Here is a 64,174-nt window from a genome sequence, read left to right as displayed (position 1 = left end):
GATAATATGCGGGTAGGGTTGCTGACCTGGGCGGTTTAACCACTTAAATGCCGCACTCTGGAAAAGCATGTATTTACAAATTTGGCCAGAAAACTCGTTTTTCTAATATCCATCGATGTAATTAAATGACCCTCATCTTGAGGGTAGGGGGGGGGGATTCTCAAACCTGGGACCTCGCCAGCTCTTCCTTGAGAGTTTTTACGAAGATGAGGGTCATTTAAATCGATTGATATTCGAAGGATTAGTTTTCTGGCCAAATTTTTAAATACATGTTTTTCCCGAGTGTGGCAGTTAGGTGGTTAAAATGGCGTTATTATCATTATTATGACCGTCCTACTTTGGTCCGCTTTTATTCCAAACCCGTTTGTCTGATGTTCGTTATCAGGGTTCAAGTTGTAATTTATTGCTTTACTTAGACTAAGTTCTTACAGGAGTCCCGATAGCTTAGTTGGTAGAGCACTCGCTTCACACGTAAAAGGACGAAGATCGATCCCAGATGCAGTCGATATTATTTTCTGACCCTCCTGTCTACCCAGGAGTGAATGGGTAGCTGAGTCTGTTAGATTTGGCGGAAAGTACTTTGCGATAGACTAGCGTCCTATCCAGAGGATAGCAAGCAATTGCTATTGTCTGTTTCAAGCAATAGGAACCGGGATAAACTCCGGCTCCATTGGCCCAATGGCTCTGAAGGACTACTTTTTTTTTTTAGTTCTTACTCTCGAGCACTGACGAAACGCATTAAAAATATTTTAATTTTAGCCAGAAAAGACGTCATTCAAATAGCTAAGCAAAATATACTTGAGATTTTAGGAGCAATATCCACTAAACGGGTTCAAAGTGCTTTACAAGGGGTCCCTAGCTAACAGCGACATTTAACATTCGTGTAGGACGCGACATGGTTGACGCCTATTAGGCGATAATACAATTTTCTTTTCCGACAGATACAATGCTGCTAACGTTCACATTATCATTTTACACCTGAGTTAGGTGAGAGATCGTGAGTAAAAGAGCCCTTTTCTCACTTTCTCTCACCGTACTCAGATGTAAAATGAGTACCTGGCCGTTAACAGCGTTGTCTCTGTCGGAAAAACAAATTGGAATATCGCCTAACAGGTGTCATGGATCGTTCTACATGTTACATGTTGCTGTTGGTTAAGGACCCTTTGTAAAGTGCTTTGAGCACGTTTTATGGATATTGCACTCTATAAAAGCTCAAGCAGGAGAATTGGCAGCGCCCTCTTGAAAATGGTTATTTGTTTGTTTTGGGTTTGTTTGTTAATTTTTTTTTAAAAATAAATTACCCCGATTCTTTTTTTCTTATGATTATTTTATTGTTGACTTATTTGACATGTTTGACAGTTGGTAAATATTGCCGATAATGACAATGCTGAAAATTGTGATGCATTGTCTCAATCCAGTATGCATGACATCGAAATGAATGAGGTAAGGAAATAATATGAGTTTATGGTTCATGATTCTGAAAAGCGTGATGTCAAAAAACCGGTTCCTAGTTCATTGGAAGTGAAAAACCACTTTTCCGGAGGACTGGATACACAAATTGTGTGATTAATCGTCTGGTTTCAGAGTGATGGTAACTTTTTTTCTAGTTTAAATAATATTTATGCTTTTCGATAATAAAGATCACCTATCCTCGCTCTTTTACACATCCTAATCCTAAGAATCTGCCTATACATCCTGCTACTGAAATTATTATGTCACCTTTATGTAACCTATTTAATAACTGGTTTCATACACACTCCTAAGGATTTAGGAACCAAAATAGTAGAGGGTTTGATGTCACGACTTTTCTTCCCTATTCGTGCTCTTGAGAAGAATGGACGTCTTTTCTCTAACTTCTCGAGTCTTAAAGTTTGTAATTCTAACTGATCTATTCGACGTGTATACTTATTTGCAATTCATTATACGATGGAAATCTAAAAATAAATGACGCAAATATTGTCCATCACAAAAATGTTAAATAATTGCTAATAATTAGTTCGGATGTCAGACCTGCATATATATGTACACATTGGTTCTATTTATTTATTTACCTATTCATTTATTTTTCGTTATCTAGTAACCCCAAACATAACACTGTATTCAACGCAGTGGGTGAGATAAGGTTGTCAACAAGGTTTGTTTTTTTCTTTGTTGTTTTTTTTTTTCGTTTCATTTTTATTTTTATTTTTGTAGTAGTAGTTGTTGTTGTTGTTGCTGGTTGATTTGACCTGTTTGTAGAAATTACTGATAATGACATTACTGAAAATTTTGACACATCTTCTCAATCCAGCATGATATGGAAGTGAACCAGATTGCACTATATAAGTTTATGGCGGCGATGTGATATTGAGGTATGACACTCGTGTTCGGATTTAGGATAGGAAGGTCCTGGGTTCGCGCCTCGCTCGGCGCATTGTTGAGTCCTTGGAAAAGGCTCTATACTCACATTCTCTCATCGTATGAGTACCTGACCGTTAACAGCGTTGTCTCTGTCGGGAAAATTGTATTATCGCGTAACAGGCGTCAAATCTCGTTCTACGTGTTACGTTACATTCGTCAGAAACCATTTGTAAAGCGCTTTGAGCACATTTAGTGGATTTTGCGCTATATACGGTTCAAGATTATTTTTTTTTTGGCGCATGTATGTATGAGTTGCATTGTACATTAGTAGGGAGAGAGAGAGAGAGAGAGAGAGAGAGAGAGAGAGAGAGAGAGAGAGAGAGAGAGAGAGAGAGAGAGAGAGAGAGAGAGAGAGAGAGAGAGAGAGAGAGAGAGAGAGAGAGGTTGTGATGCGTGTCGGGTAAAGCAATTACTGACTGATTGTAATGGACACCCGCCCTAAAAATAAATTAGTGTCCCATTCAGGAGAAGCATCCTTTATATTTAAGAGGATTTTGTCTAGAAGCGAATTCCCCTACGACCTACGGCACCTATAAGGTGCTATGCTACATCAGCATAAAATGTCACGGTCACAGGGAATTCACATATTGGGACCAAGCACGTCTGTTCCTGGCTAGAGTCACATGATTATGAAATTATATTTCAATCAATTTGTAGCCTTGAGAAGAGTGGATGTCGTTTTTCAAACTTCTCAAGTCTTAAAATTTATAATTCTAACTGTTCTATTTATTCATCTATTTATGTTTCGGGATCTGGTAACCCCAAACAAAATACCGAATTGAAGCAGCGGGTGATGTATGATTGTCAATAAAAATATTGCAAGAACAACGAGATAAGCAAGAGAGTCTGCATAGTGTGTTCTGTATAATGGCTGTTTTAAAGAATATTAAATTGAAAATATTTTTGAAGATAAAGTAACCATTTTTTTTTCTTCTTTTTAAATGAGGTAGACTGACGTGTACTTATGTGCATGTCTGATAACTCAAAGTCTTATGGTCTCATTGTTGAAATAAAAATATGTACTCTTAAAGCAAGGCAAATGATGTTCTCTGTTACAACAATGTTAAAACGAGCCCATGATTGGTGTTCACGTTCTTGATTTTTTAAAAATATTTTTGTTGGTTCTGAATTTTGTTTTCTTTTTTTTTCTTTTTCCATTTTATTTTTGCTGCTTTTATTTTGGATTTCATTAATTCTTCTTTTATTTATTTATTCATTTATTTCCGTAAAAGCAGTAAATATAAAGGACTCCTTATTGTTCAAGCAGTGGAATATGGTCCAGATATAAGAAGTGTAGAAAACGATGTTATTTTATTTTTTATTAACCAAAGGTCTTTAATTGGTAAACCTGGTACTGATATGAGAAGAAAACGATGTTGTTTCCAAACAGTCTTACGATTATAAAAAAAAGTTTCAATTGGTAAACCTGACATTTATTCGATTACAGTACTGTATACACTTTTTCCGATCAAATATAACATTTGGCAAGTTCAAATTTGGCATTCCAGATCAAAATAGAATTCGGAACTTTTAGACCAAATTCAAATTTTTAAAGTCAAATTCACACATTAGCAAGTTCAAATTCAACATTCCAAATCAAATTCGGCACTTTCCAATTCACTTTCAACATATTGTTTCTAGCGTGTTGATTTGCTTTTGCTCCGTGGAACTCTGCCAAACTTGTAAAAAGAATAGAAGAAAAGTTTTCTCAGTGATTCGCAGTCAAAAACATTTAATTTTAATCAATTATTGAGTTATATTTTAAACATTTATGCGTGCAGGAGTTGCACAGGACTTTTCAATCGTTTATTGTTTCCTCTTTCGGAAAATGAGGCCCAACGCCTGTCATTGGACAGTTTCAACTTTGTATTCGATGTTCTGCATATAAACATAAAAAGAGTTGGGTTGTCAAGGAAATTACGGTTATTTCCCTTGTGTAGTCGTAGCATTATTAGCCTCGATTAGCCTGGTGCTGACAATAAAAGTTTCTCATTTCTTAGTGGAACGGCCCTTCGATCAGCGCGTTGCACTCCTGATCGAAGGTGCTGGGTTCAATTTTGATTTTTGAGCAAGTTATTGTGTTATCTAGAAAAGCCTATTCTCACTATCAAAGTAACTTAAGAAATACTATGACATTATCAAATAAAACAAAAACATCGTCCATTACTTCCATTAAATTTCATTACATTTTTAGAGCTGGAATTTAAAAAAAAATTACGAGGGCATATACAAAATCTAGGGTCGGTCAATTCTATTGAAACCTCGCACACACACTGTTGAAATGTTAAACAAACGTAAAATTATCAATTCATAGATGTGAATTAAGAAATATTATTACATTATTAAATAAAACAAAAAAATGTCCCTTACCTCCATCAATTTTTATGAGACTTTTAGAGCTGGAACAAACAAAAAATTCATACGATATCGAATTCTCCACCGATTCCCTCGATTGAAATAGCAGACGGCAAAAACATTGTTTAGGCAACGGGCGACCCTGATGTTGAGGCCATAGTGGTTTCGAGAAAGACGAAAAATGGCGTCTGCTTTCATTTTGATTAAACGAAAGCGTCCATAACGATGGTCAGTTTCCTGATTATTTCCGGGAGGCCTTCCTACATACCCAGTATTCTTTTTTTTTTTAAATATAATTTTCTAGTAGGGGGGGGGGGACTTTTTTTTTACCCCCCCCCCTCCCAAACCCCCAACTAGAACATTATTAAAAAGAAAAAGAAAAGAATGCTGGGGATGTAGGAGCTTTCGGAAGGCCTCTCTTATTTCCGGGTTCAATTATCTTTGCACAATCTATCACGTTCAGTGAATGAGAGTTTCAACATAGTGAGACTAGGGACTAGGGAGTAACTTTTTGTACGTCGTTGACCGATTTATGACTATCATCTACTATCTATTACCATTTGCTGAGCGAGTAGAATGTAAAACATCTCTACAGTCTTCGCTTGTCTTCATCTATTATTTTGTTGTAAGGTTGCCTTGGCATCTTGCTTTGTGTGAATGTTGATGTAAATCGTAGGTAACAAGGCACTTTGTTATTGACCTGTAATCAGAAGATCAAGTAGCAGACGATAAACTGAGTCGTCAGGGAAACTAACTTGTTGACATAATCAGAGTGAGTGACATAATCAGAGTGAGTTCCCTTGGCCCTTGACCTGGGGCAGAAGGCTGATGATATGATGACGGCGTCGATGGTGATGATGATGATGATGATGATGATGATGATGATGATGATGATGATGATGATGATGTTTTATTTTGTTTTATTTAAATTCATTCCTCTAATACAATTTAACAATTGTTCATGTTGAATTTGCACTGGAAACGGTGAATTTTATTTGGAAAACGATCATATCTATGTGATATTTGGTCTTTAGAATGAATAAATTTGACCTCTAGGGGCGTGATGGGAAAAAATTGTCCTTCAGGGCCAATATGTAGCTTACCCTGGTTTCTATAGCATCGAAATGGACAATAGTAATTGCTTGCTACCCTTTGGATATGACGACGATAATAGCACAGTGCAGCCCCCAGATCTAAAGAACCCAGCTATCCAATCACTGCTGGGTGGATATGGGCTCAGGAAAAAATCTTATCTCCACCCTGAATTGATCTTGGTCCTTCTGTGTGCAAAGCGAGTGCTCTATCAACTATATGTCGTGAAAAATATCCGCTACATGGTCTCAATGTGCTTTACTACGAGCCCCAAGCAAACAGCAAATACTCAACATGTATGACAAGACTTGATACATGAAAGGTCTAAATACAATCTTTTTCTTTCGACAAAGACACAAATATTACCTTTCGACAGAGACACCACTATTTTCTTTCGACAGACACACCTCTGACATTTCCACAGAAACAACACTGTTACCTTTCGTCACCTTTCGACAGAGACAAAACTGTAACACCTCGTCAGAGACACCGCTGTTACCTTTCGTCAGAAACACAACTGTTACCTTTCGACAGAGACAACACTGTTACCTTTCGACAGAGACAACACTGTTACCTTTCGACTTATACAACACTTTTTCTTTCGTCATTTACACCCCAGTATTGTTGTTTTTTTTTTATTGTTAGGAATAACCCTTTTCAAAGTTTGAACTTGCGCCTCTCCAGGACTAGAAGCGAATGTCATCTCAAATGATCACAAAGTCACACAAAGTCAAAGAAAAAAATCAACGATTTATCCATGTTAACTATATATTATAGATTTTATGAACAATAATAATGAAATTATTATGGTATTTATATTGTAATGAAACTATGTACTCATAAAACAACGGTAAGATACAGGTCCTAATCATACTGCCAAAATCTAACAAAACATTTTTTTAATTTTGGCCAGAAACTTTTGACTGTAAATGTAAACAATTAAAAACGAGCCTCGCCTTGTCAAAATTATAGATAAATGAGTAAATGGATAGATAAATAAATAAATAAACAAACAAATAAATAAATAAATAAATAAATAAATAACATACCTTAAACCTAAGACGTTATTTAAAGTCTCAGATTTGAAACATTTTGATAAGTTAAGAATCATTTTAATCTACGGTGTCTCAATTGAAAGATTTCTGACCAGTTTTGAAAAATAAATTGTTATTATTTTTAGAATACAGCAGAATGGAATATTTATGAAAATCTGAAAAGTTGTGTATCGGTGCCAAAGTAGATGGAAAACGTTGTCAAAACAAAAACAAGAAAAAACAAACCAAAAAAAAAAACGAAAAAAAAAAAGAAATCAAGAAAACTTGAGCTTTTTATATTGCGCAATATTCACAAAACGTGCTCAAAGCGATTTGTAAAGGGTCACTGACCAACAGCAACACGTAATATATTGAACGAGACATCTCAACTCTGACCTCCCTACTATTACGAAAAATTCCTAGAATCTCTTGATCAGGTAAACTTATTGAAAATAAAAATTGATGCAAGGCTAAATAATTTTAAGGATTTAGAAGTGTTATTTAATCCTTATGAGGCTGAATTGATGATTGTTAAAGTCAAGGATGGCGACTACAAATTATATCTCCCCAACATTATGAATTTTTTGGATCTTCGGTAGGCAGGTCTGCTAACTTCATATACAACTTTTCAGATTGTCATCTTACACTATGGCCTGCTAATTTGTCGCCTAGACAGGTTACTGTTGCTCAGAACTGGGAGTGGGAGTGGGCACTTCCTTGGAAGGTGGAGCCGAATACCGAGGTAAACTCCGAATGACTTCGTACAAGGCCCGGCCTGGATTTTGGCCTTTCAGCACGGTCCAAATGTCACTCCACGCTTGGACTTTGTAATAAGGACTCAGCCTATCCTGTTCGAATGAACATATGATGAAATTCTCTAGGGTTTTGGTTTGGATGCTATTAGGTGGTTTTGTGTCAAAATGACCCAGCATACAGATGACTGAAAAAAAAAAGATACGTGATTAGCTATCATAGATTTATACCTATTACAATGAGATGTTCAGCGAACGTCTTTTTTCTGTGTAGAATATTACTTTAAAAATCATAAATGTTACCAGTAGTCTAAAAACTGTATTATATTAGAATAAATACGATGCATGGAATTCACTTTTATATGTTTAAAATAAGTTTATAGATAGTATGCAGATGACGTCACTCAGGCCTTTGTTATTGTTTTTGCCATCCGCGTTTGTGAGTTGTTCTCACTAAACTGTATTAACCAGACTATAAAAGTTCATGGATACACACAGTTTTGTGTGTTGGTCCGCTTTACTTCCGGATGGCAATGTTATGAGCTTCTTAGCCAAGCGCATACTATCTATAATTTGAATTTGAAATGATAACCTGATCGTGGAGAACAAGCTATGATCTATGTGTAGTTATATACAGGTCTGATAACCCAAAATATTGTAATGGGCTCATTGTTATAATTGAAATACTCTCAGACATCCCTTTTCTTTGCCACATCTGTTGTACAATGTACGAAAAGGATGAATAAAATTTATTATCATTATTATTATTATTATTATTATTATTATTATTATTATTATTATTATTAATAATAATAATAATAATAATAATAATAATAATAATAATAATAATAATAATAATAATAATAATAATAATAATAATAATAATAATAATAATAATAATAATATAATTGACACTGACAATTAGAAAGGCATACTGGTCAGATGATTTGGAAGCTGATCTCTTTTATGAGTATATTATTATTGTCCAGTTTCATTGTGCTCAATGCGATTCCCAATGTTTCATAATTAATCCGAGCATGCCACAAGCATATATACATATATATATATATATATATATATATATATATATATATATATATATATATATATAAAGGTTAAGTATTCATGCGTGCTTGTCTGTGTGTATGTGTATGTTAACAAGTACTAACCCAAGCTGCTCTTGCTAAAAGCCCCATATTCCCACCCTCTTCCTTCGTAGACAAGGCCGTCGGAACCAATGAGAAAATTGCAGTAGATATCTGGATAGCCTGAAATAAAACATGAAACATTGCAAAATATCAGTAGATGTAGCAATGTGATGAAAGAGAATATGGGGGAGGAGGAGGAGGAGGAGGAGGAGGAGGAGGAGGAGGAGGAGGAGGAGGAATTGGGGGAGGAGGAGGAGGAGGAGGAGGAGGAGGAGGAGGAGGAGGAGGAGGAGGAGGAGGAGGAGGAATTGGAGGAGGATGAATTGGAGGAGGAGGAGAAGGAGGAGGAGGAGGAGGAGGAGGAGGAGGAGGAGGAAGAAGAAGAAGAATAGAGGGGTGGGGAGAAAGAAGAAGAAAAAGAAGAAGAAGAAAAAGAAGAAGAAGAAGAAGAAGAAGAAGAAGAAGAAGAAGAAGAAGAAGAAGAAGAAGAAGAAGAAGAAGAAGAAGAAGAAGAAGAAGAAGAAGAAGAAGAAGAAGGAAGAGGCGGAGGAGGAGGAAGAGGGAAAAAAGGGGGAGGAGACAGAGGATAGGAGGCATAGAAAATAAGCCTGAAAGGAGAGAAGAATGAGCAGAAGGATGAATACACACAGAGAGGATAGCTTGTACTACAAGTTGTAGAAATGGAAGAAATTTCACATATTTTATTCCAACAAAGAATTTTAAGCGCGTGCCCCCAAGGGAAAGGGGGGGGGGGGTGTTGAATAGATTGGTTGTTGTTTTTGATGTTTTTTTCTTCTTTTTGTTTCCATTTGATCAACAGCATTCTTAAAGTTATGAGTTCAGTAATAATGAATAATGTATCTTGTGGTTTAAAAAGAAACAAATGATGATGTAGTGAATGAACAACGTGCAAAAGAACACTTATAAACCGCATCATAATAAGTCGGACAAAGTTCCCGGGTCACTTATTTAGAAGAAAAGGACTGGAAAACCTAGGTGTTACAGGCAAGATAGATGGGAGGAGAGCCCCTGGAAGACAGAGGAAAGCGGTGCTTAATGATCTCATATCTTGGTATAAACATGGAAGGAAACAGCGTTACTATCAGAGCAAGGATGTGGAAAGCATTTTTTTTTTTTCAAAAACAAGCATCAACTAAGTGATTGCGTTACGTAAACAGAGAGAATAATAAATGTGAAAGTTTCAGTAACTGTTCTTGAATCTCAGAAATTAATGAGTTCATTCATTGTATTGTAAGCATAAGAAATTCACGTGGAGTTGATCCATTTTAAAAAGCTACTTCATTGTGCGTTAGTGCTCACCATCAACACTCATATCGTGAACCTGAACGTCCTTCACCTCATGTGCACATTGTCTGCGATTTTCACAAACACTCCCCGCTTCTTTGATCAGCACTAGACCAGGTTCTGAGTTGAGATTGTATGAACTTGAAGGTTCATCGGCCCCCCATTGATTCCTATTCCTGGTCATCGGGCATTCGTCACCTGAGAGAAGCAAAAGAAATGAACAATTAACACATTACAGTACTACTACGAGGGTTCTTTCATAATTAACCGAAAAATGCCTGTAAAATCCGCGTTTTTTATGCTATCAACAAAATTCTTGCACGTGTTCATACCTTGACTCGTCCTTCATTTCTCTACGTAACAGCCAAGTCTGTCGACACACTTCTGCCAACGCCGCACCATAGAATAGATACCCTCTCGGAAGAAATTTCCGTCAAGGTTTTGTAGCCAATTCCGCACATGGTCAACAAGCTCTTCATCGACATCAAAACGCTTTCCTGCCAGCTCACGTTTCAGTGGCCCAAAGAGGTGATAATCAGATGGTGCGAGGTCTGGACTGTGTGGTGGGTGTGGCAAAATCTCCCATCCATATTTCTCTAGCTAACCTTGCGTTACTCGTGCTGTGTGGGGTGTAGTGTTGTCGTGTTGCAAAATGACCCCGTTGGTCAACTGCCCTGGGCGCTTTCTGCGAATGGCCTCCCTAAGCTTGTCAAGAGTTTGGCAGTACCTTGCAGCATTGATTGTTTCTCCGGGTTGTAAGGTTTCGAACAGAATAACACCACGACTGTCCCAGAAAACAGTTCCCATTATTTTCTTTGCTGACCGCATGACTTTGAATTTCTTCGCGACAGGTGAGGATGGATGTTTCCATGTCATCGAATCTTGCTTTGTTTCTGGGGTGCAATGGTGCAACCAAGTCTCATCACCGGTGACTATGCTGTCAAGAAAAGTCACATCGTACCCTAGAAAGTCTCCGCCGGCGTTGGCAGTATGCCTGTGAACCCTGCGTGAGCTCTTGCTTCGTCTCAAAAGTTCCCTGCAGATGTCCAACCTTTGTTCTTTATGATTGTCTGTCAATTGCTTAGGAACCCATCTTGCGCTGACGTTTCTGTAGCCAAGTTCATCAAATACAATTCTATGGACAGAAGTTTCCGAAATGTCAAGACTGCTTGCGATTTCATGAAGTTTCAACCTCCTGTCTTGACGAATAAGCTCATCAACTCGCTTCACATTGTCTTCTGACGTCGCAGTTATCGAACGCCCTCTCCCTTCCCTGTCTGTCAAGTCGGAATGGCCGGCTTCAAACAAATTACACCAGTGATAGACTTGTATACGGCTTATAACATGCTAACCATTTACACTCTGAAGTTCTTTATGAATTTCGATAGGATTCAGACTTTTGGCGTTCAAAAAACGTATGACAGCTCTGATTTCCTCCTTTGACCAAGTTTCAAGGTGGGCCGCCATCTTTAAAATCGTCTAGAAATTCATTGTGCAAAATGATGCACTTCATAATTTCTGGGAATATCCGTAAGGAAATAAAGAATATCATGTCGTTTACAGAATTATAAAATCTCCACTGGTTGCCGAGCAATGGGCATTTTTCGGTTATTTCTGAAAGAGCCCTCGTAGTACTACAATAAACACCGGATAAAACTGCGTGCACATCTGTACAGGTCTGAGTACCGATCACAGTATAATGGGATCGATTTAAATATTGACAATATTTTGCGATGGATGGGAGATATTTTCATTACGACAATGAGTCCATAAAGACTTGAGTTATAAGACCTGCAAATACGTAGATGTCAGGATAAAGGGAAATTCAGGTACTGATGACACCACACTTTACGAAACCATGTGATAAATATAGTCTAATAGTGTATATCACATAATAATCACATTTGTTTTCATTCATGTTCATATTGATTGCCAGGTGCAGATCGAAATTGACGTCACTCAGCTCTTTGTTGTTGTTTTTAGACAGCCATTTTAACTATTAGTTCTCAATAAAATACATCAATCAGCCTATAAACGTTCTAGGTTACACAATTTTGTGTGTTGGCACGTTATTTTCGGCTGGCGGATGTTGTGAGTATTTTACATTAAAAAAACGTAAAGCATAAATAGAAGTGACATATTTTAAATATATTATATGCGACCCACGGCATCAAACCAGCATTATGTCGGGATGGGGAGATGAAAATAAAAGTTATAATGATAAATAATAATAAGTGACTTGTATACCGCTAAACTTCCACATGAGTGCATTCATTCATTGACACTTTTAAGAACACACACACACACACACACACACACATACATACACACACGTACACAAAGGCACACATAGATACATTTACACTCACACACGAACATACAGATATATTTACACCAATATTCCTCACTTATTCTAACTACAGGCATAATTTGATTGATTAATTACGATAATTTTCGTATATAGCTTAGATATAATGAAAATTGAATATAATTCAAAGTTAAAATGACCGTGTTAATCTCTTGATATATGTAACTTCGATGTATCCCTCGGCAGACAGGGGACGTAATTCATTATTTGTTTCTTCACGAAGTTCGTTACAGAGTTATTCTATATTGATAAGGTGCAAAATAAAATGGTCGGAGATACTGTGTGCCCGTGTGCTCGTTTAGTTTTGGAGTTGACACTTTTGTATTTTAGAAATATCTTAAACCAAAAAGAAAACAACACACATTATTCACCGCTCACAAGTGAACTTTTATACAGCGCTATAGATAGAATGCGCTTGGCCAAGGAGTTCACAACATTGCCATCCGGAAGTATAACGGACCAACACACAAACTCTGTGTAATCATGAACTTTTATAGTCTGGTTAATACAGTTTAGTGAGAACAACTCACAAACGCGGATGGCAAAAACAATAACAAAGGCCTGAGTGACGTCATCTTCGAACTATCTATATAAACAGTAACGTGAATGAAATCTACCTCTCTCTGACCATTGTGATTGTGTTTCAGCCAAATGGGTGACTACTTATCGCACGATTTTCTCGATCAGATTATGAACGTTTAAATTTACACATAGTTTTCTGTGTCAGTTCTATAGATAGAATAAAGATGACGTCACTCAGGTCTTTGTTATTGTTTTTTGCCATTCGTGTTTATGAGTAATTCTCACTAAACTGTATTAACCAGACTATAAACGTCCAAGGTTACACATAGTTTGTGTGTTGATCCGTTATAATTCCGGATGGCAATGTTATGAGCTTCTTAGCCAAGCGCATACTATCTATATTGTTTTGAATGCGTGGCCTAAATTTTGCACACGTCACATGGTGTTTTCTAATTTTAATAGGACAGCGATCATGTGATAGATAGGTCTTAAGTCTTAATACTAAGTCCAAAATGATCTGCTGAAAGTCTCTAGTAACGTGAATGAAACCGACCTCTCTCTGATCATTGTGATTGTTTTTCCGCCAAATGGGTGACTACTTATCGCACGATTTTCTCGATCAGATTATGAACGTTTAAATTTACACATAGTTTTCTGTGTCAGTTCTTGATCAAGCGGTAGAACATTGAGTATTTAACTGAAACACATACCATCGATATTAAAACATGTGTAGTTTGCTGTGTCTACCAATCACTGCCATTGTTTACATTATGACGATTTTCCGAGAAGCTTGGTTATTTACCTGTCTCGTACAATTGCAGATACAATGTTTTTTCAGGTCAGGTACCCGTTATGCATTTGAACGTTGAAAGGTAATTCGAGTAAAGAGTGTTTTCCAAGTAGTCAACATTTGCGCTACCCACAACGAGACTCAAACCAGGGGCCTACCTTGAATAGAAAGCTTTTTTCCAGGACTCAACTTTGCATCTCAGACAGCTGGAATTGAACCTTTAGCCTAAAGGTTGCGATTCTAGTGTCATGCCACTATGCCACATATAGCATAATTAAACAGGCACATAAAACAGCGTGGCTCGGCAGTACGGTCTTTGCTTCGTACCCGAAAGGTACCGAGTTCAAACACCCCCTACGCTGTGTGACCTTGAGCAAGTCGCCTCGTCCGAGCAAAGTTTGAGGCGCTACACTGCGGCTGATGCCCGAGTTATTCCGGTTTTTCCTTGGAATAAACCCTAAAACCAAATTTCCCATATGGGATGAATTAAAAGAATTTCTAAAACGCGTGAACACGTGTTGACATTCGGAATATTCTAGTAAATGTGTCAATCTCTTTATAGCTGTGATAAAATAGCACGGGAAAAAGCGATTTCCAATTTATTTCTTCAATGAAATCGCAAGTTTTATTCTATTGCAGTGCGAGAAAAAAATTTAGGCCTACAATTCAAAAGTTTTCTTCGACTAATTTCATGGTAACGATTATTATTTGTTTTGCACTGATTAAGTTTCAGTCTTTAGAATTGCACTTTGAAACATAGAAATACCCCCCCCCCTCCCCTCCCAAATAAAATAAAATTAATAGATAAATTAAAGATTACTAACTCAATAAATTTTCAAGTGGTGAAAAAAAATCATGAGTTGTTTCCATTGTCAGTTGTGGTACCGACTCGGTTAAGTCTTGAGTTCAATTTACGTCATGATCATCATGATGATTATTATTATCATTAACATTATTATTATTATTATTATTATTTTTATTATTATTATAATGTTAATATAATAATAATAATAATAATAATAATAATAATAATAATAATAATAATAATAATATATAATAATATTAATAATAATATAATAATAATAATAATAATAATATATTATATTATATTATATTCATATTTATATTATCATTATATCATCATTTTAAATAATTATTAGCCTATTATATTATCATTTTAACATTACTCTACTCTATCTACTACTACTACTATACTACTACTACTACTATACTACTACTACTACTACTATCTACTACTACTACTACTACCTACTATACTACTATTATACTACTACTACTCACTACTAACTACTACTATTACTACTACTACTACTACTAACTACTACTACTACACTACTACTACTACTACTACTACTACTAACTACTATTACTACTACTAACTACTACTACTACTACTATACTACATACTACTACTACTACTACTACTACTACTACTACTACTACTACTACTTACTTACACCACTACTACTACTACTACAACTACTACTACTACTACACTACTACTACTACTACTACTACTACTACTACTACTACTACTACTACTACTACTACTACTACTACTACTACTACTACTACTACTACTAAAAATATCAGGCTCATAAACTAACCTTGAATTGTCGTGAAAATTGAACATAGCACCACTGCCAACGCCAAACCGAAGACGGTTGAACACTTGAGCATTTTGAATTTTATATTAGATATAAATATAACGAGAGTTTGAGCTGTTACTCTATCTGATTCTATATTATAACAAGAATCAAATGAATCTAGACTAGTACAAACAACGCAACTGTACACAGACTATGTATGAGTTAATGAGGACAAAGGCAATATTTTATCCATGAATCTCGCTTTGGGAAATTGACAGATGGCAATTTTTGATGCTTTGTTTTTACAGGACAAACACAATAATGCATAATTAAATTATAATCTGAGTAGTGATAAGAATTGACAGTTTGACGAAATTTAATAAATAAAAGAGATATAATTTGTTGGAATTTACCGGCAAAATTTGTTAGTCGAATGATAAGAATGTTCTGGATTTCAAACAAGCGAATTTCAAAATGTTTCAATGTGTGAGTCATCGTATCTTGCCATGACTAATGGGCTCCATTCGCCGTGTAATACATGAAAGTCTGATAAAAACACATATTATATTTAGTATTGTCCATCGACATCTCTAGATGATAATGGTATGGTCTCATTGTTGTAATGGAAATATACTCTCAAACCAAAGCAACAATAACCGGTAATCAGAAGGACTGAGGTTCGTTCCCCAGTCGAGGTCGACTGATTTTGGAATTGTTTTTTTCTTCTTGTTTTGTCTGGCACATTTCATACACATTGTTCAGCTCTTTAACTTATACGATGCCTGCTCCTTAATTATTAATTTGATATTTTCAAAACAATGATAAAACGGGCCCAAAATTGGGGTCTAAAAATCAGACCTGCAAAATATGTTCAGGTATATCATACAAGTTTTTTACTTTTTTGTTGTTGTTGTTGTGTGCCTGTTTTTTCTATGACGCCGGTATTTTCCCTCCCGAGTACTGTAGCATTAAAGGGACAGTAATATTGCTCTCTATAACAGTGGTTAAGACCTATTCTATCGGTAAGTACTTTTTGTCATCTCTTCCTTCAGACCCTGCTGTCCAATTTTGGTGTGTGGTCAGGGGAATAAGAAAAATAAAATAAAAGTAACAAAAAAACTTATACTGACTAGACCATGGGCAGGATCTGATGCATTTGCTTTTGAACGGTATTGCCATTTTGGCGCGTTTTTTAATGCCAAATAAAAACAAAAAACTACACGTTTTTCGAAGCCATTTTGCACGGAAAGACATTTTGGGATATATTGTTTTGGTATTTTATTAAAATCATTTAATATTACCTATTTTGTAAACAAATACAAAAATGCTGGATAACATTTACTAATCTTTACCCCTAAACTGGCAAAGCAAGGGGACATTTTCATGGCTGTATATTAAGAGAATAAAGATATTTTTCTTCTTCTACTTCTGTGCATTTTAGCATAAAATGTGAAGCTCAAAAGCGTTGGAATTTTCGACATTTTTATATGACTTTTTGGCATGGTCTAAAAATAATCTGGCAAATCTGTTTGAACTATCCAGGTCTTTAAAGAAAGGTAGTCCTTCAAAGCCCACGGAGCTGAAGTTTATCCCCGTTTCTATAGCGTGAAATGAACAATAGCAATTACTTTCTAACCTTTGGATAGGACGCTAGTTTATCGCAAAGTACTTTCCACCAAATCTAACACGACTCAAGCCACCCATTCCCTGCTGCGTGGACAGGGGGTTCAGAAGAAATCCGACTGCACCCGGGATCGATCTTGGTCTCTTTTCATGTGAAGCAAGTGCTCTACCAACTGAGTTATAGGGAAATAGGTATTAACAAAAAAAAACCAAAAAAAAAATGAATGTGCAATTTTTGTCTTACTGATAAGAAGAGATAAGACAAGAAAAGACGACGCATACAAGAAGTTTCCAGAAATTTGACTAATGATTTGGTATATATATACATGGAGAGTAAATGGGACACAGCAAAGGAGTTCCATTATGGTACACGGGAGACCAATGTTTCCTTGCCTTTGTTGGAAATCGACATACAGTCAAATCCGTTTAATTGCACATCCGTTATTCGAACACTCTGCTTATGCGCTACACATTCCCAAGAAACAGAATTTTAAAATATATAATCACACATCTTCCCAACTTAATCGCTACTCCTTGATTCCATCTTGATTGGATAAAAATATCTTTAATAATTCACAAAAAAGTAATGAAAATGTGTTTCTCATTGAGCCATTTTCGCACGTTAATATCGTATTACAGAGAGGACTCGTGCCTTTCTTTTGAATAGTCCGTGTGGTTCCTATCAACATTGATGCACTCAAAGGTGGATTTTTAAAATTGTTTACCAATATGTAAATTTAATGAATAAAGCCGACAAATAGATTTAAAGAAATAAAAATTTAACCGATGAATTGTTTACATGGTCTTGACCTTATATGGTCATTACCTTATTTGAAAAATAAAACCCTTAAAAAAAGATCAACACAATTTACCATCATTACAACAACGGAACATCTAAAGAACTCTTCAATTTTGACTGCAGATGTAGAATCAATTCCAAATCAAACGCAAGGTTAGCTAGATACGAAGTACAGCATATCAAGAATCCAAGTCTCTCGTTATGCTAAAAAACAAACCAAGGATGACATTGCAGTCAAAGCAAGTAATGGATCAAATCTAGGACGTAAATAACAAAGAGATGGCCAGCAAGGTGTAGTTGAAAACGCCTTGGTGGGTGATATGTTAAACCAAGACGCTCGACTATCTAGGGGCCTGATCAAGCTAAAGGCATGCAACTGAACTGGATCAACTCAAGGTAAGTCTTTCTCCCGTCAGAAAGCTGGCTCTCGAGATGGAAAGGTTGACACAATGTTGTGTTTAAAAAAGATCATGGTGCAAAAACGATGGTGCTGTCTCTTCTCCAGCCAATGGAGTGTTGAAATTTTGAAACAACTTCCTCAGCAGTATGACTAATGAAATTTACGAGACGAGACGGGGCTGTACTACTGCGGATTCCCTGATAAAGAACTTGGCTTCAAGCAAGATGAGTTCAGTTGAAAGAATGAATCACAGCAATAACATCTGTCGAAATGCCAGGCACCGACAAAGTTCCACTTCGATCATAGATAAGTTAATCTATTCAAATGCGTGCATATTGTGAACGTTTTTCAATGTGTATGTTGGTAAATTACGCATGTGTGTATGTGTGTTGAGCATGTTGTTTTCCTAGGGGAAGATCCTACATGAATAACACATGAAAGCTGGTACTTGGAGGCTATTTTTAGCTTCTCAGCTCAATCACACACTTTGCTTAATTGACAAACTAACCCAAACTCCCGAGGGTGTGCAATTAAGCAGAGTTGAATGTACTATTCGGTAGGTAGTTGTAATGATGCTTTTAGAAAACTAGAACTAACTAAAACTAATATTTTTAATATTTAAAGCATGATGGCTAATGAGATAATAGAAACAGTAATGATAATAATAATAATAATAATAATAATAATAATAATACAGTTGAGGCCAGTAATTGGATTACAGTTACAGCCATTTTATTGGAACAATCTTCCTGTGATAGTATTTCTATACAGTACTTGCTGGCTTCAAGCACGCTCTTGGGATCACCATCATCCCCATCACCATCATCATCATTATAATTCTTGACAATACAAAGACAATCAATTTTTTTTTTTTTTAAATGTTAGTTTAATCATATGTGACATACACATTTATGCAATGGCATAATGATCAAATGATATGTACATACAATAAATTTAATTTAATATCGCTGACATGATTTTTTACATGGCAAAGAAGTAAACCTCTCTGTTTCTTCCTCTCTCTCTCTCTCTCACCTCCCCCCTTTTCTCTCTCTCTCTCTCTCTCTCTCTCTCTCTCTCTCTCTCTCTCTCTCTCTCTCTCTCTCTCTCTCTCTCTCAGTAATTGAGCAAATTGCATTACAACCATAATCTATCACATGATTAATTAATTACACGTTTCAACTAAATTGAGTTACTTATAATGGCCAAAATTGTATAAAATGGTTCACGTCTTGGCCCAAGTTATGGCAGCTGAGTCAATATTGTGATAAATAGAATTGACAATGCTAAATATCATTGTTAATGCCAAACAACATTGTTAATTAATGCCTTTTTCAAAACTCTCTGGAGAAATAACAGTTATTTAATACATTAGCATTGATAAGTTAAACTGACACTAACTTGGGCATCTATATATAGCAATATCCACTAATCATGCCCAAAGAGCATTACAAGGGGTTCTTAGTCAACGGCAACACATGACATAGGACGAGACATGCTGCCAGTTAGGAAATAGAAAATTATTTTTTTTCCGACAGAGACAATGCTGTTAACTCTCAGGTACTCATTTTACACTTGAGTATGCTGAGAAAATGTGAGTAAAGAGCCTTTCCAAGGGACTCAACTAAGTGCTGCTCAGAGTGGGATCCAAACCCTAGCCCTTCTGATCCGAAGGTGAGTGTCATACCACAAGACCACATAGCTGCACCCTTGTCAATGTACACTAGTGCCGCGCTGAAGACCGGTCTGGACCGCGGTCCCACAGTCTTTTAGCTGTGAACCGAAGACCGGTCCCATAGGGGAAGACCGGCGGCGGTCCTCACTTCTTATCACCTTTCAACTAGTGCAGAGCGGTCCTTGCAAGGACCACGGTCCTACGGTCTCGCGCCATAGCCTACTACTTCCCCAGCGCAGGGTTGCCAGATTATTTTTCAACAAAATGCCAGGGGAAGACTCAAAAAATGCCAAAACACTCAAAAAGATGCCAAAGTCTGTTGACGCCCACCCCCACTAAGAAAACTACTCACTTTTGATAGACAATTTACTATCATATCCTGGTGGCTTGCGTGTTTTCTTTTCTTTTTCTTTTTTTAATTTGTTTTTTGTTTTTTTTTTTGAATTATACTAAATTTCCTGTTGGGGTAATTATTTACCTACTGACTACTAAGTGGAGTGCTAAACCACTACACCACGGTTGGATTTTAAGAATGAAAAAGAAATGTGAAGATGTTTGTTTTTACGCGTTTAGAAATAATTAAGAAAAGGTGTCATTTGAAGTATAATATACAAGAAAAGAAAATGCCAAATGAAAATGCCAAATGCCAAATGATTTTTCTAATGCCAAACGGTTTTCAAAAATGCCAGATTTTTGGAATCTGGCATTTAAAATGCCAAACTGGCAACCCTGCCCCAGCGATTCGTTGCTTCGGTTGCCTATCTTCCACCAATCACCACCCATCCCACTTAATCGCACCCACCCCCCTTTGCCATACACTAAACGACACAGACGACCATACAGGCAGACGACCACCAACCTCCACTCCGCAAACCGCCCTTTCGTGTGTGAGATGGGGGGAACAGGAGGCGCACGCCTTGGACGATTCCATTATACTGGGTAAATTTCAAAATTTACTACACCATAATGATCGCAATGACAATGATCTATGGTGAAGGCATGACCCCTCTTCTCTAATGGGTTATTGTTTGAAATGTATGTGACTACTAAAGATGTGTGTGTTTGTGTGTGTGTGTCGAACCTAGCAAGTAGCAAATCCGATTTTTTGTTTTCTTTTGTCCATCTCTTGTCACCACTCCTTTCTATCGCAGTGTTGTCATTTAAAATAATACAATAATATTAAAATTTCGTTGGTGTTTTTACTTATCAAATAATATGAGTTTCATTAGTTTCTTCCTTCCAAAAAACCTAGTTATAACGTCTGAATTTTAAAAAAGTCCAATAGAATATTTGGGGACCCCGATAGCTCAGTTGATAGAGCACTCTCTTTATACGCAGGGCCAGAGATCGATCCCGGGTGCAGTCGATTTTTTTCTGAATCCCTGTCTACTCAGCAATGAATGGGTAGCTGAGTTTGTTAGATCTGGCGAAAAGTCACCATCGACCCCTCTTATTACCTCATCCACCCCCTCTGATTATAACTTCACGTCTCTCTCTTACTATTCAATGTTCGCTGCCCTCTAATGTGTGTGTGTGTGTGTGTGGGAGGGGGGGGGGGGGTAGGAGTTGCGTGTGTGTATCAACGCCACGAACAACTCGATCAACGCCTTGGGCGATGCCATTATCTCCGTTAATGGGATAAATTTCAAATTTTATTAAATTATCGAAGTAACAATGAAGTACGGTGAGCAAATAAAGAAGGCATCACCCCTCTTCTCTAATTAGGTTACAATTTGAAATGAGTGTGACTACTCCGTGTGTTTTACTCCTGTAGACCACGGTTTTCATCGTGTAGCGGTCTTTAACGGTTCAAGAATGAACGATCCCATGGTCTCAAAGGTCAAACCGGTTCGAATTTCCAACAGTCTCTCAGGAATGTTCAATGTCGAAAAGGACCGGTCCTTGCGGTCTTCATTTCCCAAGGACCGTAGGACCGTGGTCCTTAAGCTTGCCAAGGACCGCCCCGCACTAATGTACACCAGCATTCTTGCAAAGTAAAACTAAAACAAACATCTCTTTTCAATACTGTACACATCATCATCTAAATTCCTGTTTCAACCTCCAAACACCGCAGTTAAGATCACAGATTTGTTTTAGCATGGCTTTGAATTTAGGAGCATCTGATTTTGGCAAACGCTTTCCAAAATTAAGTACAATTTCTTGCGTGCTCGCTTGACCATCTGTAGAGGCCATGAAGGCAACGTAATTTCGGATATCACCAAGTAGTTCTTCATCCTTAGGATCAAGGGTTTGATGGACGTCGGGACGGAGAAATTCATCGTCTTCGTCATTCTCCTCAATTGGGGCGGATGCGATCCTTTTTCTGGATCGAATTTTGGATAGAAGGTCATTGGAGGTCAATGAATTATTTTTAGAGTTAAGGAATGAGTTGCCAGATGTACTCCCATCAAATAGGGTCTCCTTCTTGGATGCTGCCTTGGTTGAAGAGGTCTGAAATTGGAAAAGTAAAATTGAGAAAAGTGGACTTTTAAAAAGGAAAGCTCATATTTAAGTAGATAGTTTTTCTTATGTTGATGGCTCTTTTCAATACATTTAAATTTAATTTAATGGCTGATCCATTGCCTGCAATAATAGAAATGGATCTTTTCAATCCTCACACTGAGAAGTGACACAACCGCTACAACATCAATAATTTTGGTATTCAAACATTATAGGACAATTTCCACAGAGCTGTAAAAAGCATGAATTGATATCATGTAATGCAGTATAACTATGATTTAAAATAAAATGCCTTTGGACGTGTGGAGGCACTTTAAAACTTTCATCATTCATAGATTTATTACATACTTAATGAGTCATTCCTTTATTTATTCAACCATTGTCCCCTCGTCCATAATCAATCAATCATTAAAGTTCCCTAAGTCACCCAGCACTCTTCTTCCTTAATGTCGACCCTGCCATATAAGATTTTAGCAATATTCACAAAACATTTTATAAAATTATCATTTATGAAAAACTCAATGGAAGTATAATTTATTTTAAAGACTATTTTCTTATATTGACCAGGGCCAACTCCAATATTTATAAGAGTTCCTGAAAGGATGGTACAACGACTACAGCAATGATGATGATGATGACGACGACATTGAAGACGACCGTTATGATAGCGAAAACAACTGTAATGGAACTGATGACTTACATTTTCGTTGTTTGATGAAGATGGTGTTGATGATGATGAAGATGAAGAGGATGAGGTCAAATTAGAATCTGGGTTTTTGTCAGCTTTGTTCAATAACAACAAGCTATTCTTTTTCTGTCCAAACCGAGGTCTGAAAATTAAAAAAGAAAGGTAGATTAGGAATAATATTGAGTAATCAATGAGGCGCTTATTTCTAAAACTCAACAGCAAAACCCATGTAGATTTCCAATAAAAAATGATCACTTAGGATAAAATCACATGATACATCTATCTGAGTTCACATACCTGTGACAAAAGGGTAATTTTTTTATACTGTCCAACACAAACGGCATATAGATATCAAGTTAGGAAAAAGATAATTATCTCTTTTTATTTAGTTTTTCTGATCTGAATAATGATAAACAAAATATTTTAGAATTTAAGAAAACAACAAAAATTTTTTTTACAGGAATAGCTTCTCAATGGGTTGATCAAGTGCAATGTTTTGTCCATACTTTTCGATGTTTTGATAAATTATTCCTGTATATTTCTTAATAATTTGTCATCAATATTGAAAACCAGCAAATTTTTCAAAAATTTGATTATTGCCATAACTTTTCATAATTACTGAATTTCTTAGTTTGTTTTTTTTCGTGTAAAGCCTTCTATAGTATTCACTGTCTCACATATTGAGAACCCCTTACCCCGCCATATTACACTGATTTATAATGTAATTCTGTGTAAATGATTTAAGATATATCATTTCAATTTTAAGTCATTTGAAAGTTGCTGGATCTCATTGTCTTTACAATTAGTTCATAATTTTACATTACGCAAGTTTAAAGTTTGTATTTTCTTAAGTCACTTACAAATAGAAAGAGATTTTTGATTGAATCACACCAACAATCTAAAAAATTTGTAAGACTTTTAAAAATAATTAACTAAAACTAACTTTGCTGAAGATCCACCATTTTGCCCAGTCCAAGTAGGCTCCCCAGACAAAGCAGATGCACATTGACGTCTGGATCTCTTCAAGGCAATGGCCGCCTCCTTGGCCACTCTTTCGGCCTCTGCTTCAACAATGGCATAATCAGGACGACTGCAGTCCACAATTTTGTCATGCTTCATTGCACCGTCAATACCTGGTTGGATAAAATGAGAAAAACAAATACAAAACCTGCCACAGGCAAAAAAAAAAACCCAACCCCCCTCCCTCGAAAAAAAAAAATTATTAAATTTGTCATTTTCTTTGGGTAAAAAGAACTAAATTCCAAGGAAAAAATAAATAAAATCGGTATCTATTTGAGATGATTGATATTAAGCCATTTCTAAATAAATCAAAGTAGATACTTGACTGTTGAGGCTGTGGACTGTGATAGTTTGTAACAAAAATAAGTAAAAAAAAAAACAAACAAAAAAACCAAAAGGATTTGTAGCCCAAAACTTTAATTGCTTGGTCTTTTAAAATATTTTCAATGCTGCTGAGTTCTAATTTTTATTCTTACTTTAACATAAAAAAAAAAAAAAACTTTCTGAATACTTCAGAAATGATGATGTGTACTTCAATTTCAAGATAAAACAATTAACTTGTGAATAAATATATCGAGCCATTTTTATAAATTTCCTTTCCTATAGTTTTGCTAAAAAATCAACCATTAGATTTTTGATCAATCAAAACATGGGCTTGGTGACAGAAACACATTCAAGTCCGCTCAGAAAAATACAACTGGTTGTTTAAGAACAATAGAATGGAGGAACTTGACATCACTCTGCTCTTTGTTCATAGTTTTTCAACCATTAGTTGTGTGATTAGTTCTCACTAGATTTGCTCATGGACTATAAACGTTAAAGGTTACATTTAGTTTTGTGATGGTACGATTGATCAGGTGTGTAGAATTTGTGAATATTTTACTTAAATGCATTTCATCTATGGTAATACCGTGTAGTTGTTTTGTTTGACACTAACTGCCATTGTTTACATTTGAATGACTGTCCGAGGGGCATGGTTATGTTCCCTTACGCTAGCTATCTATTAAAAAACTGGCTTCAATTGAATCAAGAGTAACATCGCTATTACTCCTCTAAGATTAAAATAATACATTTTGTCAAGTTAGAATAAAACCACATCAAGCCTGTGTAGAATGAAAAAAATGTTACAGTGTAATTTCTCCTCACCTGTTTTTTTAAACAACTCCCTTAATACATAGTCGTCCTCTTTCTTTTGCTCTTCCTGCTTCTTCTCTTCCTGTTTCCTATCACCACTTCCACCAGCTTCCTCTCCCTGGTTGCCTCGCTTTGCATCACAGTGCTTGACTAGATGGGGAATTTTTTCACCCTCAAACCCTGAAAATTAGAAAATGATTCAATGCTAGTTTTGGAAGTTAAAATAAAAAGAGTAATAATAAAACATCTATTCCGTGCATCTAACCCTAAATAGACAAAGGGCTCTGAGGGCACTTGACACTTATAAGTCATATTAGTGCCTAAGAAATAATAATGGTAATGATAGTGACAACAACAACAATAATAATAATAATAATAATAATAATAATAATAATAATAATAATAATAATAATAATAATAATAATAATAGTAATAATAATAATAGTTTCTATAAAGCTTTTCATCATTACAAAAACATCCCAAAATGCTTTACATTTCCCACAATCAAACCAATAATAACTTTATACTGAACTCACGAGCATCTTTGTGTTTCCTCTTCTTTTTCTTAGAGCGATGTACTCTGTCCCTTTCTCTATCGTCAGGTGTTGAGGACTTTCTTGATTTATCTCCACTGGAATTCCTTTTGGGAGAATCTTCTAGTTTTTTGGAGCAACTTTTTTCAGCAGAATCTTTTGAAAAAACGGCATCATCTTTTTCTTTTTTCACCAAAGGAATTTTCCATTTTTTAGCTTTTTCATCTTTTCCTTTTTTGTGAGTCATTGAAGAAACAGCTTCGTCATTGTTATCAATATGATCTTTACTTGCAACATTTGAAATGAACGACAAGCAGGAAGTATTTTCCTTTTCCGAAAAGTCTTCTGGGAAAAGTACCCTTTCAGAATGTGTTTCAGGGTAGGACCCATCATCAATTTCTTCTTTCACTTTCACTTGAGAATCAAATTTCTCTTTTGCAGAATTTTTATCTCCCGTGTCCACATATTCTGTCTTCTTTTTCTTATCTTCCTCCATCTTCTTACTCAATTTCTTAGCCAATTCCTTCATCCGATTAACTTCATCCATTTCCAATTCATATCCAACTTCATCTCTACTCCTGGTCCTTCGTCGATCCTCCACTAACTCACACTCTTCTTCTTCCTCTTCTTCTTCTAGTTGCCTTCTCTTTTCTTCTTCCTCTTTCCTTTTGTTTATCTCATCAAATCGATTCAGCCGTTTTTGCTTGGGAGGCACCCTGACATCGCATCCGGTGCCAGCAAACAATGCACTGGTCTCTGTGCCTTCCTTGTTGTCCTTGCTGCCCAGTGTGAACAAATCGTACAACTGCTGGGACTGGAACAGACGTCTTTGTTTTGGGTCTTTCAAAATCCGGTTGGTGAGAAATTGTTTGAAGATTTGTCTGAAAGTAAAAATGTAGCAGGAAATAAAATATCATACAACATGAAAATACAAAAATGGTATCAACTATATAAAACCTATATATCTTAAAAGAAGAAAAAACAGGAGAAAAATAAACAAAATTTGTGTTCGCCTTTTTGATGAAACTCTGAAAAAGTGTGCATAAAAGAAAGCCAGGAACAGCAGATGTAAAATTGAAATTCAAAAATTGTCTTAAAGATTTACTAATTCAACTAAAGAATTGAAAATCTAACCCTAAAATTCAATGATCTTTAAATTCGAATTCATCAACACGGCCTGAAACCAGCATTATCTTGAAGTGATATGGAGGTTAAAGGTTGAATTAATAGTAAAAAGTATGAGATTTGGCTTGTCTATGTATTTCTATGAGCAAAATGGTGCCATTTTCTTTCATACAAGTAAATAATATTTTATTACTTCAGATATTTTCATTATCACTTCTGACTACTTTTAATTTCACCTCTTGACATCTGGTCACGGAGACAAAATACTAGTTGGAGGCAGAAAATTGAATTTTGGCACTTGAATCACCACATACTACCATTTGAACCAAAAGTCAGAGAAAAAAAAATGCAAATGCTCTTACTTTCACTAGATTCACATATATTAAAAATCACATTATTACCAAGGAAGAAATGAAAAGAACTAAAAAAAAATCATTGATGCCTCAAAAAAGATGATAAAATACACAAACCTGTGATATATTTTTTCCTCAATGGTGCCTGACGTCAGGAGTCTGTAGATAGTAACCTGCTTCCGCTGTCCGATTCTCCATGCTCGTTCTCTAGCCTGCATGTCAGTGCTAGGATTCCAGTCTGGGTCAAAGATGATGACGCGATCAGCACCAGTCAGGTTGACACCCAACCCTCCTACCCTTGTGGTCAGCAAAAACAGATAGATGGATGGATCCTGTTGACAACAATGGAAGAAGAAAAAGACCAAAAATTCATTGTACATTAATTAAACAAATATCAAATATTAAAAAACAAAAACAAACGGATAATTACCACCACCACCCTCTCTCTGGAAGAACAAAAAGAGGAGGGAATATGATTTTGACGACGATGATGATGATGATGATGATGAAACAGAAGAAGAAGAAGAAGAAGAAGAAGGAGGAGGACAAAAAACAGATGAAAGAAGAAGAAAAAGAAAGGATAAAGAGGATAAGACATAAATACGAGGGCAGGGGAATGGAAAGATGAAGGTGTACGTCTTATACAACATTATCAATGAGAGGCATCCTGGATAGAGAAGCAAAACAATCCAATACTTACATTGTTGTATTGAGCGACCAAAGGTTGCCTGGACCCAATGGTGGTGCCTCCATCCATGGACAGATACGTGTAGCCTTGCTCTTGAACAAATTTCTCCAAAATCGTTAACATCTGGGGTGTAGATATATAAATGTTATCATTAGTGTAACTATAGCTTCAAAGATGGGAATTGATAAAGATATAAATAATAATAAAGACTTAAATCGTTGCATGTGAGATCATTCAAAAAAGCATTTCAAAGATTTTTGACGAATATTGCATTGTGGGTAAATCTTGAATCTTATTCCAGTTGTGGCACTCCTGATAAACGTGCCATTATAAGAAAAGAATATACCCGGATTCTAAATAGGTGACTAGATTCTGGAAAGCAAATGAAAGCATTTCCAAATGATGTCACAAACAGGTTACATTGTTTTTATAAAATTTGACACTTGCTGATGTAAATAAAATTGAGTTTATGAAATGACAAGATCAAATTGCAATCAGCTTATGTTGTCTAAAATTTCATAAGCTCATTCAAAGTTTTGTTACTGATATTTCCATTAAAACATAAAAGATTTATCTTTTCTTCAAAACGATTTACTTACTTTGAGACATTTGGGTAAAGCTGATATGTAACTTGAAAAAATAAAGTTTTTAAAAATTAAAAAAATATATATATATATATTGTTTAAAATTAAACAGCAATAAAAGCACAAACTCAGTTAAATTTTCTGGTCTTATTTCAATTTTGGTTTTGACTCATGACCGAAGGACGCCTATTTGAGCACATTTAGAGGAAATTACACATTATAGAAGGTCAAGATATCCTGTTTTGCTTTGATCTTTATTTTTTATTTTTAGTTTAGCAAAAGAGTAACTAGAGGTGAAGTATATTTTGAAACCATTGAAATAACTTTTCTGCCATATTTATAATATTGTCTTGTTTTGAGAAATTGTTGAGCCATCTTTTAATTCTTTTATCCTATCAGTAATGATTCTTTTAGCACTTTTGGATCTCTAAACACTTACAGACTTGCTCTGTGTGAATAACAAGACACGTCGATCCTGTTTCTTCCACAATCTCAGCAAAGCTTCCACCACTATCATCTTGCCACTCCTCCTCCAATAGCCGTATGCAAGCTCAGGTTCATTATCGATGGAGTCTCCTTTGAAAATCTGAGGACCTCCGGTTGACAGATCAGGATGATTGCAGATTTTACGCAATGTGATGAGACCGGCAAAAACCTGTTTTCAAATTTCATAAAGATATGATCAAAAATCACCTGAAAGATGGCATTTGGCATCATAAAACTCTCATAAGCACTGTACCACAGAACAGTCATGTAAAAGAGTAGTTGTCCATTTTTAAGTACTTGCTTAAAGCCTATTTGTTTAGACTTCAGATAACATAAGAAACAAGATAGTTCTCAAGATGTCATCATTTATTATTATCATTAAAGACAACTTCACAAACTTTACTGAGGAGATTACATGGCACATAAAATTCATGATTAAAAAAAAAAGGTAAAGAAAAGAAAAGAAAAAAAAGGTTTCTCCACATGACCACATGAAAGAAATTCCTGTAAAGGAATTAAAAAGAGAGTAAAAGAGAGAATTTCATGAACACAGACCTTAAATTTTCCTTGAAGGATGGCATTGCATTCCCGTGATGCTAAATATTCTTCATAGACCTCTCTTTGTGCATCCGTGATACGACAAAATAAAACCTTGAAGAGCAATTAAAATAGTGGCGCATTTAAAATATTGCAATAACATCATATAGAGTAATTGAAACATTGTTGGACCTTTTGAAATTGCAGCAAGATTTTTTTTTAATTTAGTTATTCAACAAACATTAAATCACAATTTATCAATTAATCCCATGTTTCACTCAACTAAAAGGATGCACCTTCCCGTACAAGATCTCATATTTGTAAATTCAGGACAAAACTGCTGATCAAAATAAGCATTTCACACTGTTTGGTGAGCTATGTTCATGTATAAAATAACTAGTAAAAAATTGAACATGCATAAACTCCAACAACGGTAATATAGAGAGAAGAATTTTTGTTGTTGAAATAATAAGCTATATTATCCTCTCTCAGAAAATTCCATCAAAATCAAAATAATGTCAAAATACCTGTTCATTTTTATTGGGAAGATTTATGTTAGTTTTGACATCAGCCTTCATCCTACGGATTAGATATGGGTTGATGGTGTCTCGCAACACACAGGCACAGCGATATGCAGTCTCCACCTGAATAACAACATTTTCAAACATATTTTATACAAATATCTACGTATAAAAAACAAAACAAAACACTTTTTGTCTTAGAAAGTCCCAACCTAATATGGGATTTGCCTTTTAAGTGGAGACACTAAAATGGCGAAGGACATCTATAAATAATAAGTGAACTGAAATTTGAAAAAAAAAATGTGATGCCAACAGAAAATATGTTACACAATATGAATCATTTTGAAGTCTTTCTCGCTTAAATATCAAACTTGAGATTTCAGGTATTTATGAACCAGATCCTTTTGAAACACAGAAAATACTGACTTGAAATTTGTCTCATAAAATTCAACATGCATTCCCACCTGTATCTGTGTAGCATTGGAGTATCCACCTTGTACGATGGGCACAGAAAAATGCTGCATGAAATCTGGAAGCGTTCCCAACTTTCCAGGGAAGACAAAGTCAAAGAGAGACCACAGTTCCTTCAGGTTGTTCTGGATGGGGGACCCAGACAAGATGATTCTATGGGGAGTCCGGAACTGGAAATGGCATATCATAAAGGCAGTTTTAGATGAACATGAAGTAATTCTTCAGAGTACAAAGGTGAATAAAGTCGGAGTTTATCAACATTTCACATACCATTCATAGGCAGTAAAGCTATAATATTTTCAATATTCCTTCATCCAATGTTGTCAGTAATCTTTATTCAATTTACCCAAATGTGTTCCCCATGAGGAACAACATACTAGCTGGTATTAAGCTTCTCAATAATATGGAGACCTGTATTGGAAAGTATCTAAAGGTTAGTTTATCATTTTTGCGAGATAAGTCCATCAACAGTATGGTTTATTTGAAGGAGAAGAAGAATATCAGCAATTGCGGGCTACAATCTAAATAGAGCACTCCAGTTTTAATAGATCAAACTACAAAATTACAGCAGGAGGAACAAAGGGCTCCAAAAAAAACCCAAAACTATTTGTTAGTCATTTGAGAGCTTTAGCAATAATGCTATCAGGAAGTCTGGAGTTTATTACTAAGGTGGGAAATTTCTCTTAAAAAAACAACATATAAATTTGTAATTTAAATGTTCAAAGAAGAGGGCAACTCACCTGCTTGCAACATAATGTGGCTTTGGCATCAGGGTTGCGAATTTTGTGTCCTTCATCCAAGATGACATAGTGCCAGTTGAACCGAAGTATGAGTTCCTGATGAATGACCAAGGTGTTGTAGGAGGTGACCAGGATACCGTGATTCTTGGCAATGGAGCGAACCAGGTCCGTCTGTTAAAGTTAAAGAAACAAAAAATGGTATAGGACAGGGCTTGTCAACCTTTTACTTGAAATCATATACGCTTTCAACTTTCACTTAAAAGCTTGTACACCCCAGTCATCACAATACACTAACATTGCATCCAACTTATTAGGAAAGAAATACATCATGGGGTAAATTTGTTTTAAATTTGCTTAAAAAATGGGCACCATGCAAAGAAAAACCTTTGAAAGAATTGATTTACAAGACCAATATGTCAATGTTGTTTTCAACTGGCCAAAGAGGGCAAACGTTATTATTATGTTGAATAGATGATATAGAAACAAAAATGAGCAAAATAACTTTCAATATCCATAGTCTTCTTAAGAAATCGACTCCTTTATCAGCATTGACGGTGAAAACCTTTCCTCCGAATCGGAGAATTTGCCAAGCGACATATCTCAAAGGGATATATAATACACCCATTGAAAAGAACTGGTCTATGATCATTTTTACAAGACAAAGATTAATCAACCACGCACATCTCTACAAAACAATTTCAGTGCTGATAAAAAATGATTATTACATTTGTATATTCACATAGCACATTTAATAGAATTGCCATGCTCAATGCCCTTCACAATGGTTATTCTGCTTGAAAATGTTATGGATAATTATAGTCATCAACTTTGTGTTTATGTCTGATCTCATAATTTCAGGCACCAAATCATTCTCTCTTTTGTCCTAAGGGGGGTCAAATTTACTTAACTTGACACCCAATCTTGCTGTTTTCATCTAAGGAGCAAAAGCATTCATATTTCAATAAAGCCACAGTTGTTACTGACTTTTTGATGAAAACTGGTCTTCAGTTAAAATGAGATAATTAATTTTTTAAAAAGGGGGAGAAAAATTGATCAGAAAGAAAACCACAAGGGTCATTCTAAAATGGTTAAATCAGGTTTACCTCAGATCCGGTAAATGAGCCGGAGGAATGTAGAATGGCTACTCTGAACTCTGGCCACCATTTGTGGAACTCTTTGACCCACTGGTGCATGATGGTAGTCGGGCAAATGATGATGGATGGACCCAGGCCTTTGTATCTGGATATCATTACAACAAAAACAACAATGGAAACACAAGTTAATACCGGGATCAAGATAATTCTCCCCTCACCCCTCCCCTCCCTTCTTTTACTTATTCATTTGAAGGCATGGAATGACTCCATTCTTGTTCTCTTCAATGGTTGTTGATCATTATCATTGGGGAGCTGCAAGGTCTGGGCCGGACGTCCCACTTGCTGAAAGGAAATTGATGTGCATTTCGAACCCAACACCTCTCATTTCCAGGTGCATTGATTGCCGCGTAATCCTGTCTGACAGAGATTATTGCATATGGCCTCTCATGCATTATTGTGTCCAAAACAGCACCTTCCCGTGGTGTTCCCCGTTTCTACTGAGTTTGTTATGGGCGCGACCGAGTCCCCGGCGGTATAACCGGGCTAGGGAGTAGGTGGGACCCCTTCCTCTTAAGGTGCAGGAGACAACCCACCGATGAGTGGTACACGCTCTGCTCCTCACCCACCCACCTCACACTCATTCTGTAGTGTGGTGTCCTCTGTATGTCCTTACTTTTCTTAATCTACCCCTATAGCTCATACTTGTTTCCTAGTGCTGTAACTTTAACACTTCTATACTCCCTCTTTGGTCGGCCTGTGGCCCATGTCTTCTGCATGACTATCTGTGATTGATTGTAATCATGTATCCTTCTTAAAAAATTGAGATTTTTAGGGGAAAGGGCTGGTATCCCTTTGTTTAAGGCCCACAGAATCTCTCATCGACACAAATGACCCAGGACGTGACGATCCTCTGTTTATGAAATATGGCCCTTTAAGCAGAAAGAATAACTGAAATAGATAACTGCAAGCCAGGAAACAGTAGGTGGCGGGGAATGGGCGACCGTCAATCATGAAAGAGACTGTGGGAAAGACAAAATGAAGGCTACTTGACTAAACCCTATAAAAATTAATTATATGAGGAACATGCATCTGCAGCTCAACTCCTGATGTTATGCAGCTGACAAGGAATACAGGTTAGGGTGGGAAGACAGACCAGAGACTCCCCAACATGCCATGACAAACTACGTCATGGCACAAGACCGAAGGGCTAGAGCTCAGGTGGTCGCTGGTTCGGATAAGTAAGTAAGTAAGATCATTATCATTATAATTATTATTATTTCTACTAATATTATTACCATCATCATAATTATCATCACAATCTTTCATCATTAACTATAAAGTATATACGTTTTTCTGGCCCCATAAATTTTATAATATAAAGGAATTTATAATTCAATAAATGCGCACTTCATATTAGAAGAAACACCCATCAAAATTTTCTAAAATCACCACAGAAAGTACATAAGTGACTTACGGAAAATTGACATTTCTAACTTTACTTGTCCTCAGAGCTGCCAAGAACGAAATAGTTTGTATTGTCTTGCCAAGTCCCATTTCATCACCAATGATTCCCCCTGCTTGTTGGAGATGCAGCTCCCACAACCAACGGACTCCCGTTTTCTGGTACCTGATGTTCAGTAAAGATAATAATAATAATAATAATAATAATAATAATACCTTTATAAGATGCTTTACATGGAAACTAAAAGGTGCTTTACAAAGTGGGCATTTATAACAGATTTACTTTCAAGACCAAAAACACTAGGAGATCCATCAAGTAACATAAGACACACAAACCAACATTGATAGAACCATAGAAAAATATGCAACCATCTGCACAATGAATATATTATTTCTATATTGAAAAATCAAATCAGTTTAAGACAGAAATTTTTCAAAAAGATGGGTTTCAAGCCTTTTGTTTGAAATCTTGACACTGTTCACCTACCTTATTGACTGATAGTGAGAATTCTAACTAGGAGACTATCTTTCTACATACTGAAGCTGCCTAATTGGGGTATAATATTGAGTGACTATTTCTTGAATATATAATGTGAATCTTGAATTTAGAGCAGTAAAACACACAAAAATTGGCAATTTTGTAACCGATCCAGATAACTTTTATGACATAATGAAAAGGACATGATTACTGAAACAATTTTTTCCACAATTCCTGAGGCACTTGCAGTCCGCCCTCAAACTCTGCCTCACTGTCGTCACCTTCATCATCAACATCAGTCCAGCCATTTCTTTTTTTCTTTGCTTCTTGTTTCTGTACCCTGAATTTTGAACCAATCAAAGATAAGTAAACACATTAATTAACACAAAGACACTTTAAAAAAAGTAAATAGTCAATTGAGCCCGTCTGACTGGTGTTGGCAATCATATTCCTGCAGATTTGTTCAAAGCAAGCTATTTAAATTTTCACTATTATTTTATTTTGACAATTTCTCAAGTACAGAGTATCGTTGCTGTTCATCATCCTCTGGCTCTCTTTCCATCAATATTTTCCACATCGCAAGTAATTCTCATTTCTAAGGTCTCACGGCCTACTATGAATAAAATAAAGTAAAAAAAAGCACTCAAATTCAGAGCCAATACTCTGAAAATCATCCAAGTTGATTTCCGTTTTGCTTTTTACTTTTGTTATTGTGAACCTGATTATGGGGTAAAAAAAAACAAAACAGATTTGATTTTAGAAATAATAAATAGAACACAAGAATAAATCTCTGACATCTGGAGCGACCAAAACACCCAGAATCCATATTTTCTTAGAGTAAAACCTAAGATATGGGATTCCCATCCTGTTTTAGATTATTCATCACTTTCCTGTGCTTTGGAATAGATTTTGCATGGATCAAACATGGAAAATTATTATAAATCGGTTATGAGGCTTTTTTTCGAAACATTTATCATAAAATACTCCAATACAAATTTATTTTGAAAAACCAAACAAGGAAATTGTTTTCATTTTTTTATTTTGCAGTTGAATAATGAAAAATATAAAGAAAACTGACGATCAAGCAGCAATAGGAAAGCAGAAATAGTTTCTCAAAGGTTAAAAAAAAGTGTGGATGAAATTCATACTATGCCTCCACATTTTTGACATTTAAAAAAGCTATAACTACTATAATTTTGATGCTGGATCATCAATTTTTAGAATCTATTTTTCATTGTTCATCCCGCAGATACTACTGAAAACGATTTTTTCCTTAATATTTCAAAATAACTTAGTATTGGATTATTTGTGTGACGATTGGTATGAAACGACCTTTTAGCAAAGCCTTATATAAAGACGTTATCTATACAAGTGGCAGGCTTTGGTGTGATTTAAAGTCAGGTATTAATTTCATAAACAAAATTGTCACATATGGAGGAAGCAGACATACTTGAATAAACGATCTTGGTAATTTTCAGGGTCAGCATCGTCTTTTTCCCTCCTTATTGAAAGGTCTCGCTTCACTTTTGTTCTCACTGGTTCATCATAATCACCGTCTTCCCGGTAGACAGGCAAAGGGCGAGGGCGTTTTCGTTTGAAGGAAGACTTTTTGCTTCTTTTCCTTTTGGTGGACATTCCCATTATTGCTTCTTCCTCTGAGTAGTCTGGTAGGAATAAAAACATGCAATTAAAACGTATGTGTGAATATGGGTCATGTAATTCCATATTGTGTGCAGTAAAAACTTAGCTGGTTTATGTCTTATTTGCAACATGCATTTTGACTCTCTTTTCCATACTCTTATATGATAGAGAACATTTTCAGATAAGCCACTCCAGCAAGATTAAAATCTGAAGAGCAGATTTGTGGATGGCAGATTTTTGAGTAATTATTTTTTTAGAATCTCTATCTGTTTTGTTTGACAGTGTGTTTCGAATTTTTATCTTACATCCTCAAATGAAAGTCATTATGACAGCATAAACAAGTTAACAGCTCACATAGTTGATAACTACTAATTCTCACAGTACAGCTATCCTTTGAATCATAGCACCAACCTGAGAGATCTTTGTAGTTCTCATCGCTGGAATCCCCTTGCATGTCGTCTTTGCTCGGTAGGAATTCATCATCCTCGTCTATGTTGTAAAACTCATCATTATCATCATCTCCACATCTGTGAGAAAAATATTCAAAAGTCAATAATTATGCTATAATAATTTTGAAAAAAATCATCCTTGCTTTTAAAATGAATATACATTTTTACAAAACACGCATATTGTCAGATTGTGCACAGTTCTGCAGTGGGCAACAAAGATTTTTTTTTTGTTTCTTTTGTTTTTTTGTATTTTCTACAATATTCCAATTCCTATAAAGGTATATGACAGTCTAGTTTCCATGCACCCAAACCCCTTTTGACTTATCTCGATATTATAGAAAGTGAAAACAGACCAAAAAGAAAATGTGTTTTAATTTTCTTCAGCTTTTGTTTTTGTTTTAAAAAAAATTAAAATTGAGCTTTTATATAGCGCAATATCCACTTAATGTGCTCAAGGCGCTTTACAAGGGGTCCCTGACCAACAGCAACATATAGAATGAGACATGACGCCTGTTAGGCGATATTACATTTTTTTCCAACAGAGATAACACTGTTAACGGCCAGGTTCTTATTTTACACCTGAGTACAGTGAGAGAATGTAAGTAAAGAGCCTTTTCCAAGGACTCAGCTATGCACACTGAGCGAGGCTCGTACCCAGGACCTTCTGACCCGAAAGTGAGTGTCATACCACAAGACCACATAATTTTCTTCTAATTTATAGCTCATCATAAGCCTCATCTAAATCTCTGCTTATAATAATAATAATAATAATAATAATAATAATAATAATAATAATAATAATAATAATCATAATAATAATAATACATATTTATATAGCACTCATTCTCGTGTAAACCCAAGCTCTAGGTACTTTACAATGTAAATTATCAATTTGAAAAAATACAAAAACCAATACATACAATTACAATATACAATCAATTGATAGCCAAATGAAAGGTTTATAACGTCAATAAAAACAAATATGGTAAAGATGAGATAAGTCTTGATATTCTTTTTAGATAAGACTTACGACAGATTTAGACCTTTTTGTCTTTGAGGTTGAGGGTAATAATGATAACTGCAAAAGTAAAAAAGCAAACTGATTTTCTGAAAATCAAACCTTTGAATGTCATCCTCATCTGCCCAATCATCCTGAGGATGACGCTGTTGTATCACTCTTCGCACATGTCTTTTCCCAGAATTGGGTGAATGCTCTCCATCCTTTCCACCTTCCATGCTCTTTTCACATTCTGTGGTATCATTTGATTGTATTTGGCTTGAACACGATGGCTCTTCGTTTCTTACAGGCATCTTTGATTGAAGAGATTTCTTCTTCAAGTATTTGTTAAAATCCTTTTTGGCTTTAACACCAGGTGCCAGTCCTCCAGTTAGAGATTTCTCATATTCTGACATTTGAAATGGCTTTGCCGATGGCTTAGTTTTAATGACTGTTCCAAATGGAGTCATCTCTCCCATTCTCATCATTTTTTCTTTGTTCGTTTCTTTCTTCATTTTGTTTTTAACTTGAAATGCCTGGTCGAAGGTGCTACTTTGACCTGTGGAAGAAATGTTTAATTTAAATATTACATCCACGCATATAACAGAAGGATATGCACGTGAATTCATTCGTTTGAAACAACAGAATTGACAAGAATGTTAAATAATGATGGCATGTTCAAAATCCAAGCAGGCACCCAAACAACGAGCTCTTATGAGAAAAATACCAAGACATCTGTATTACATAAATGTATCTCATCAAACAAAAAGCCATGGCAATGTTGTGCATTTAAACCATGGTAAAGCAGTGATTGGATAGCTGGGTCTGTTAGATCTGGCAAAAAGAACTTTGCTATATACTAGCATCCTATCCAAAGGATAGCAAGCAATTGCTATTGTCTGTTTCACGCTACAGAAACTGGGATAAACCCAGGCTCCATGGGCCAAATGGCTCTGAAAAGAAGAATAATGAAACGACATATGATATATTCAGTTTCAAAAGTACTTGCAAAATTCAATTTTTGTGATTCCATTTGAGCTCATTCCAATTTTTTTTCCTTCTAGAATTGAAATTGTAACTACAAGTAATGAATTCTGTTGGAAATAATCAACTCACCTTCGTCAGTGTCTTTTTGTGAAATCCCATTTTCAAATTCCTTTATCTTCTTCAAAACATTGTCTCGTCGAACAGACAAAGTCTTTAGCTGTTTAGACTGTGATTAAAATGTTATAGAATATATATTTACTGTGTCAGTTTATTATAAGTAATATATAATCCAATCATGTGCATATGAAGTGTGGCCTGGTAAAACAATCATAATTGACTACAACTACAACTCAAACCTTTGTATGACATAACAAAAAATACTTTAAACCTGTTGGTGTGCATGTGCTGAGAATCATTCATCTTTCAGGCTATAAAAAATAATAACAAACATGAGTATGACGTAAATGACAATCTATAATTTCATCCATGTCAAGATTTATCACAAAAATTAAATTTTTAAAATTATACGCTACAAAAGGATATTATATTTATACACAATTTCACCTCGTATTGTTTTACCTTATTTGACTGCTGTCTTCTCATGGACTCCAATTCTCTTTGAGCCTCTCGACTTGGAAAATCTAAGTCTTCAATTCTATTCACTGCTGACTCCACTCGTCCAAGATCATTTTCAGCCAGTCTGGAATTCATAATGATGATTCAATATACTTTCCAATGACTAATTCAAACTTAAACTTTCCATTAGATGTCAAAAATTCACAAGTTTATTAAACATGATAATAACAGTTTTAAAATCAATAATAATAATAATAATAATAATAATAATAATAATAATAATAATAATAATAATAATAATAATAATAATAAAAATATAAAAACAACAATTAATCTCATAACAATAAAAATAATTGTTGATAGGACAAAAAAAAAAAAGAAAAAAAAAAACAAAAGAGAAAAAACAAAAGAATAAATAAATAAAAAGAGGAAAAAAAGAGAATGAATTATAAACAAAAGAAATAAATATACAATAAAGACATACTTTATGTCATCATTAATTGTATTCAGTTCCTTCACCAATATCTTATGAAGCCTTATCTCTTCTTCTTTCGCTAATGCTTGGTCCACTTGGTTCATTACCCCTGAAAATATTTTGAAATAAAGTTTATTAAAAAGATGAAACAATGTTGAAAATGGATGATTCTGATAAGTAACAATGATAATAATAAACAAGAAAAAAACTCAAACTAAGAAAAATCAAATAGACTTAAAGTTCAGACAAAGTTTGACCATGCATTATCACTTCTTTCAAGTAAATTAGAACCAAACTCTAATTCTAGTACGGAATACACACCTTCTTCAAACACATCCTGATTGAACACATTGAGGCCAAGTGCATTTAGTTCAGATGCTTGCTCATCCAATGATGCTTGGGGAATTAAACTTGTATCCACTGAGAAAGCATCATTAGCATTGTCCTGACCCACAGCAGGGGCTTCGATAACTTGAATTGGATTGTTGTGAGTGTTGTTTATCTCATCCATTGTTGACAACCAGGAATTGTCGTTTCCGTATGACTTAAATTAATTGTTTGCACTCATACCCTTTGTCAGTATTTCTCTCATAGAATCGTTCAGTCTGTAGTACCTAATGGGATCAAGAGAAAAAGAGACAAAACATAAGCCTATAACGTAAAGCGATGCAGTCTTCCTTGCTTCGTTCGAGCCTTTCCACATGAGGCTAACTACCCCTGGGTCAGGTCAAATAAAATTTCAAATTTAGACAAATCACAAGACTTCAGCTCTCTATGGATTTGTATATGATAGCAACTGTTACAAAGACATGGGCTGGATTATTAATTCTTTACTTCTCTTTAATAATGATCACGCTTCTATCACAGACATCACTGCATTTGGCTTATTGGATGCGAACAACTAACAAGTCGCTACAAATGTTCAATGGTTTGCTGACCTTTTAGAGTAGAGAGCTACATGTGGCTGACTAAACTAAGTTGATAAAAAGACATCATCATTCCATTCATTCATATTAGTACAGTCCACTCCGGATAATCGCAAATTGGTTAATCGCAACATTTTCCAAGAAACGGAATTAATTCTTTATAAAAGTCACTGGTTAATTGCAACAAACTTTGGTTAATTGCAACAAATTTTCGCCTTAAAAAAAAAAGAGGTAAATTCAAGAAATCAATTAAACAAAATATCATGATTAGATTCCATCATGGAAGAAATCGTGATAGGTTGAAAAATCGAGAGTGAGCGGGATTTAATGCTACAGTAGTGATGTCATCTGTGGCCATTAATTAGGAGGCGAGGGGGTGGGCATAGTTTTTAAAACAGGTAGACAATGACAGTTGTAAAGAGAGACTGAGCGATATCATTTGTTTCGGGATTGATAACTGTGCATTGTGACAAATGAGTTGGTGAGAGCTTATTGTCTCTCATCACGGCTAAGATCATTGACTCTTACAAATGTTGATAACAAAAGACTGAAAGTTAATCGAATCTAAATAAGATTAAGATGTCGACTTGCATCAAAGCTTCTTTTGCGTGTCAAAATCTATACAGGGATGCCATATGGTTTTTGTTTCAATCAAATTGTCAGTGGTGGACTAAGAACAATGGTTACAACAACGTGTTTGAGTTTAGAATATATATATATATGTATATATATATATATATATATATATATATATATATATATATATATATATATATATGTATGTATGTAAAATGTCACAATCGTGGATAGGAAACTCAACTTCGGTTAATAGCAACATTTTCGTTGATCCCAGGGTGTTGAGATTATCCGGAGTGGACTGTATTAGCCTAGACTAATAATATTATTTGTTTGAGACAATTTATATCTCATTTCAATTGTCAAAATTAAAATTAAAAACATTTCAATCATAATCATTGTCAGCATTGTCACACAATGAATTTAAAACACTGATTAATTGATTCATACTTATAGGCACTTTGATAAAATTTTCAAACTCAAAATATCTTGATTTGACTCAGTCAGGGGGATGGGACTTGAAAAAACATAAAATTTGATACCTTATTTGTTTCTCTACGACCTACGGTTCCAGAGTTATTTATATTTTTCTATTGAAATTTTTTGTCAATTTTACAGAGAGAATCTGTGATCTCACTGCTGCCTCAAAACCAGCATCTCGCGGCGATTGGGAAATTTTGAGTTTTACAGTCAACATGGCCCACTTAGTGTTTTCAGTAATTTTGTTTCAATTAAAAAATAATTGGCAAGTGTTAGGTATCATTTTAATGGTCAGAAAATAAGCTTTATTTTCATATACAAATCATTTTTATGGATGGAAAGTATGGAAAAAAATTAAGGATAAATGAAAAGGGGGAAAAATATGAGGTTTTTGTCCTAAAAAGTGGGGTTGATGGCGGAAAAAATAAAATAATGAGCGAGTGTATCAATTTTGATGAAATTTGGCAGAGATATTCTTCAATTAATTGTCTATCGATGTATGAAGTATAATTAAAATGTATCCATAATTTAAAAAGTTCTTATAATTCGAAAATTTATAAATTTTTATTACATAAGCTTTCTGAGAAATACAATCAGGAATTAAGAATTAAATACACCGTTAGAAAGCTTGTTTTGTGCCCTTTATAATGATACCAAAGTTAGTCACATAGGTTCACAAATAACGCCATGGTGACCAAAACAGTAAAGGGTCAAAAATAAAGTTCCAAAAAACGAGTTTCACCTTACAGTGAGCCTATCGGCGGCCACTGGACTGGAGTTATCAAAGTGCCTAATACTTACTCTATTGTAGGTAGTTGCATGAAAATTTGAGATTGCAGCAATTGTTTTCAAAATAGTCTCATGCTATTCTGCAAGAAATACACTTTTCAATGGTACCAAAATTATGACAATGTGACAATTAGAACCAAAGTTACGGGATTATTAGTCCGCAAAAGTGGACCAAAATACTTAATATAATTTAAGAGGAAAAAAGAAACTAAAACTGTGACCAGAGAGCAACCGAAAAGCGGGGGAAATGGAAAATCACGGTTATTTGGGGTGGAATACATATAAAACCATATATCAAAATGATCGCAAAGGAAAGACGAAGCAAATTTTAAAAAAATTAAATGATTATTATGCAATATTATGCAACGTCATGCAATTACATAACCCTAGAAAATGAAAAAAAAAGACGCGAGGAACGGATAATAACTTTAAAAACAGATTTGAGGGTGGTCTTCTTCCAGAGCATGCTTACAATACTATGGCTATGATTAATTTTGAACACAAAAATTGTTAAAACAAGAGGAAAGGAGCGTAAACGTATGAATTTAGACACTAAAGTTGTGTCCTTGGGAAGGCACTTAATATTTGGCATTGGCAAATGAGCAACAGACGAAAGATGACTGGTATTCGGAGAGAAGAAAAAAAAAACAAAAAAACAATGAACAGGGCTAGAAATAAAGTTGAACAAGTGTCAGTAAATGCAACTTGCAAATGTACTGCCCAATGTTTTTGCATCCTTGGACAAGACATTTGGGCACCAACAATACTCGGGAGAAACAAGCTTGCCGCTTTATATATGCAAACATGGTCAGTGATAAAAATGCAAAATTAAAAACAAGAACTACATAAGAGTGGTAGAGAAAACTTAACCTGAAAATGCAAAATTGAATATTACGTAACATATTACATAATAACAAACAATAAGCCGATAAATACCGACACTTTGCAAACTTTCTGCAACATAGGCATGTCATATATCAAACTGAACATCTCGAAGAGATGTATCATATGACTAACTATTAAACTACATTAAAATTGAAATGAACTTTAGAAAATTTGATAATTGCTTTGCATTCAACATCACTAAGAGAACAGATTAAAGGGTACTCACGTACTGACTCGCTTAAATCCATAAGATGGCTGATATGTGGCAAAAGACAGAAAACAAAATCTAGGCACTCTGGGTTGTTGGCTGCATGGAATGTAGACACAGGCAATATCCAGGTAATGATACTGAATAAATACATCGAAGTCCAAGCAATGATACAGAAGTAGTTGGGGGAGACTGACGATCGAATTCATGTTGTTACTTCAATTTCATATTTAAAATACAAGGCAGATTATTGGAGCTGGAGGAGGCAGTCGACGGGAGTTGGAGGTGGCAGACAATCAAATTCATGTCGCTATTTCAGTCTCATATTAAAAAATACAAGACAGACTACTGGAGTTAGAGGCGGCAGACGACTGGAGTTGGAGGTGGCAGACAATCAAATTCATGTTGTTATTTCAATTTCATATTTAAAAATACAAGGCGGATTATTGGAGCTGGAGGAGGCAGATGACGGGAGTTGGAGGTGGCAGACAATCAAATTCATGTTGTTATTTCAATCTCATATTTAGAAATACAAGGCAGATTATTGGAGCTGGAGGCGGCAGACGACGGGAGTTGGAGGTGGCAGACAATCAAATTCATGTTGTTATTACAATTTCATATATTCAAAAATACAAGGCAGATTATAGGAGCTGGAGGTGGCAGACAATCAAATTCATGTTGTTATTTCAATCTCATATTTAAAAATACAAGACAGACGACTGGAGTTCGAGACGGCAGACGACTGGAGTTGGAGGTGGCAGACAATCAAATTCATGTTGTTATTTCAATCTCATATTTAAAAATACAAGACAGACGACTGGAGTTCGAGGCGGCAGACGACTGGAGTTGGAGGTGGCAGACAATCAAATTCATGTTGTTATGTCAATTTCATATTTAAAAATACAAGGCAGATTATTGGAGCTGGAGGAGGCAGACAATCAAATTCATGTTGTTATTTCAATCTCATATTTAAAAATACAAGACAGACGACAGGAGTTCGAGGCGGCAGACGACGGGAGTTGGAGGTGGCAGACAATCAAATTCATATTGTTATTTCAATTTCATATTTAAAAATACAAGGCAGGAAATGAAACATGAAAATGTGGTGTCATAATGAACGTCTGACTCTGAAAACAAAAAAAGTACTTCGATTATGATTAAATCAACAAAATTAAAAGTTATATAATAATTTTTGTTGTGGTAAAGAGTAAAGTAATGAATGAAATATACTTGAATTGGCTCTATCATGCTATTCTGTATTATTTGTATTGAAATTAACCACATTAAATTAAACCAACACACTTAACCTGCAGAACAAACAAAAATAAAAGATAAAAAATAATATCAGTGGAACATAATTTTTAGTTGTCCGGTATCATCCCAGTTAAAAAGTCATTTCAGTTTCAACATTCATTCATAAAATAAAACTAAAATTATGGATGGGACTATTTTCAGTCTTTTTACAGCAATTATTTAGCTTGAAATTATTTATACAAGTCACAAAAGCAAACGCAGTCGATAGTTTACAGACTGCACTGTACACAGGAGACTCGGGGATACATCGAGAGGCAATCCTGGTTGGCCGTCGCCAACTTCATGAACACGCATCGTATTTAAAGTCACTAAAAGACGCTTTCGCCAGCATCAATCACCACCAAAATTCACACAAATAGAGAAAAATGGTTGGCGAATAATATAACATTAATTAAAAATAGGTAATATAATGAAAAATGTATTTAAAATGAAGTTAAAACTTACCAAATTTTCAAACAGCTGGCATCTGAACAAAGAATGAACGGATTAAAAATCTGAAAACGCCGCCTGATGCGCTGGCTTCTCCTCTTTAAAATGAGACCGGAAGTGACGAAATTAGTGCACAGAAAGCGATTCCACGGCAATGGAAGTAAAACTATGTTCACCGGTAAACACAATTTTCACTCCAGAGCCGTAACATCGATATCGGGGCTCGATCAGCGGCTCAGCCACGGGCGATGCGACTACCTATCTATTGTCTATATTCAAATGAGTTTTATTTTATAATTTTGAAAGGAGGTACTACGTAGTACTATTTCTATCTTATGTTATCAATGTTTTTGTTTATTCATCTTAACAACGCCACTACCACCACAGTTATTATGGCTATGGCATGGTAACTATTTTATTAATTAAATTATCACCACATTCGTCCGTCCGTATAGTGTTTCAGTTTCATTCATCCTGTCTTGTTGATAAAGGCCCATTTTATCTGTTTTCGTATAATAAATTGAAGCTTACATTCAATTTCACTTTGTTATTTATTTCTTCCAGCTTCGAGCAGCACCATTGCCATTTACATTACGTTATCACCGATCCGATAGGAATTTTTGCTGATTATGAAACTTCTTTTCTTGGACTCACTGTAAACATTATGTCTGATCAAAAATAACTTTAATCAAAGAGAGTGAGTCAGTTTAACTACGTGATTCTTTGTATTACTATATTAAATGTTTACTTTGTTATCGAAACATAACATTTTAGTGTGATAAGTAGGAGAGGGCCTCATTCAAAAATTCTTCGTATACTTACGATTTCAACAATTGTTTACACATGCTTTGAATCATTAGTATGTCCTATGTCCATGTGTTATTGTGACATTTAATTAGCTAGACTATTTACCTAACCTATCATTTGCCACCAGCTCCTTCATTCCATGCGCAACGGAGATGAATGAACTTCCGGTTTTATTCTCTCTCTTGTGTTTGTCAAGTCCCAAAGTGAACTTGAGCAGTCATGGGAATCTTTGGAAAATACCCTCGGGAATATAATCCCAAAGTCCATGGACCATACATGCCTGGTCGCTTCTATGGCAAACGTAAGCGTGATAATTATCCAAATTTTGGTTTACATGGTTGATTTTGTAAAAAGGGTAAACATTTGGTTTCACTTTGACCTTGGACTTGGGCTTGGGAGTCGAGTTGGAGGCGACGGGCGACAGGAGATTGTTCGCTTTTTTTTCTTGACAATCCACTATACAAACATGGAGTTTTTATTTCAGGCTATGTTTAGTTCTCCGTTATTATGGTAGGCTGCTCGTCACATGGGTCAGCAAATAACACCAACGAAAGAAGATAGAGTTAGAGGCTAGGGTTTAGAGGGGCAATTTTTTAGGATTTTAGGAGGCCTTCTGATAGGTACTTTGGTAAAAAATTCAAATTTGATTGAGCTCAATGAAACCTATATCATTTTAAAGTGCTTTTCAACACGATTCTAATGATGCCAAAATTGTGAAAATCAGATAAGCAGAAGAAAAGTTATGTTAGTTTAAAGGCTGAAAAATGGTCTTCTATTTGCCTTTGTTATTTACTGACGGACTTTGTGACCTGAAAAGTGTTGCATTTCCGGTAGTAACCACCATTTGGATTTCAAAACTGGTCTAAAATGGCCGCTAATATTTGAGTAAGGATTTTGCTGGAACGAATTTCATGGATGCGGTATACAACTTTGCCCTGAATTTAATTTTATATAAAAGTTAAGATGTTAAATAAACGAGCCAGCATGAAATTTTGATTTACCAAGTTCTAATCTTTAAATTATCCAAAGCTAAATTATACCCTATTTTATCCATAATCAAAAGTTATACTAAATTGTCATTGATTTTGAAATAAACTACACCAAACGATAGAGTAATTTCTCCTGAAGAAAATAAGACATCAATCATTAAAATCCATCCATAAACAAAAAATCTATGGAACTTTTTCTGAGACCCATCACTCAAAAGTCCAAAAAATCGGGTCACAGCCACTAGCCCATTTATCGGCTCCCTGCTGGAGGGCCAAGTAGACGTTTACCAAAGTACCTACTTCTGACTGAAAGCTCTTAGTCCTAGGCCCAGTGCTAAGAAGGGAAACAACTCAAATATTCCCTCAACTCACCCTAAGAAAAAATAAAACCTAGTACCTTTAACTAACCCTAATAGGAAAAACAAACACCCTAGCTCCTCTGCTAAGAGTGACTAACCCTAATAGAAAAAAAATCCTCCGATCTCGAGCTAACTCTAATACTAATAATAAAGAAAAAAGAAAAGTCCCTAGGGGGACTGCTTTGTACTACCTTTCGGGAGACATTCCGAATGCTCCTACATCCCCAGTATTTTCACTTTGTATTTTCACCATTGATCTTTTGTCAGGCGTTTATTTATTCAATTTGTCATCATATAGAAGCATTTTAAAAACTTAAGAACAAGCCTTGATAGATTTGTGAAAGTTTACAATTTCCTAATTTGACCATTGTTTTGATTCTCAGCTGCCATTTTGATTTGTGAAGTATTTAAAGGTAGTGCAAAGCAGTCCGAGGGTTTTTTTTCTTTAAGGGTTAGCTCGAGATCAGAGGATTTTATTTCTATTAGGGTTAGTCATAAGCCTTAGTTTAGCAAAGTTGCTAGGGTGTTTGTTTTCCTTTGCAGGAGCTTTCGGAAGGCCTCCTATTATTAAAATCCTTTGAGCTCTTTTTTATATGAAAATGATAAATAACTAAAACACACAGTTGGTGTTGGTTGTATTGGTATCTATTTGGATTAGAATAGAAGGTAGCGACGTCGCTTGATCTGGCCTGTCGCCGAGTCTTTCCAGTCACTGAATGTCTTGTTCACAACTGCTCTAATGCATTTCCCTACCTGATCTTGTGATAAGGGGCTAGCCTACCCTACACTACACTTTCTCTACTGATCTTTTGATCATAGCTATTTTGGGTGGGAGGCACTTCTACACTATGCATATAACTTTCCATCACAGCATCTAATCTATTCTTGAAAGCATTGACGCTCGGCACTTCAACGACATTTGCTGGCAATGCGTTCCAACGTTCAATAACTCTCCGTGTAAAAAAGTTCTGTCGAAGGGTGGTTTTAACTCTGGGTTTCAGAAGGTTATATGAGTGGCCCCTGGTGACTGATTTTTTGTCTACTGTGAACAGCCTATCCTGAGTCGCGTACAAGCAATGTGTGAACTTATAGGTCTCTGTAATTCATCCAGGATTATCAAGTTAGAAATGTATTTTTTAATTTTATTTTTCTTTGGGAAGGAAGATGCATCTTTCAATCCACATGCTTTTAAAGGTAGGATTTTTTTAATGGTCAAAATAGATTGACAGTAATCAATGGCTATTTTCTGTGACAAATCATGGTCCCCCTAAACCATCCCTCGGAATGCAATTTTCTCCATGAATTTCATTTTGATCATGTCAGCATTGCTTTAAAAATCATTTACTTTATTTCTACAGCTGATACACCTCTTGGCCAGGTAAAGCTAGGTGAATTGGGAGCCTGGTTTGCAAGACGTAACAAGAGCCCTCAGGCTGCATGGGGTGCTGTCCACAGAAGTATGTTTTTGCTTTATAATTTATTTTACTCTGGTGTTTGTAATAGAATGGGGAAGGGGATGCACTTTGGACAACCTTCAGTCCTTAAAAAAGGGGTGGGGTGGGGGAGTCTATTTGATACAGTGGAGTGGGCTCCAGAATAAGATCTTTGCTTATATTATGCTTAGCTGTTGATTTAAGAATTGTTGCTTACTCATTGCTTTAGGATGAGTTTTGATTTTGTTATTGATAACAATACATGATGTCACTTTTGGATCCATGTTAAATTGAGAGTTATAATTATACCACCAGCTGCAAAACGTTTTCACTAATTTTTATTATCTGTATTATTACAATATATTTAGAGATATGAAGTAAAGAGATATATGATTTGTGACTTAAATTTTAAATTATTTTTAGTGATTTGGTATTGAAATGCGCAGAATTGTATAATGTTTATTTATTTTTTCTTTTTCAACAGCTTACTGGAGATGGGCAGCCAACAACCTTCATGTCCGTAATAGCGGATTTGTCCCCTTTGGACAAGCTGCCATGGTCATGTCTATTGCATTCTTCTTTTTATTATATGGAGAAAGAAGTAAGCTTTCATCATTTTTTCGTTACTTTTTTTTTGTTTGTTTTGTTTTGTTTGATTATTATTTTTATTTATTTTGTTTTTATATTTCTTATGTAAGAGATAAAGAGTTAACAAGACTGAGATTGTTGCTCTTATTGATTGAATTTCATTCAAATGATGCATACAAAAACTGTTATATTGAAATTAGATGGGCAGTAATTATTTGATTTGGTTTAGATTTGGTAAGTATTGTGACTAAAAATATTTTGGAAATCGAGGGGCAGTCATTTCTTCATGAAGACTGCAGTTGTCTACCATTACTAAATTGCTTGGTTTATTAGTGGAAATTTGCCATCTGTACCATCTAAATCTAACATATAATCAAGGCATTAATTGTTCTGTAGTCTGAGGTTTGCAGTAGTACGGGGTTTGGATCTCTCAGATTTTATCTGGTTAATCATTGACAAAGAAGAAAATTAACTACAGACTTTCTTTTTGTTAAACTTTTGGTGTAGGTGTATTCATAACGCCTTTTTCAGGGAATCATAGGTGGTAATTTGCACATTTCAAGGTCATGAATTTTTATTTATTCCATTCCTTGAATTATTGATTGGCAATTCTTATGTCAGACTTCTGCTGATTTAATTTTTAATTGCCATGGAGGTTTATCTGCTAACTTATTTAATCAATTATCTGTTACTCCTTGATATGCACGAGCTATTTATTCGAACATTTATTAATTTTTACCTCGGTCAAAATTTGTATGAAACATTTTGGTAGAATTGTTGGGTTTTATTTTTTTTAGGGAGGTGCAGCTAAGCCCTCGCTGTGCATTATTTTGTCAGAAGATGTAATATTTATCTCTGTATGTCAATTCTGTTCTTGACAAGGCAATGTTTTAATGACACTATGACACTAAATTTTTCTTTTCTGTTCCCAGGTTGGCACAAGCATTGCAAGTATCACTGAATGGATGGGTTTACTGTTAGGTTGTGTATTTAAAACGATAACGATTTTGTCTTGTAACATTAAATTCTTGAGTTTTGACATCTTATAGTCTGTATAGAAGGTGATGATAGTGTGTATGGGAGACCCAATAAATAGACTTTTACTCATAAATTACTAACTAGTTTTGTTTGTTGTTTGTTTTTAACATCTGATCTAATTGTCGTTCATATCATGTTGTCATCTCCCAACATTTGCAAGTAGCCTGCCTTGGAAGGGGTGTGTGTGTGTGGGGGGGGGGGTAACTTTCTTGTGGGCAGAGGGGATCATCTGCTATTTTTATCTGTCTTCCACCTTGTTGTCCTTTCCATGTCTTTTGTGTCATTTTTCTGTTATGACACCATTTGAGCTCACTCAGGTGCTGTCTGAGATCTTTTGTGAAGAGGGAGTCATTGATGCTTCTTATGGGAGATTTTTTTCCTCTACAAATCAAATCATCTCAAATTATGTAATATTTAAACTGATATAAGCACTTTGTAAACATTTTAATATATCCCTTTTGTTAGAGATCTTGCGACACAAGTCTGTGACTTTCAAAAGGTCTCAAACCAGCAGATTTCTCTTTTGTTTTTGCTTGAAGCATACTTGACACTGGATTTAAAGTCTTATGGCTATTATGTCTTATCTTCCTTTTAACTGGTGTAGAAGTTACCTACAAGTGTCTTTATGTGCAAAGCTGCCTACATGAAAGTTATAAGAATTTGTTATTTTAGGAAATGAAAATTGTAGTCACAATAGTTAACTTAAATTAATAGTCAAAATTTACCCTCACAAGGATTAAATAGCATTTAAAAATCATTAAAATTATGTAGTCTCGCATCAACTTTCATGCTCAATAAGTTTTAATGACTTTGAGATGCTCATGAACTTCTGAAAATGGAATCATAATTTCATAATTCTACAAGTTTTTATAATAAGTAGGCAGGTTTGTGTATGTCGTAAAATCTTTTGTGGTCTTACTAAAATGGCTTACAACATAAAATTGCTCATAGTGTCATGCCAGAGAAAATGTGCAAGGAAGAAAGTTTGCAGCAATAATTGAATATGTAATGATAGGCACCACTCTTGGTTACAATATTTTTGTCATCTTTCACAAAGGAACGAATCCATCCATTTCTCTCTACAGGGCTCAAATGAAACCACACGATTGCAGAAACATGGAAAAACAAATCATAAAGGGAGATATATGGGCCTTTGGGGGGGTTCAATGTGCCTCAAACCTAAAGGGGAATTCCGTCCACTATGGATAAATAGGAGTTACTTAGGGCTTTAGACCAATAAAACCCACCAGCTGAAAGTAAAAGGAGTCAGTGTTTCCTCACTTGAGGGGAAAACAAGAAATGAAGTAACACAAAGCAGAATTAGAAAATTTGCATTTAAAAACTTTTTATTTCAATCATCTTTGAAACAATAAAATGTCGGTATAGCAATTTACCATTTTAACTTGATTCATTAAACAATATTAATAATAATAAAAATTTACACATTCACCCAAATAAAGATAACAACAAATTGAAGGCTTTATCCAAAAACTCATTAGGTTGATTTCACCAATCTTTGAGATTTTACTTCCATTGGCTAGATTGAAACGCATCCTTTAATTTAAATAACAGCTGGTACAAAAATTTTCTTATTTTGGTATTAAATTTTAGGCTTAATCATGAAAATATATTAGACCGGATGAGATATTTTTGAGGGGAAATAATCCTCACTATCTCAAAAAGGGAAAAATGGAGATAAGGAGTTGTGGAAAAAATCTCTCTTGAATTCTCCAGCATTGACAGAACGAAGTTTCAAGTGTAAGGATTTTTGAGGTGTTCATCTTTATTAATCGATATTTTTAAGTAAAGTTAATACAAACCAAAATTTTAAAAGTTTTATCAGTACACACAGTGCTGTAATTGAATCAAAGGAGTGGACTTCTTTTCCGGTTTTGAAGGCTTAAACCCGAGACTTACTTCTCTCTTTTTTTGGACAAGTAAGGGGGTCATCTTAATAGTTGTAAAAGTTGTCTGGCTAGAATAAGAATAAATAAAGACGATTTGTCAAGAGTGCTGAAGAGTAATCTTAGACCCATAAGACCCAATACAGTTATACTGCTGTACTCTGGAAAAACCCATTTTTGAAATTTGGTCTGAAAACTTGTCCCTCAAATATCGATTGATTTAAATGACCCTCATCTTAAGGGTCATTTAAATAGATCGATATCTAAAGGACAAGTTTTCTGGACAAATTTCAAATACGGGTTTTTCCAGAGTATGGCAGTATAGTCTATCCTGGTTTCAGTTGATAATGACAAAAAATCTCCACCATATCTCAAAGAACCAGGAACCCAATAACTGCTGCATGGACGAAAAAAAACAAGTGTGCAAAAGGCTTTTCCTGAGGTCAAAGTGTCTAATTGATGCTCAAACTTTATGTAAGTAAGATTGAACTTTGACCTATAGGGTAACCATAACAACACAATAAAAAACAAAGATCATTAGAATCAAAACGGATGTTCTCAACACAATTGTAGAAATGGAAGTCGAACTCGAGCATGAATTCTACACTAATGAATTTAGCGCTCAGCAAACTCTACAGTACTCATTGGATTTAAGCACACTGCCATACTACTGGACTGGGTGACTGGATGTATTGGTGCAGTAGAATAGTTTGGTGAGAACATTTTGACTGCATATCATACTTGTTACAATTCAATTTCACAGTGAGATTAGATATAGATCAAAGCGAAGAGTTTTAAAAAAAAAAGGCATTTCACAAACTCAATTACATCTTATTTATATCATTATTGCACGACATACACAATGGATAGTTGAATGTCTTAATTTTTCAAACAAATATTTTGACATCCAATAGTTTGGTCTTTGTACATGATAAAATATATACCTATATATTTATACCAATTGACATACAACATGACTATCTCATTTTCATATATAAATGTATTCATATTTTTAACAATAGGCACTGAGATTTTTGTGTTCATTATGTAATTTCTAAGAATTCTCCGTTTATCACTTTTTGTTTGTGGTTTTTAAGGGTTTTACAGAGCTTGACATTCATTTAGGTCATTTTGGCACCAAGAAAATGGGACAGTCAAAAAAGTAATTGTAGATTTACACAATTAAAAGTCCACAAGTCAAAGGGGAATGGCTCAGGTAGTTGTAGATTCCAAGAGCACACTATCGAGTACTTAGTGAGAACACAGCCTTTTGTTTGTTTGTTTGTTGCTTTAGGTCTCTTCCAACACAATTGAGGTTATATGAGAGACCGCTGAAACAAAAAAACAAGCAATCTAACAAAAATAGTACAAATGTAAATCAAAATCATAACCTAAAGATATCATAAGCTAAATTATAAATAACCAAGGACAAACAGGCAGAAGATTTACAGAAAAAAAAATATCCCCTGTCAAAAATACAATCACAAACCAAAGAAGCAGGATAGGCTAGTAAAGAGAAGAAGAAACGACATCACTATCGGATCGTACATCCATGCGAACATCATAGGTATACGATTCAAGGGTGGAACACAGCCTCATCCAGACACAAGCACAGGATCCCATTAAGACTCTTAAAGAGGAAATACACTCAAATTCAAATGCTTACAGTAGGTACTCCAAACCAGCCACTATCGGGTAAAATTGTGATGAAAATCGGGAAAATTCATCACTTTCACACTGCTACTCTCAAATAATGTGTAAAATGTATGCATTACACTTGGTGTCATTGTAAAGATCATCCTTTTTTCTTTATGATAGGGAAAAAAGAAAATGGTTTTGTTCAATAAGTAATATTAATAGATTTGAATAAAAATGTGTAGAAAACGGTTGGTCGGAATGCTCACGGTCAGTTTTTATGACCTCATCTTTTTCAACCGGATGTCTTGCGAGCGCCGTTTATGAGATCGGGAAATGAATGGTGTTATTTGAAGCAGAATTGAATTCTCTTTCGTTTGGTATATAATTTTATATTGTATAAAATCATATTCCTCTCTAAAAATCGATTTTTTTGAAGTTTTTGACAAAAAAAAAAAATGCCGAAATATGAGAACATTGAAACGAAACTTACATGAAATGAAAAAGTATTCAATTTTCTATTCATGGTAAAAATTCGAAACTATTTTATGGAACAGCGTCCGCAAGCTGGTTATTTAAAAAGAACGACCATGCCCGGCGAAGTCATTCAAACGAAGGAGCCGAGTTGACGTTAGTCGACTCGCGACTAGTTGTAAACAAGGTGTGATTGATTGATTGATTTCATTCAAGAATGGATTCAAAGCTCATTATAGGTAAGTTATATGTTTGAAATCTACTTTCTGATCATTGAAAATATTGCTTTTTTTATATTAGTTATTTTTTTTTTGTCAAAATCGTAAACGCAGTGTCTTTTAAAATTCTTTCACTTGCGGTATTCCCTCGTATCCAGCAACTGGGAACTTTGTGGCACTTTGTATTTTTTTATGTTATATTTTCCCCTAAACAAATACCAGTAAGACTTTAATCAGTTATCTAATTTTATATGACACCAATCTAAATTTTATTTTAATGAATAATACAGCTGTATTTTGTCATCTTAATACCCTAGACTTTTGTGGCGATGAAATCTTGATTTCAAAATGGCGGACACTCAATTCAGGTTTCGGACGAGTCCATTGCGGACAACTTATCGAGATTCACATTAGTTTTGTTTTAGTTCGAATGCGTTCTAAGGTTATTGGTTAAGAAATTATCATTAATTATTATTATTATAGAGGCGTATGTGACTTTACAGCAATAGTAAGCTTTTTTAAAAAAAATTATGTTATGAAACTTTGCTTTGGATGGGCTCAGACCCCTGTCAATAATTTGGATGTGGACTGATTTGTTTATAAAGTTATATGACTATTGTGATCCTTCAATATAATTTCAGTAGATCAAATATTAATTGTGCGCTACCAGACTGCCTGGTACTTATTATTACTAGCTATTACCATGGCAAATGACTTTTTTTTTTTTTCATATTCATGTTGTAATTATTGCCTATTCATCAGATTCAGATTATTGTTTGGTATTTTTTATTTATTGGGGATAATAATAACGTGTATCTATTTCAATGTTTGTGTAAGGAAGATTTTGATTTTAATGATAAAATTAGTAATTTTCATTTTGATATATTTCCTCAGATGATGATGTTTACCAAGGGTTAAAAAATACCTTTTTGGTATCTGGGAGAGGTAGACGACCAGATTTGCCACCAATAAAAGTGAACCAGAAGTTACTTGTACAGCTTTATTTTTTGAAGCAGGAATCGGAGAACTGCTCATCAAAAAAATCTTGGAAGGAGGTGACTATATTTTTATTTCGTCATTTATATGTAATCACGTTTTTTTCAGAGAAGTTTCCCAAAGCTATCATGTGATCATCCATTGTCAAGAAGTGAGCAAAGTCAAGACAGTTGTTCTCTGACCGCTTTTTTTTATTTTTTTTTTGCTGGCTAAGATTAAGATGTTTTGTTACAGGAAGAAATCGGTGAGGATCATATGAAGGGGTATTGGTGCATTTCAGTGCCTAGTGGGATTCACTGTACATATGAGTAAGCATTGCTAACGAGAAAGGTACAGAGTTAGGTAACAATTGACAATGTAAAATTGTGTTGTATTGCCATTGTCTCATCTTTTCAAATAATTTGATTTCAGATTGAAGACTGTCTTCTACGGATATCCCCAGACCTTGCATCACACAGATCACGGATAAGGCATGCAGTGGAGCGTGCTTACCAGAGATTCTGCATGCAACGGCATGATCTGTCGTTCCTGGAATGTGGGGTTGACTTCGACTTTATTTCGGATAAGTTGTCGAGTTTTGGCATCACCCGTGCTTCATTGCCCTTTCCGCCTGCATCTTCACTGGATTTGAAACACATCGATAACGGATTAGTTATTGATATTGAACTTTCCAGGAGGGATATGGGATTAAGTTCAAACACAACGGCTCAATGGGTTTGTCATTTATCTGGACTGAGCATCAATTCTAAACTTTTTTGTGTCCTAAAAAAAACATTCAAAGAGTATGAACGACTCAGGAGCAACAAGACCAAACATCCTGAAAGGCTTCAGCAATTTCTGCTATCAAAATTTTCCCTTTCTTCGTCTCCACAACCACCCTCACATCTACAGCCTTCATCATTGCCATTACAAGAGCACCCTACGCCTCGCCCACCCACCCCACTACGATCTAGTCCAACTCCAACTACTCCAAAGCTGAAAGATGACCAGTTACATTTGATTCAGTCTTTGAATGAAAAACTTCTAATTGTTGAATCTGCACTACGTGATATTCAATCGGAGAAATTTTCTCTACTGGAGGAGGTAAAAGGACTGAAAGAGAAACTTAGTTCAGCTGAGGATAAAGCTTTAGTTACTGTGTCTAAATTAGAAGAAAAGTTTGAAGCTGAATTAAAGAAAAAAGATTTAAAGTTAAAAGAAATTAAAGCTGGGCATGACAAAATTTGTAAAGATTATTGCTCAACTATATCTGTTTTACACAGTGATTTAAATAAGAAAGATTTGTCCTTACAGAAAATGAAGTCAAAAAATAAATACCTTACAGATGAGTTACAGAAAGAGATCATCAGATATGAAAATTTAGAAGCTAATCCATTTGAAATTAAAATTAAAAATTCTAAAAATAATGAATATTCTGATGATGTCAGGAAAGCTGTCATCGCCTTAGTTTGTGAGACAGGTGTCTCAGCTAAAAATGTAAAAAAAGTAATTGATATTGTATCAAGCAATATTTTTCATTATGTATTTTCTGAAAATTTACCTTGTGCTCAAACAGTTTTAAACATGTGTGATGAGGCTTTTGTCCTTTCAAATATGCAAACTGTTGAAAATGTTTTAAAATCTGAAAATGCTACGTTTCATTTTGATGGTACATCAAGAGATCAGAAAAAGATAGTGGGACATCAGTTCACTTTAGATAGTGGGGAAACCTTTTATCTGGGGTTTTTGCCTGTTGCCACTGAAAATTCTGACTCTTTTGGATATTGCTATGATTGTTATTAGTAATTTAGTTGATTGCTATAAAGATGTGTACTCCATTTCTCCTGATATTATTTTAAGAGAAATTCTTTCTAAAATTACTAGTGTCATGTCTGATAGGGCTGCGCCCAATATTCTTTTTGGTCATAAATTTACAGATAAACTAAACGCTGAGCTTGGAGATTCCCTTCAGATCAGTTTTTTGCATTGTAATGCACATTTTCTATTAGGAATTAGTTCTGCCTTTGAAAAGACATTGTCAGTTTTTGAACGAAAGTTGATCACTCAGGACGATGAGTATTTAGGAAGGGACAAAGATGGGGCCTTTTCATTTTTTAGCAAAGATTCAGAGTCTGCGACAAATAGAATAATTCGATGTACTTGTAATTTGTTGGGTCCCAGGGGTGACCAGAAAAATGGATGTCGTCCACAGTGGATTACTTTTTGTTCTGATACTCACAATGTTGTTCCCATTCCTAGTTTTAAGTCCAACAGGTTTAATTGCTTTTTTGAAGCTGCTGTTTCTATTTTATTCCACCATGACAATTTATTGAATTTTTTCACTTCTGGTATTTTACATGATAACCCAAATTTATTGATTAAGAGTGTTACTCATGACCTTCAAGATTTAAGGTTAATGTCATTGGTTTGTTGTATTGCCCTATTTTGTTTAAAAGTCACTTCGCCTTATTGGTTTCTTGTCAAGAGTAATACAGTGAAGTATACTGATTTTTTTATGTATGTTCAAATGATGCATGACTGTTTTAAGAAATGGGCTGATGATCCCTCTGAATTACTTGATATTTCTTTTACATCTGTTTTTGGAGATGCTCTCCCTTTTTCCAAATCCCCTGCATTTGATATGGTACATAGTCAAATTGACAAATTTAATAATGTTGTAATGATTGATTTGTTAAAAATATTATGCAAAGATGTTTCTTCTGTTACTGTTACTGAGAGACAGTTGAAAGATTTTTTAAATGATGGTTATTATGCTCATGTCAGTGATGAAATGAAAAGAACATTGAGCCATTGTCCTCTTACAAATTTGGTTGGTGAGAGTGCATTTGGTGATTTCGATTATGACATTAGTAAAAGGAGAAATGCATCACTCCATAATCGGTCCACCATTCATGCTGTCAAACGCAATAAAACAATATCGTTTTTATCTAAAAAGTCTGTTGAAGAGCAAGGGCTCATGTTCAAAGTAGCTAGAAAGCATGGGAAGAAAATGCGAAATGAGAGTAAGATGTTAAAAGATAAAGTAGATAATGATATAAGATTGAAATTTGTAGAGAATCAACAGAAGAAGATTGATAAGCAGATAAAGGATATGGAGAATATTTCCAAGGTTGAACGAGATGTTGAATTACACGGTGGGCCCTGTCGAACAGATAAAGATGTAATTGATTTATTTGACAGGCTTAGAGTTGAAAATTATTCAATGACAAAGATATATTGAAGAGTGAAATACGTTTTCATAAATGTATGTCGGGCGGAAGGAGTTTAAGATTTGGTGATGTTGATTTTATGTTGGATGCTTTAAAGTCTTTTTTAAAATCAAATTCTGTTTCTGGTGACATTGAGAACCCATCAAAGAAGCGAAGAGTTATATAGCCTGATTGAGTTTAATTTCTTTTTCAAGCATTAATGATTTAATGTGCATTTTTTTTTTTGTGATTTCTCGGTTTCGGATTATTTTTCTCTCTCAATTTTCATAGCTTAGTCTGAAGCTGCTGAAGTTATCTAATTTATTTTACTAAGGAGATCATACTATTTCTGAATTGTACGTTATTCATGCTGTACGTATGAAGTGTTTTATTTGTATATCCTGACATTTTGCATATTTGTGAGTTTTTTTATTAGGTGAAATTTTTGTGATTTCATTATTTCAGTCTTGCTTCATGTTCTTTAATGACCAATGTGTGGCTTGCATACTTTGGCTATTTACATTTTGTCATTGTATGGATAATGAACTTTAATTTGATGTATCACATGAATATGTACATGTTTTTATTATTTTTTAATGAATTTTTAAAAATCGTTCAAATTGCTCTTTTTTACCTCCCTTGTCGTTTTATGTGAAATTGGCTTCGGAGCCATTTTCAAGACCTTTTAAAAGTAAAATAAAGTTCTTTAATATGCTTGGAAAAAAATAGGCGTGTTCCCTGTGTTGCTGTCTGTCTGTCTAGCAAGTTTTAGGTATGTGGTTTGATTACTTTTCATTTTACAATAGCGCAAAGTTGACACCGGAGCAAGTTGCGCGAAGGCGCATATTTTTCGAATCTTCAATATTGCGTAAATTCCTTAATAATTGAGTTAGAGGGCTCATTTTGGTATCAAACTTCTTAGAAAATTGAGTACTATGTGATGAAACATAGACTTTTTGGTTTTTTCTTAACTCAAAATTTGGTTTGGTGTACCTACTTACAGATCATTATTTATTCAAAACGAAAAATATAACAGAGAGATGCTTTACAAAACGAGGTAAAAAATATCTCCCAACATTCTGGGACCCAGGGCCGAGACAAACCAAGTTATCTCATTCCTAGGACAAAAAGCAAATTGGAAAACATACAGGGGGAGAGAAGAAAACAGCATTGTCCTCCCTGATCACTGCGGGAGGTCAAAAAACCCCATCCACTTAACCCTTTTTTTCTTTTGACAAACCTCTTTTATTAATATTAATAGTTTATGAAATACAAGTTTTATATCCAATATGAAAAAAAAGTGGTGTTTTGCCAATGTAATACAGAAGTTCATCTGTAACTGTAACTGACATGAGCACAGCTATAGTGTGATGCTAAATGTGAAAAGTAGTCATAGAGATATTAGGCCCATAGAGCCCTTTTCTACAAAGTGAAATGGGCAATAGAAATCGTTTGCTATCCTTTGATCGGATGTTAGTCTATTGCAAAGTACCTTCCACTAGATCTATCAGATCCAGCTACCCGATCATTGCTGGTTGGAAAGGGAGGTCAGAAAGACCTTGGTTTGTGAAGCGAGTGCTCTACCAACTGAGCTATCAGGACCTCCCTGGTGTTAAATGTGACCAACTGCCTACATCTTGTGTTGTTTCAATTTCTTTTTAAGGTTTTTACTGCGCTTGTGATTATGACCTATTAGGTCATTTCAGTACCAGTGAAAAGGGCGATAATAAAAATCAAGACAAAGGGGACTGGTTCCACAAGTTGTTTTGTTTTTGTTTTTAAGGGTTTTACGGCACTTGCAACACATTAAGGCCATATCAGCGCCAGTAAAAAGGAAGAAAATGGGATAGTAAAAAGTTGTAGAATTACAATTAAACCGCCCAAGAAAAGGTAAGACAAAGGGGAATTGGTTCAAATAAGAAACAGGTGTAGATTCCAAGAGCACAATATCAAAATCAAAGTACAAACTTAGTTTGAGATCACTAAAAGTCTCATCCAGACACAAGCACAGGTCCCCACTAAGAGGAATACACTCAGATGTTTTACAAATCATATATAATATAAAGAAAACATAATACAGTGCATAACAGAGATGATTTACAAGGGAAAAAAATATCATCTCCCAAAACTAACTATACATTTGACTGTTTCCCTCTCAGTCAGGCTTCTGGCCAGGACCAGACAAAACCAAGTAATCTCATTCCAAGACAAAGACAGAAAGCAAGTTGGAAAACAGATATAGGGGATAGAAGACGCAGTAAGCACCTCCCTGCCCACTATGGGAGTGGTTCCACAAGCAATCTGTTACTGTGCATATTTTGACATTACCAATCAAAGGATACACTCAATGTTTAAAAGTACAATACTTTTATATATTATAATAGTGCATAACAGAGATGATTAACAAAGAAAAAACATATCTCTCAAAATCAGGAACTATACAATTGACTGCCTCCCTCTCAGCTAAGAATCCCTGCCATGACCTAAGAAAATAAAAACCATCAATGTCAATCCACCACAAAAAGGTTAGCAACATGGAAAGGAAAACAAAAATATAAAGGGATAGAAGACACTACAATAGTAACCTCACTGCCCATCATGGGAGTTCAAAAGACTCCATCCCAAAAACCCTTTAAAATCGGAGTTTGTTTTTATTATAATCAGACATTGGTGCAGATTTACCAACCAACAGTCATTTTATAGCTCCTTTTTTTTTCATATACATCACTCCAGAAAATAGGATATTTTAGATTATTTTGAATGGAAAAATAAATGTATACATCCATATCAATAGGCATGGTATAATGACTAAGTCGCAAATAAATGTATACATCCATATCAATAGGCATGGTATAATGACTAAGTCGCAAATAAATGTATACATCCATATCAATAGGCATGGTATAATGACTAAGTCGCAAATAAATGTCATAACTCGAGGTATTTTACAGTGCTTACAATACAGGTCATTTCAGCACCAGTAAAAATGAAGATATTACAATTAAAAGCACATGAGAAAAAGTAAAACAAAGGGGAATGATACAAATAGGGAACAGATGACGATTCCAAGAACATATTATCAGTGTACTTGGTTTGAGATCATCTGGCGTAAGCACAGAATCCTACTAAGACTAAGAGGAATATTATACTAAAATGCATACAGATCATTGTATATTCAAAACAAAAAAAATTAACAGTACATAACAGATAGATGATTTACAAGAAGGAAAAAATATCATCTAAATCTGTGATTATAAATTTGATTGTTTCCTTCTGGCCAGAGTCAGAGTGAAAGCAAGTTTGAAAACAGATACAGGGGGATAGAAGACACAGTATGAGTATGAGCCTCCATGCCCACCGTAGGGTGGGAGGTCAAAGGAGCTGACCCAAATAAATCAATAAAACAGTTGGCAGGAAAGGATTGATGTCATTTCTCAGCTCATCCTGACTAGCGACTCAAAATGTTTCATTTCTCATTCACAGAATGAGTGGGAAAATACGATACAACCAAACAATTCCAACAGGGGAACAATACTTTCCGTCAATTTAACTTTTTCATATTCTTTCTAATTTTCTGATATCTGCATATTTTGGGCACATTTGCTTATCAAAATATTCAATGTCATATTGGTTTGGGAATCCTGCATAAGATATATTGCGATTACCAAGAGAACAGTGAATTGAAAGAACTCTAGATATTGTTATTGCTCTCTTGGTAAAAATAAAGTGCATGGCTATAATCTGACATTAAGAGACCTCTGATGATTTGAAGAAGTTCAGTCTCATTCTTCTTACGTTTAACAATTCATGAAAACCAATTATAACAAACTTTTAGCGGAGAGAAAAAAACCCATCTCACTCAGATCATTGAAACATCTCATTCACAATCCTCTTCTTTTTCTTTTTAGGCACTTTCGTAACATAACACAACATAAAAATAAATCACACTTTGATACACAAATTCACATTCATTTGAGCATCACAATATGGTAGAGAACATCATCCAAATACACGTATTCTACTTCATTTCGTGTGAAAATTGACAAACAAAAATGAATACAACAGCGTCAAATAGAACAAAATACCAAACACTGAACGTTTCGAGCTCAAAACCTCTTCTTCAGCCAACAACAAAAAATAAGAAAACAAATACATCCAAAAAAAAAACAAAAAAAAAAAACAGATCGACAGCAGATGGTTTTTTTTAGTAATGTTTTTATTGTTTTTTTTTTTGTTTGTTTGCTGAAGAAGGGTTTTGAGCCCGAAATGTTCCGTGCTTGGTATTTTGTTCTATTCGAAGCTGTTACTGTTATATTTCATTTTGGTTTATTACTTTTTACAGTCCACAGATTCTAGCAGCTTAGTATCACTTTCATTTCTTCTGTACTATTTATCAATCTTTATCATCTCTTTCAAAGCATTTATATTTTTTAAAAACTGTGTCCAATAAGCTTTCAACATCAACTTTCAATCCACATCGTTTTAACATCCATGTCTATAATGATTATGAAGGTAAGAAACCTTTGCATTCAAGACATCCATTAAAAAATATTGATTTAATACAAATGCATTCAATTTAATCTAGGTCATTAAACACTAACAAATAATTCAATGACATGAATTATTCATGTAATGGCATGTATTCAGTTGATTGCAAAACAAAATAAACACGAAAGTAATGCCTTATTGTTATCAAAGTGTGAATAAACATTGTCTTTTTCAAAATTTCAACAAAACCTCAAATTTTATAATTCAGATCTCTTTAACTTTAGTACAAATGTCAACATATGACACATTGCGACTTACAGAAAGTTGAGCTAGTGGATTATGAACGATTTTTAAAATTCTTAATAATAATAATAATAATAATAATAATAATCTTTATTGTCCAAATTAAAGGCAATTCATGTGAGGTAAACAATGCTCAGTTTGGTTCATGGTATGAACATCAACACATTTACAAATACAGACACAGCCATACACGAACATACACGCTTGCACATTGTTTCTACACATGTATACAAAAGAAATGAGCGTACATACAAACACATATACATACATACATACATACATACATGCAGACATACATACAAACCAGCATATCATCGTATATGCATGCCTACATTCATACATACATACATACATACATACATACATACATACATACATATATACATACACACAGACACACACACAGACAGATAGAACGATACGATATATTTGCTGGGACAGCAGATAACCATATTATAAATATAGTGTCTTATCTTAAACAGACACAAATAGATTTTCTGATTTTATTATTCGACTCTCTGCTCTAGATTCGTGATAAATCTCCACATAACTTGAATTGTAAGTTACGGGTTGTCTGCTGCCAAACATCACAATACCAGAAAAGGCCATTTAAAGCTGTAAGAGTTGGGGGGGGGGGGGGGGGGGAATAAAACCGACCGAAACCATGAAAAACTCATTTCAATACACAGAGACCTCACCCCCCCCCCCCCCCCCCAAAAAAAAAAATACAAACTAAAAAAAAAAAACCCCAATTAAAAATACACCCTCAAGAACAA

At 34.9% G+C, this 64,174-nt stretch overlaps 4 protein-coding genes across 7 annotated transcripts; 2 read left to right on the top strand and 2 right to left on the bottom strand.

Moving 5' to 3' along the window:
* Positions 1-6,603: 6,603 nt before the first annotated feature.
* On the bottom strand, positions 6,604-15,660 carry LOC144972441 (peptidoglycan recognition protein 1-like). Its single transcript, XM_078913614.1, has 4 exons — positions 15,395-15,660; positions 10,102-10,284; positions 8,803-8,901; positions 6,604-7,821 (listed from the first exon to the last, which is right to left on the bottom strand). Exons 1-4 carry the CDS (start codon positions 15,465-15,467, stop codon positions 7,559-7,561), a joined length of 618 nt encoding a protein of 205 aa, XP_078769740.1. The 5' UTR covers positions 15,468-15,660; the 3' UTR covers positions 6,604-7,558.
* A 4,607-nt stretch (positions 15,661-20,267) lies between these two features.
* On the bottom strand, positions 20,268-45,664 carry LOC144972439 (DNA excision repair protein ERCC-6-like). Of its 4 annotated transcripts, none has more exons than XM_078913610.1 (23): positions 45,510-45,664; positions 39,693-39,985; positions 39,381-39,480; positions 38,900-39,020; positions 38,450-38,546; positions 37,457-37,892; positions 36,299-36,414; positions 35,697-35,910; positions 34,458-34,586; positions 33,782-33,934; positions 32,317-32,452; positions 31,214-31,384; positions 30,467-30,643; positions 30,009-30,125; positions 29,500-29,595; positions 28,898-29,113; positions 27,887-27,997; positions 27,304-27,518; positions 25,712-26,589; positions 25,188-25,355; positions 23,965-24,154; positions 23,034-23,163; positions 20,268-22,324 (listed from the first exon to the last, which is right to left on the bottom strand). In XM_078913610.1, the coding sequence occupies exons 2-23, from the start codon at positions 39,880-39,882 to the stop codon at positions 21,911-21,913; spliced, it is 4,575 nt and encodes a 1,524-aa protein (XP_078769736.1). In that variant the 5' UTR covers positions 39,883-39,985; positions 45,510-45,664; the 3' UTR covers positions 20,268-21,910. The 4 variants fall into 4 exon arrangements, with proteins under 4 accessions (XP_078769736.1, XP_078769737.1, XP_078769739.1 ...); XM_078913611.1 differs by having other exon boundaries at positions 45,413-45,635; XM_078913613.1 differs by lacking the exon at positions 45,510-45,664 and adding an exon at positions 44,994-45,085.
* Positions 45,665-45,924: 260 nt separating this feature from the next.
* LOC144972438 (putative ATP synthase subunit f, mitochondrial) lies at positions 45,925-50,268 on the top strand. Its single transcript, XM_078913609.1, has 4 exons — positions 45,925-46,086; positions 48,492-48,590; positions 49,051-49,167; positions 50,087-50,268. The coding sequence occupies exons 1-4, from the start codon at positions 46,005-46,007 to the stop codon at positions 50,113-50,115; spliced, it is 327 nt and encodes a 108-aa protein (XP_078769735.1). The 5' UTR covers positions 45,925-46,004; the 3' UTR covers positions 50,116-50,268.
* Positions 50,269-54,308: 4,040 nt separating this feature from the next.
* On the top strand, positions 54,309-59,333 carry LOC144972437 (uncharacterized). Its single transcript, XM_078913608.1, has 3 exons — positions 54,309-54,444; positions 55,318-55,478; positions 55,831-59,333. The coding sequence occupies exons 1-3, from the start codon at positions 54,423-54,425 to the stop codon at positions 57,199-57,201; spliced, it is 1,554 nt and encodes a 517-aa protein (XP_078769734.1). The 5' UTR covers positions 54,309-54,422; the 3' UTR covers positions 57,202-59,333.
* Positions 59,334-64,174: the final 4,841 nt, after the last annotated feature.

Source organism: Berghia stephanieae, chromosome 5 (assembly GCF_034508935.2).
Source record: "Berghia stephanieae isolate SIO BIC M18660-M18661 chromosome 5, UCSD_Bste_1.3, whole genome shotgun sequence".
In the NCBI taxonomy this organism is placed as follows: Eukaryota; Metazoa; Mollusca; class Gastropoda; order Nudibranchia; family Aeolidiidae; genus Berghia; species Berghia stephanieae.
The sequence above is the reverse complement of the archived record's forward strand: the minus strand, read 5'-3'. Positions and strand labels throughout refer to the sequence as shown.

Coding starts and splice junctions, on each gene's coding strand:
- LOC144972441 (XM_078913614.1), bottom strand. CDS start 15,467: ATGCTCAAGTGTTCAACCGTCTTCGGTTTGGCGTTGGCAGTGGTGCTA. Junction 8,902..10,101: donor TCACGATATGAGTGTTGATG/GTGAGCACTAAC, acceptor GTTTTATTTCAG/GCTATCCAGATATCTACTGC. Junction 7,822..8,802: donor TTTTAGCAAGAGCAGCTTGG/GTTAGTACTTGT, acceptor TTTTTTTTTCAG/TCATCTGTATGCTGGGTCAT.
- LOC144972439 (XM_078913610.1), bottom strand. CDS start 39,882: ATGGATGAGATAAACAACACTCACAACAATCCAATTCAAGTTATCGAA. Junction 39,021..39,380: donor ACAATTAATGATGACATAAA/GTATGTCTTTAT, acceptor TATGAATTCCAG/ACTGGCTGAAAATGATCTTG. Junction 23,164..23,964: donor AATGGTGGATCTTCAGCAAA/GTTAGTTTTAGT, acceptor TTTAATTTTCAG/ACCTCGGTTTGGACAGAAAA.
- LOC144972438 (XM_078913609.1), top strand. CDS start 46,005: ATGGGAATCTTTGGAAAATACCCTCGGGAATATAATCCCAAAGTCCAT. Junction 48,591..49,050: donor ATGGGGTGCTGTCCACAGAA/GTATGTTTTTGC, acceptor CTTTTTCAACAG/CTTACTGGAGATGGGCAGCC. Junction 49,168..50,086: donor TTTATTATATGGAGAAAGAA/GTAAGCTTTCAT, acceptor TTCTGTTCCCAG/GTTGGCACAAGCATTGCAAG.
- LOC144972437 (XM_078913608.1), top strand. CDS start 54,423: ATGGATTCAAAGCTCATTATAG. Junction 54,445..55,317: donor GGATTCAAAGCTCATTATAG/GTAAGTTATATG, acceptor ATATTTCCTCAG/ATGATGATGTTTACCAAGGG. Junction 55,479..55,830: donor CAAAAAAATCTTGGAAGGAG/GTGACTATATTT, acceptor ATTTGATTTCAG/ATTGAAGACTGTCTTCTACG.